General features: G+C 31.2%; 9 protein-coding genes and 1 pseudogene across 18 annotated transcripts in view; 6 read left to right on the top strand and 4 right to left on the bottom strand.

Annotated features, from left to right (window-relative positions):
• The window catches only part of LOC106771045 (mediator of RNA polymerase II transcription subunit 31), a 2775-nt gene extending 1040 nt beyond the window's left edge, over positions 1-1735 (bottom strand). Inside the window, exons 1-4 of the mRNA XM_014656930.2 lie at positions 1526-1735; positions 1168-1265; positions 413-509; positions 75-153 (exon numbers count right to left, since the gene is read on the bottom strand). Of these exons, the coding sequence (XP_014512416.1) occupies positions 75-153; positions 413-509; positions 1168-1265; positions 1526-1575 (324 nt within the window). The 5' untranslated portion in view covers positions 1576-1735. The remainder of the gene's footprint in view (positions 1-74; positions 154-412; positions 510-1167; positions 1266-1525) is intronic.
• Positions 1736-3351: 1616 nt separating this feature from the next.
• On the top strand, positions 3352-4496 carry LOC106771711. The gene is made up of 2 exons (XM_014657716.2): positions 3352-4089; positions 4163-4496. Exons 1-2 carry the CDS (start codon positions 3424-3426, stop codon positions 4268-4270), a joined length of 774 nt encoding a protein of 257 aa, XP_014513202.1. The 5' UTR covers positions 3352-3423; the 3' UTR covers positions 4271-4496.
• A 1603-nt stretch (positions 4497-6099) lies between these two features.
• LOC106770949 (LRR receptor-like serine/threonine-protein kinase ERL1) lies at positions 6100-13637 on the bottom strand. Of its 4 annotated transcripts, none has more exons than XM_022785649.1 (27): positions 13165-13635; positions 11667-11805; positions 11477-11548; positions 11302-11373; positions 11118-11189; positions 10964-11035; positions 10713-10784; positions 10538-10609; positions 10361-10432; positions 10201-10269; positions 10018-10089; positions 9814-9885; positions 9671-9742; positions 9526-9597; positions 9375-9446; positions 9194-9277; positions 9044-9115; positions 8889-8960; positions 8730-8801; positions 8560-8631; positions 8395-8466; positions 8244-8315; positions 8095-8168; positions 7877-8008; positions 7464-7802; positions 6926-7293; positions 6100-6711 (listed from the first exon to the last, which is right to left on the bottom strand). In XM_022785649.1, exons 1-27 carry the CDS (start codon positions 13286-13288, stop codon positions 6355-6357), a joined length of 2982 nt encoding a protein of 993 aa, XP_022641370.1. In that variant the 5' UTR covers positions 13289-13635; the 3' UTR covers positions 6100-6354. The 4 variants fall into 4 exon arrangements, with proteins under 4 accessions (XP_022641370.1, XP_014512292.1, XP_022641371.1 ...); XM_014656806.2 differs by having other exon boundaries at positions 9194-9265; positions 13165-13632; XM_022785650.1 differs by lacking the exon at positions 9044-9115 and having other exon boundaries at positions 13165-13637.
• A 10305-nt stretch (positions 13638-23942) lies between these two features.
• On the bottom strand, positions 23943-29603 carry LOC106772275 (cysteine and histidine-rich domain-containing protein RAR1). The gene is made up of 7 exons (XM_014658567.2): positions 29473-29603; positions 29282-29403; positions 26030-26032; positions 25844-25926; positions 24859-25010; positions 24512-24747; positions 23943-24381 (listed from the first exon to the last, which is right to left on the bottom strand). Exons 2-7 carry the CDS (start codon positions 29381-29383, stop codon positions 24286-24288), a joined length of 672 nt encoding a protein of 223 aa, XP_014514053.1. The 5' UTR covers positions 29384-29403; positions 29473-29603; the 3' UTR covers positions 23943-24285.
• A 9279-nt stretch (positions 29604-38882) lies between these two features.
• LOC106771853 (xyloglucan galactosyltransferase XLT2) lies at positions 38883-40850 on the top strand. The gene has a single exon (XM_014657848.2). The coding sequence runs from the start codon at positions 39180-39182 to the stop codon at positions 40638-40640; it is 1461 nt and encodes a 486-aa protein (XP_014513334.1). The 5' UTR covers positions 38883-39179; the 3' UTR covers positions 40641-40850.
• Positions 40851-43224: 2374 nt separating this feature from the next.
• Positions 43225-47288, top strand: LOC106771855 (DNA-directed RNA polymerase I subunit RPA12-like). Of its 6 annotated transcripts, none has more exons than XM_014657853.2 (7): positions 43225-43596; positions 44643-44707; positions 45231-45428; positions 45531-45571; positions 46464-46515; positions 46622-46678; positions 46770-46797. In XM_014657853.2, exons 1-6 carry the CDS (start codon positions 43472-43474, stop codon positions 46636-46638), a joined length of 498 nt encoding a protein of 165 aa, XP_014513339.2. In that variant the 5' UTR covers positions 43225-43471; the 3' UTR covers positions 46639-46678; positions 46770-46797. The 6 variants fall into 6 exon arrangements, with proteins under 6 accessions (XP_014513339.2, XP_022641367.1, XP_014513336.2 ...); XM_022785646.1 differs by having other exon boundaries at positions 43426-43596; positions 45252-45428; positions 46456-46515; positions 46770-47288; XM_014657850.2 differs by having other exon boundaries at positions 43426-43596; positions 46456-46515; positions 46770-47288.
• Positions 47289-50425: 3137 nt separating this feature from the next.
• Positions 50426-52510, top strand: LOC106771854 (embryo-specific protein ATS3B). The gene is made up of 3 exons (XM_014657849.2): positions 50426-50679; positions 50796-50909; positions 51820-52510. Exons 1-3 carry the CDS (start codon positions 50554-50556, stop codon positions 52141-52143), a joined length of 564 nt encoding a protein of 187 aa, XP_014513335.1. The 5' UTR covers positions 50426-50553; the 3' UTR covers positions 52144-52510.
• Positions 52511-56815: 4305 nt separating this feature from the next.
• LOC106771852 (DEAD-box ATP-dependent RNA helicase 7) lies at positions 56816-61407 on the top strand. Its single transcript, NM_001317297.1, is given in 14 exon segments — positions 56816-57346; positions 57794-57928; positions 58014-58154; positions 58304-58415; positions 58963-59033; positions 59122-59276; positions 59368-59479; positions 59614-59715; positions 59803-59863; positions 59953-60121; positions 60197-60293; positions 60408-60502; positions 60694-60827; positions 60984-61407. Coding segments are annotated over 14 exon segments (2142 nt in total). The 3' UTR covers positions 61211-61407.
• Positions 61408-62426: 1019 nt separating this feature from the next.
• Positions 62427-65346, top strand: LOC106770663 (annotated as a pseudogene).
• On the bottom strand, positions 65157-67664 carry LOC106771409 (alpha-ketoglutarate-dependent dioxygenase AlkB). 2 transcript variants are annotated; one of them, XM_022785645.1, is made up of 4 exons: positions 67110-67664; positions 66487-66831; positions 65851-66127; positions 65157-65259 (listed from the first exon to the last, which is right to left on the bottom strand). In XM_022785645.1, exons 1-3 carry the CDS (start codon positions 67608-67610, stop codon positions 65852-65854), a joined length of 1122 nt encoding a protein of 373 aa, XP_022641366.1. In that variant the 5' UTR covers positions 67611-67664; the 3' UTR covers positions 65157-65259; position 65851. The 2 variants fall into 2 exon arrangements, with proteins under 2 accessions (XP_022641366.1, XP_014512867.1); XM_014657381.2 differs by lacking the exon at positions 65157-65259 and having other exon boundaries at positions 65753-66127; positions 67110-67663.
• Between the last annotated feature and the right edge of the window lie 2645 nt (positions 67665-70309).

Below are 70309 nucleotides of genomic sequence, written 5' to 3'. Positions count from 1 at the left end.
AAATTGTGTTCTACAAAAAAAAGAGAACGGCGTAACTTCATTTTATACGAGGGCAAACAGATACTGCCATGTACCTTATTGATAGGATGTGCCATTGCATTGCGAAAGTTTGCATTCTGAAGCAGCTCAAGAAAATAAAGACAATGAGGATACCTAGCATTCATAGAACATGACTAAATCAGGATAGGAATCCAGCGAAGTCCAGAACAACATCCCTGAAAGTAAGGATGGACACAAAATAGTAAAAGGTGCCAGAACCAATTTATTCTCGTAGTTACATGACTTACATTAACTGTTGATTTCGATATATTCCTCCTAGACTAAACCTTTTAACCCTTTTACCCTAATTGAAACAACTGAATGCCTTAAGTAGATTTCATTACATAATCCCTTATTTGAAGATAATTCTTACATGATAAATTTAATATATTCAGGGCGCTGCCAATATTGAAGATACTTTAAGTATCCAATGAATGCTTCATCCTCAAAATAACGATTCTGAGCCAAATCTGTTTAAAAGGAAACAGATATAAGAATAAGGTAAAATAAAAACTACAAAAGTAAATCACACATTCAAAAGACCAAGCATGCCACTTTTTAAAAATGTGAAAAAGAAATTTGATAAAAACAGTAGAAATTGCAAGGTTAGGAGAATGAGGAATCCTCCTCAGATAAAGGCAAAACACAAATCAACAAAGATAAAAGAAGAGATCAATAGAAAGCTCTCAAGTCCTCAAACATATTTCTGTGAGATTTTAAAAAGGAATGGCGACAACAATTGTGAGAACAACATAAAGGATTTTAGGTACCACAATTCTGGCTCCATCTGCATCTGTATGCAAGTTTCCGCAATATCAAGAATCACAATGAAATCCAACCATGACAAAAATTTAAAATCTTATCCCCCAAAAATTTTACGCAGAATAGAAGCCAAATTGCCTAATCTTGTCCAAAATAAGCTGTGTTGTATCCAAGAATCCCAATTACTTGCAAAACCCATTTTTCACTACTTATTCTAGCTTTCCAACTACACAATTTTTTCATCCGTAGAAATTAAACACGTGTTTGGATTTACACTACTCACTAACTAAGCTAGACCCCTTGAACTATTGCTCAATGAAGTCCATACTATCAAAGCATACAAATGAAGTGAAGTGAAAATCATACAGTGGATATAGGTAGGATTGGCAAGGCACTGAACAAACTCCAATTCAAGCAAAAACCGTTGCCGCCCATCATCTGGATCTTTGTATGTGTTCTTCGGCCTGAATTAAACACAACGACCAATAGCCATAATTAGCTGACCACAAGCCACTGAACCCAAAATCACACCTTTTTCCACAAAAGAAGAAATTCACCAATACCCAAAAAAAAAAACGAATTTGGAGAATAAGTAAAGCCCTCAAAATAGGGTACACTTCAAATAAACCAGAGGACAACAGCCTTTTGAATATCATCAACTCAAACATGTTAGGCTATGATAATGTGGTATAAAGCAAGCAAATAGACGGATAATTTAGCTTACGATGATGGAGAAGTATGGGTTGAATTGTCGCTTTCGTTTTTACTGGCCATGGAATCGGTACTCCCTTAGCTGCAAGAACAACTGAGTTAGGACAGCTAGACGACCTTGCTCTCGCCTTTGAATCAGAAACAGACCCAAATCTATGAATTCGATGTACCAAAGTTGGTGAATTAGAACCACCCTCCAATCTAAGTGTTCGTTTTTTGGGCACCTCTTTTTTTATTTTGAAATACCTTCCTTCCCCGAATATATTTATGGGGGTGCTGAAAGAAGAAACCCTTCATTTTTTATAATGGGCTTCACAGCGACCCAATTTTAGAGCAAAACAACTGTCTCGTAACATTATGCTCAGGTGCAGCAAGAAATACTGCTCAGCAGGGAGCAATGCCCTTAAAAACTCCGTGACATTGGATCCTTAACATATTATGGGCCTCCACTAGCAACCCAGTGTCATCTATTAATTAGGTGTTGTTCCCTACACCTCCCCAAGTGGGACCTGTACCTCCCCACTATTTTAATTTATTTCAAAAATATTTTACACCTCCTCATATTTTCTTTTATTCCAAAAATACCCTACACCTTCCCATTATCCTTAACCATCTTTCTCTTTCTCTCTTTACATTAATGGAGCATTTACATGGCTCATTAATGGAGCATTTACATGACTCAAATTTCAACTTCTGATATATTTTCTTAAATAAGTTTGATTCAATCTTATTTTTACTGTTCAATATATTTTTTTCTTTTCAAATTACTTAATAAATGGTAAAATTTTGTTCTAAATTTCTAGAAAAATATTTATATATATGTGTGTTTTTTTTACATATAATATATATAATTTTTAACATTATATTATGTTTTAACTCACNGACATGTTTGACTCAAATAACATGAATAAAATATTTAATTTATTACATAAATAATATAAAAATATTATTATATACTTAAAATATAAAAAAAAAGTTATTTCTTAAAGATTTAGAATTTATTCAGTTCTTTCGTCATTATAAAGTTAGTATATAATAATATATCATTATTTACTATTAATATTATTATGTTTATTATTTTGTATTTGCATCTAACTTTTAATTTTATAAAATAGAAATGGTGGAAGTACTAATATTGAAGTTTCCTTTGAATTTTATGTTAAAAATTATAGATATTATATATAAAAAAAACACACATATATATATAAACATTTTTCTAGAAATTTAGAACAAAATTTTACCATTTATTAATTAATTTGAAAAGAAAAAATATATCAAGCAACAAAAATAAGATTCAATCAAACTTATTTAAGAAAATATATATCACAAGTTCAAATTTGAGTCATCTAAATGCTCCATTAATGAGCCATGTAAATGCTCCATTAATGTAGAGAGAGAAAGAGAAAGATTGGTAAAGATAGTATAAGTGTAAGATATTTTTGGAATAAAAAAAATAGTGGAGATGTGTAAAATATTTTTGAAATAAATTAAAATAAGGTGGAGGGAGTAACACCCCTATTAATTTAGTTGAAAATGAAATAATTGAAAATGAAATAACAGCTAAGTACATAGGAACGTCGAAATAAATAAAATCAATTGAATTTGTTAACCCATTTAAAAATGGACTAGATTGAACCCGGTTTAATGTTGTACTGAACTACTTGACTCCGTGGATAGGATACCTGCTAAAATTTTAAAATAATAAAAATAAACAACTTTTAAAAAATGGATAATTCATTAGTTAGTGAGAAGGTTTTTGAATAGAGGGTAAGTATGCCTAATCTATTAAGAAAATAAAATGGTACAGTTAAGAAAAGTTGGTAGTGAACCACTCCTATGTATTATTCAGAGAGAAAAGAAGCAGTATAAAATGGAGTTGACTGCAAATACAGCAAACGAAAGCACTGAAAAATGAATGAAAGAGCAAAGAAAAAGCATGTGAGGGAAGTACCTTCAGTTCCTTTCATATGGGAAGTAAAGCCAGGCATTCCTAAGAAATATTGGAAGCCAGAGACAGAGGTCTCTTCCGTTGCCTCTGTTCCATTTCTTTGGGAAGAAAAACCAGGAAAACCCTTTCCTAATTTCTCAGATTTATCAGTTAATCCCGAGAAAATACTCATTCATGTAGCATCATCTTCTGGTTTTTCTATCGCATGCAACTTTGGCCACGATGGCAAAGACAAAGAAACCTGCAATTATGACAGTGAAAGCATAACTTGTTTAGACCTTGAAGCTTTTACATTTGATGCAAACTGTGTTGCGCCATCAGAAAAAGCTTCTACTTCCTCTCCAGCCTCCTCAGAGACAGATAGTAGCATAAGCAGTTATGCAACTGGCAGGTCAAGCCCAATTGGTGCTACTTTCCTTGAGACCCTTTTTCCTCTGTATGCAAGGGATCAGAACCTGGAAAAACAAACTTCTACTACACAAGAACTAGAACCCAAAGATTTCTATGATGAAGATATTGTCAGTGACATTTTAAGGAGGCCACCAACACTCGGAGAGCTAATTATGATGAGCCGGAGAAGAAGCTGCAGAAGAAAAACCGTTCAAATGAATAAATGGGATCCCCCAAAGGTAATCATTTAATCACAAATTTCCCTTTCAAATCACGATGAATTGTCACATGCATGGTTATGATTTTGTGCAGAAAATCCCAAGACAACAAATTTTTGGATGTTTCCCGTTTGTAACTAATAGCAAAATGATCGAGGGGCTTCTGAAGAAAAAGTACTTCCCCAGACTTAAACTGATATAGACAGAATCAATTATGGAGAAGGAAATAAATATCAAGAAGAGAAGTACCAAAAGACTGCTCCAGAACAAAATGCCCATCTGCCAATTGATTTTGAATCAGACTCTTTTCATTTCCTATGCCTATTCTCTTGCAATTTGTGGGTTTTATTTAGTTTTGCACTCTAATATATCCTCACTGCTCTCTCCAAAAGATAGTCAATGTGTACGTTCTTCATCGAACAACTTACTTTTTGTGTGATAATCTCTCCAAATTAAGGTTTATTTTTAAAAACAACACATGTGTTCTAATAAAGGTAGTAAAAGAAACAGCACAAGTTAGAGATATGAAGTTCTAATTTCAATCAGAAAACGATATAAAGACACTTGAAGAATTGTATGTAGAGTGTATCTCATGAGTTTGAAAATGGCTCCAATAACAACATTTACATGAAAATAACTAAGTTTCAAAAGCAAAGTCTACTGTTTCAACAATTCTTTTGGTACTATTCAATAAAAACTAAAGAAATACTGTAGAAAAATGACGAGGGTACACTTTAATTTTTTTTATGGGTGTCAGAGGTAGACAAAAGAGATAGAATTATTTTTCTTAAAAATTAAGTGTAGAATATTGATGTAATGAAATAAAAAGTAAAACCACTTTACTCATATTTCCAAATAAATTTGTTTAACATTCTTTCTGTCTGATCATTTAGATATATATATTTCAAACACTAATTCCACTTGATTTTAGTATATTCCTTTTAATCTATCATATTTTATCCCCGTCTTTAAATTAGAATCAAATTTTGAAATGTTTAGCATAAATCTGAAATATCACTTACATATTTAAAAATGTATATTCATTATATATTTCATAATAATATATAATTTGTTTCAAAAATATTTATTTAGTATAAATTATATGACAAAGAATATGTTTATCCTATACGACACGCATATGCAAATACTTCAAAGTAAAAGTATTGCGAAACAACATGCATACTACATGTGTTGCACGTAGCAGACTCTGTCCATGAAAATTAAGTGACGAAAAGAAGGTGCAGTTTTCTAACGGAGACGTTAGCTGTAAACAGTAAAATGTCTCATTCTTCTTCAGGCATTAATTGTATGCATGCGCAGTGAATTTATGGAAGACATTGGTGCGCGTAACTATTCATTGCTCATCACAAATTTATGATCAGCTATGACACCCAGATATGAAAAAAAATTGAATGATACATATTAATTTCAAACTATAACCTATATATATATAGAAACTTATATTATAAATATTTGAAAGAATTATTGGATTTGTGGTTATTAAAACCATGCCAAAATCATGTAAAAAAATGTCTTTCAAATAAAATAATTTACCTATGTATGACATACAAATATACTATGTGTGTCCCGAAATACGTCATTTATGAGGCGTGTCCAATATTCATAGATGATCAGTAATAATTTTGCTGTCTTAAAAGCCCTGTGCCTCGCAGGGGACAAGAGTGCTCTTTAAGGCTGTAACATCAAATACAGGCTCTTCTACCTCTAATTTTTCTTACTAAAAGTACAAAACTATAATTGTTTGATTTAAAATTACAGAACTTGAAACTACTAAATTCACCATTCAATTCAGAAGAATCATGTCGAAGACAATCTGTCAAACAAATTAACCGTATAAGTTGCATACTTCAAGGAAGAAGCCAAGTTTACCGGTACCCGTAATTTTGTTGTCTTAAATGACAAAAAAGCACAAAACTCGTTCTTTTCTTCAGTTAAAGGATTATTTCGTGGTCAGATATAGCCATAACTTATTTGCGAAGTCAAAGTAAAAGCATAATAAATAGAAGCAGCAGAATAATTTGCTATTCAATTGACAGATAGTAATATGCGAAAACAAAGTACTTGTATACAGTAGAAGAAACTTGCATATGCTCTATAATATAAAGTGTTTAATCCCCTATCGATATGCTCCATCATCTATTTGTTAAATGTTGTAAACGATTATATCTAATCACAAAAAGAAACTAGTTTCATGCAGTGTGAATGTCATGGACATGGAGACATGAATCCTTCAGCAGGTACGTATGTAGAAACTAGGAATCGCGATCAAGTGCTCTTGGATATAACATCCCCAAAGCGAACGAACCATTGAGCATTGGTTGAGTTGTTATCTTCTTGGTGAGGTTGTCCTTCCACTTTTCGAGGTTGTCCCTTCTCGATCACAAAATGGGCATAGTCAAATTTCTTTGCAGGTGGAGCAAGGATCTTACTTGGAGGTGAAGGAAGCAGTGATACCAGAACCCTGGCTACTTCATGCATGGTAGGCCTATCAGAAGGGTTCTTTTTCGTGCAAAGAAGAGCAAGCTGAAAGGTCTTCTTAACATGAGCTAGATCAATGCAGGTTATAGACACCTCTGCATCAACAGCCTCCATTACAGTGTTGTTATCTGTCTTGGCCAATATCTGAATTCATGCAAAAATCAGTCCCCAAATCGAGTTAAATGGAGCTAATAATTTAAATATACATGCATTGCTCTGTAAATGGCCCTCCCCAAATGAAAAAACTGCTGATTGCGAACACCACATTATCCACTACACAAATGGTTTGCATATATAACAAGAACAATGACTATGAACCAAAAATAGATTAAGAGCGTGCAAATAATAATACACGTACCAATTGATGCAAATTAGACTCATTGTCCACTGCCTTCTTTCCAGTCAGTAGTTCCAAAAGAACTATGCCAAAGCTATACACATCTGATTTTTCATTCAGCCTAGATGTCCGGGCATACTCAGGGTCAATATAGCCAATAGTTCCAAGGACATAGGTCGATGCATGAGTTCTCGAGGTCGAGATGCATTTTGCAGTACCGAAATCAGAGAGATGAGCCTCAAAGTTCTCATCCAGCAAAATATTCGAAGATTTAATGTCCCTGTGAACTATTCGCGGGTTACAATCATGATGGAGATAAGCCAGTCCTTCGGCTGCTCCAACAGCAATCCTCAGGCGTGTTTCCCAGTCAAGTTTTACCTTCGAGGGACCTGCATCAGGTGAAACATCTAAGGTACCAAAGCCAAAACTAGCAACAAGCAATTTGACAACATAGAGAATTTAAAAACCGAAAACAATTAAGAGAACACTTGTAACGAATAATTTCAAAATCTTCCACCAAATTCAGTTAAGACATTTCTACACAGTTAAGTAACATTACCGTGTAGAAGATCCCACAATGACCCATTCGCCATATAGTCATAGAAAAGAAGATTTCCATCGGGAGTGAGTGCATATCCATGCAAGGTGACAAGGTTTCTATGTCTGATGCTACCAACTGTCTCAAGTTCGGTCTCAAACTCCCTTAAATTGTGTGGGTGTTGGTTATACAGTCGCTTAATTGCAATTGGTCGGGAATTCTTCAAAACACATTTGTATACAGTACTAGAGGCACCATAACCTATGATATATTTCTCATTGAGATTCTCAGTGCTTCTCATAATATCATCCAAGGTGTGGATAGCCATATCCATGTGCAGAATAACTAGTCTTGGAGGACCTGAAATGAGGCCAGCTCAATACAACAAAGGCAGCATTAAACTGATACCACTAGTAAATGTAATTTCAACGTACCTTGCCCAGTTCTGCTAGATCCCTTCATCAATTGTTTAGATTGGCTGGATCTATAGAAGGCTACAATGACCATGGCTAACAATATCATAATTCCAAGCGTGAGACATACTACAGCAACTCTGGAGAAAATCACTGAAAAAAAATGTACAAAATTGACCTCAATATATTAAAATAAGTCACTTATAAAAAGGAATTTTAATATGGAATTGGCATTACACCTCTTGATTTTGGAATGTAAGGACGACATATTGATCCCACCCAATCTCCACATAATAATGAATTTCCGAAGAAGCTGGCAAAGGTTACATTATGTCAGTAATACATAAAATATAAGAAGCAATTGAAACTAAAGGCCTCTCTACAATACCTGTCAGCTGAAAACCTTGAAAAGTTCTTCATTGAAGGAATTACTCCGGAAAGGTTGTTATAGGACAAATTTCTGAAAAAAAAAATTATAAGAACAGAAAACGGTCCATAGATAGCTAAAATGGGACAAAGTGGCTGTCGGGGATACTCACAATAGTGTAAGACTAAAACAATTAGTCATCTGATCAGGAATCTTCCCTCGCAGATCATTGTTGTTCATAATCCTACAATATCGTTTAAGTAAAAATAAGTTGAAGCTATTACCCACTGATGGATCAACACTACATAAATATAAAATAGTACAAAGTTATGCATACAAAGACATCAGGTTCTGCAGCTGTCCAATTTCCGGAGGAATGCTACCAGAGAGATTGTTGAATGACATATCACTAGAAGCAGAATAAATTACATGTTAATACATTAACTAATGTAAAAATCTTAACAAGACGTTGAAGTTTATACTTCCACAGAAGTATATAAAACTCACAGAATTTGAATGCTTCTGAGATTCCCAAATTCAGCAGGCAAGGAACCTCCAAGGTGGTTGTGACTTAAGTTGCTGCATTTGTAACGTGAAAACTTATTCAGGAAAGCAATAATACAAAATTAGAAAAATTATCAATGTTCATTACAATTTCTTTCTTACAGGGTCAAGAGATGTTCCAGATAACCAACAGATGCGGGAACAAGTCCTGAAAAATTATTGCAAGATAGATCCCTGAAACAAGGTATAAAATAAATAAAGGTCATCTTCCCCATTGACAGTCATCAGGTTATATATGTTTTTCTGAGGAAACATACAATGTATCTAGATTAATAATATGCCCCAACTCAACAGGTATGGTCCCCTTGAAGTTGTTCGCAGAGAGGTTTCTGGACGTGAAACGGTTAAATTAGTAAAAATAAAGATATCTGGTAGGAATATAATGAAACAAGATTTAGATAACGTACAAGTATGTCAAACTACCAAGGTTGCGGAAGCTCAATGGAATGGAACCACTCAACTGATTACCATGCACATTACTGAAAGTAAAACTAAACAAATCATTGAAAAGTCGTGCTACGGTATTGAAAAGAACATGATATTCTAACTAGGTCGACAGAACTTGCACGTAGCAACGGGAAATCTTACAACTGATTTAAGGCTGTGCAGGAGCTTATGTTACGTGGAATAGTTCCATCAAAATGATTATTGGCAAGATTCCTGAGAATAGTAAATGAAGCTACTTTACACAAGACACAGAAACAGGTTTTGATAGTGTAACCGATTGACTATAACTTACAATTCAAAAAGATGTTCTAGCTTCCCAAACTCATTTGGAATTTTTCCAATTAGGTGGTTGTCATTCAATTGCCTGGAGAGAAGATAATCCGTAAGTGCATTCACAAAAACATAGACTTCTGATACAAATATATAGGTTAACTCACAAGTAGCTCAGTTTGGACATATTGCCTAGTTCAGGAGGTATCGGGCCAGTAAGCATGTTTCCATGAAGGTACCTGACCAATTAAATTTCTCAGACGAAAACCAGAATAGCTAAAAGTTTAAGTCAATGTATAGTTACACTCACAGCTTTCCGGTGAAGGTCAGATTCCCAAGTATTGGGGGAATTGATCCCACTAACTCATTCTCACTCAAATCCCTACAACAATGTCACGTTAAGATACAAAAGACATGTTTAGAAATTACAAATGTTGAAGTAATTGCCTTACTCAGAGCGCCAAATTATTAATATAATCTTCAAATTAGAATAATGATAAAGAAGCATACTTACAATATTGCAAGGGCTTGCATCAAACCAATCACTTCTGGAATTGTCCCAGTTAATCTATTCCCTTGAAGTGACCTGGGCAGAAATCACAGTAATACTCGATTACATACATATTCTTTAAATGTGTCTCGTCAATTCACAGCACCGCTAACAATAAAACAATAATCTCACAGTGAAAATACTCACAAAGTAGCAACTTGCAGAAATCCAATATTATATGGAATCTCTCCAGTAATCTGATTATATGATATGTCTCTGAAATTCAATGAAATAATAGGGTGGCAACGATGAGACAATTATCGAAAATCAAATATAGAACATACCAAACACCAGTTACTTGGCTTACAAGATTTCAAAACTTGTACAGTTCCCTATGCTGTCAGGTATAGTACCAGTCAAATTGTTGCCTCTCACATCACTTAGAAATCATGGAAAAAAACAGAAGAAAAAAGTTAAAAACAGATGTAAGGTTACAAGAGAGATCCAATGCGAAGCTTCATCATGCTTGGGTTGGATTACTCACAAATACCACAATCCAGTTAATTGACATATATCAGGAGACAGAGTACCACTCAACATGTTTCCTCGTAACCCACTGCATCGATGAACAATCCCAAATAAAAGCTCTCGAAGTTAAAGATCTACTAAGATACAGCCAGACGTAAAAGAAAAATACAAAAAGAAAAGATAAAACCCACAGGTACTGCAAGACTTCATTCCAATAGAGTAATCTGGGGATCTCTCCAGTGAGCCTATTTCGAGCAAGATCACTGTAAACATAACAGAACAGTAATTGCACTTTTTTAGAGGCAGCCAAAGCAACAGATCGTTAAAACACTAAAGTAACAGAAACTTCTGTCATTTACTCTTTTCATTAGAATGGATAAATGTCATTTAAAAAAATAGCAACAAAATAAAATTTAGTATTGAGAAGAGAAGCCGAACTTACAGAGTCTTGAGATTTGGAATTTGGGTTAGAGTTGAAGGGATAGGGCCAGTTAACTGATTATTCTTTAAATTCCTGTATCCACCAATTCAACTTATGCGTCATTCAATTAAAGCCGAACAACATAATAAAGCGTCACTTCTGCATTCAAACTTACAAAAACTCAAGTTGCTTTAGCTTTGACAGGGAGAAAGGTATATCACCATAAAGGTGATTATCAGACAAATCCCTACAATTGAAAGAGAAAAAAATGTAATAAGCAATTATAAAAAGAAATATTTCCCAGTAAAACAAGATCAACATGGAAGTAGGTAATATGAGAAGCAAGAGTAGAGTCCTACAAAAGAAAAAGTGCTGCACAGTTTCCAATTTCATCTGGGATTTGCCCCGTTAATTTATTCCCTTGCAAGTCTCTGGTCGAAAAACATGCAGACATCCCAGAAACAAATCAAAGGTCGAGCTTAAACACACATGCATTTCAGATGACAACGATAAATCATTTATGCGTAAACATACATGGACTGCAAGTTTCTCAAGTCACCAATGGCTGGGGATATCTCCCCGCCGAGGTTCAAGCTGGACAAGTTCCTAGAAGAAAATAGCAAAAACTTTAAATCAACACAAACAGTTAATTAATATGAATGGTTGTTAATTAGAAAGATTAATACAAACGAAGCAAATAATAACAAAAGGATAATAAGCTCACAGAGAAATCACAGTAAGGCTGCCATTATCGCAGAAAACTCCACGCCAAGAGCAAAAGTCGTCATTGTGGACGTCATCCCAGTCAAGAAGCACGTCTGCCATATTGCTGAAAGTGGCCTTCATCGCCATTAATGCTTGTCCTGCACATTTTCAAGGCCGTTCAACACTCAAGCATCTCCAGAGCTCAGTACCGTACAAATCTATCAATTATCAATTCCATAGTAGTACACAGTGTTCCATCGTCTACGATTAGCAATTATAGGGACAGATTATGCAACAAAAAACATTGGAAAACAAACTACAAAATCGCATACAAAATACTTCCAAAATAAAAACAATTACATGAGCAATGGGGAAAACGTAGTTCAGAAAATAACAAAACATTGCATGAGCAACTGGAAGCAAGGGTCAAATAAGGAGATTGAGATATACCATTTTCCAATTCAAAAAAATTATTTAAGGATGAACACGAGTAAGAGTGTGGCAGTGAAAGAACTCAATTTATCCATGTGGTCTAGTTTACTTAAATTTCAATATTATAATGTCAAAGTTGTAATTGTAATGAATAAAAAATCTAAAAAGGCACCCAAATGCAGAAAGGCGTCCAAATAAAAAAGTAGAACCGGAATACCCTGAAACAGTAGAATAAAAGGTCCAAGTGCCAAACCCAAAGTAAACAAATTTCCATACAGATTAAAATATTGCCAAAAGTGTTCCTCACTAAACAATCCATCAGTAATGCATTTACCCAAAAATTAAAACGATTAGAAAATAAGATTTCCTTAATCTGCATCATTACTCTTACATAAATCACATTGAAGTAATAATGTCCGCAAAACAGGTCAACAAAGAAATCAACATCTCATTACAGTTTCGAATCTATTCAAAAAGTTTCTTCCTTTGGCCCGGTATGGCTTGAAACATCCACCGGAAAAGAGAGCAAAAAGGTATAAAAGGTATTGCCACCTCAATTATGAAGGAAAATCTCAACACGTGAACTCTTTCTTGGAACGGAAAAGGCACTTAACTCCAGGACCCCCACCCCCCTCTCCCCACAACTAAAATAAAACACACCCAGGGTTGTTTCACTAAATTCAGCATCGTAAACATCTAAAACCCCGACAAAAACACCGTAGAGTCGAATGTCTACAGAGAACGACGCGAACGTAATAAAGAGAAGCTAAAACTGCATTCGACGTGCGGCAACAAACAAAAAACAACATTCCTCTGGAATGCTCTTGAAGTATATACGAAGCAACGCAAACGAAAATAATATTAATAATAATAATAATAATAATAACACTGTTTGAGGAGAGCCACCACAAAAGGGGTGGAAAAGATACGAGGAAATGGAATCACCACAACCGCAACAACTACCCATAGGAACAACAGACAAAAAAAAAGACATGCACAAAGATTTGACGGGAGAAGCAAACGAATAAAGCAAAAAAGACCCAAAGGGGTGAGTCAAAATGGCAATGCACCCACAAAACACAAACCTTCTTCGCTGAGGGGCAAAGCAAATGGAAAGAGAAGGAAGAGCATGAGCAGAAGAGGAGACATGAGAAGCTTCAACTTGTGGTGGCCAACATAAAACAACGGCGCCAGGCCATTATCTTCCATGGTCGCCAACCACAGCACGTAGCGGAAAGACCAAGTATGAGGGGAATGCAGTTAATATTATTACAACGACAATGGTTGTTTGGTAGAAAGAGAAAGAGGGATTGCAGGTTTAAGGCGTGAACCGTAAAATACAGTGTTATGATGAAAGAGAATGGGAAACGGCGGTGAAGCGACGTTAGCATAGGAGACTGTCACTGTATATAAGGGTGGTAGCCGCCGTCATTCGTACTCGCCGTTTCCCAGCGTATTTGACAGCTATCGCTTTTTTCTCAACTTACGCGCCTCTCTTGGCGTGAGCCTTAATTTCCTTTTGTTTTCTCACCAACGAATCTGAACAATGGCTATATAAGCATATAAGACAGTATACCTACGCGCTCTACGAGCCACGGACAGCGTCGTTCGAACGCATTTGGATTATGGAGCGCGTGTCGATGGAGCGTGCGTTCCAGGGAGGCACTGATAATAGAAACTAAGAATACTGTCTTTTTTTTTAAGATAAAAGTAAGAATATTTAATCCTACTTTCAGTTCTTACAGTTTTTTCCTAGATTATGATAATGTGTGTTTTGATATTTGTTTATACTACACACACTTAAACACTAGTAGAAAAACACATGTTTCAAACTACTTACCATATCTGTATTTCACGTTGCTCTAATAAATGTATATTCTTTATAATTTCATTTAACATACAAATAAATAATGTTTAGTGAATAACGAATAACGCAGTCTTTGTTATGGGCTATTATGTATGTAATTGGAGCTCCAAAGAATTAATATATAATTAGAGAGTAAAGCGTGATTGGTGAATTAAATTAAACATAGGCTTAATTTATTTGTCTGGACTCTAAAATTAGATTTATTAAGAGATAGGAAAAGTTTGGGTGTTGACATTATTTGAGGGAAATGGAAAATAAGAAAAATAGAAGGAAGGGGTTTGTCGTTATGCCAGAAAGGAATGCACATGCATTGGTTATGTGATGAAAGAGTGAGTATCTCTAGAAAAGAAAATAGGAAAATTTTACGAAATGAATGATGATAATTACTATTTGCATGTGAAAGGAATCAGAAGAGAGCATGAAAATTAAAAAATAAAACACACAAAACAATGAGAATTGTTTTGGTGGCGAATGGTAAAGAAAGAAGACTGAACTGTGTCTGAAAGTGTTTGGAGTGATGAGCAATAAAAGAGATTTGCATATAGCAATGTATAAAGCTGACTTCGCTGAGTCCTTTTCCTCTTAAATTATAACTGTCTTCCCTTCATTTGGTAATTATCTCTTTGCTTTCATTTCTTTTTCTTCTTTTTAATGCTCTCTGCAAAAGCTTTTGCCTTTTTCTTTTCTTCCATCTAATGTAAGTAATTACAACACTACTTTTATTTAATTGCTACCTTTCTTTTCTCTCCATTACAAACATAAAAATAATATATTGTTTTTATCAAATATCTGAGGATAAAATTATCCACTAATTATATCATAATATATTGATTCTATTAAACAATTTAACATAGATGGAGTCACAAGGTATTGAAATTGGAACAGAAGGGAAAAAAGAACAATAAAGTTCTGAAGTAATGTTTCATAAAAGGGGTCCAAAACTAATTCCTGTTTCATGATCCGTCACCAAACACTTTCCGTTTTCCCAAATCTTGCAGCAAATTATTAGGGTGTACTTTTTTAAGTTAACAAAGTTATGAGAAATTTAAAATCAACACTAATGATTGGTGAGCGATATGAGTTCTCAACTATCAGAATAAAAAAAAAATTATAAATGATCAATTAATTTATTCATTGAAAAATCATAATAATTGAGTAATAAATTGAATAATATGAGGAGGAGAAGAGGAAGAAGAGCAGAGCAGGAGAGTCAGTGGAGACAGTGCTTCAGAAAGAGATTCTGGCGGCACCATATCCGCCGGTATTCCGCCGTCAGAAGGGTACGGTTGGCCGGCGTGACACCATGATGTGGGTCCCACAGACAGTGAAGACAAAGTTAGATGTATTTGTTCTGGGGACACAGGAGCAACAAATTACTTGAAAATGATGATAGATGGTTACTTATCGTATTTCCTCCCTCTGACACTACCAACATACCATTATTTCTTTATGCATGCATTTAGCAAAAATATTCAAAAACCCATCTCTCAACATTGTAGTTAATTATGCTTAAGCCCTTTACTTTTCCCATCATGTTGCTGCCACATGCTTTAATTACGGTTCAAGTTCCTAGGCAACTTCCTTCATCTTCAATACATAATTACTTTAATAAATCTTATTTCTTACTTAAACTAATTAAGCCCGGAATATATACAAAAATTTAAACTAATATTTATTATTTTAAAGTTTCTTTCACTGCTAAATGATGACTTCTGATGCAATAAATACATTCATCCCCCAAACTGAAGTGACTAAAATATCTGTTTTCAATAGAATAAAAAAATCAATAAGACCTATGATTACCTTGGTTAAACGAACATTTAAAACCAATGTCAAAAATGACGCATAAGACTGTTAGTGCAGTCACAATGATTACACCAAACTGTAATTTTCAACCCCAAGTCTTTTAGTGTAATTAGTTAGGGTGTGTTTATTTGGGATAATTGGAGGAGAGTAATTAGGGGAGATTTGAGAAAATTTGAGAGTGATTTTTTTTGTGTTTATTTGAGTGAATTTGAAGGTAATTGAGAATGGATTTGAGGGTGAAATTTGTGAGAATTAGTGTAGGATTTGATTGATGTGATATTTTTAAAAAATTTGTTTAATTGGTATAAATTAAAGATTACCAAAATATCCCTAGGTATTAAAGTGATATAAAATAATATTTGTTAATGTTATATTTAATTGTAAAAATATTTATTAAAATTCAAAAATTAAAAATAATTATTAAAAAAAATTAAAAAGTAATTAAATTATAATTTAGTAAAATAATTTATTTTAAAATGTAATATTTTTTTTTAATATAATTTAGTTCCAAGTTGAATGAATTTATCATTGTGTACTTGAAAAGTTTTTCATTTTAGATCTCTCCTTGCAAATTTTTAATATATTAATTACTTATTGTATATTCTATTTTTAATGTATCTCTACTAAATAAATTTATAGTATTAAAAATAAATAAAAGAAATGGAACTTTAGCTTACAATTAAAAGTATAATTTTAATATAAATTCCGCTTATAAATTTTATAAATTTAAAGTGATTTTGCTTATAAATTGAAAAAAAAAAAGTATTTCATCAAAGCAGTGCGTTTGCTTTTTCCAAAATGGTTAGAATCGATTCATGTTGTAATATAATCGAATATATTAAACTACCAACATTTAAGAGTATAAATGGTATGATTGGGATAAAACATGAATTTGAAATTATGTACCAGATATCTCACTTCTAATAATAATACGTAAAGAAAAATATTAAATATTGAAAGTTAAAGAAAATTACTGCATTATTTGTATCGCCATGGACATGTATTATGATGGTGTTAAAATAATTTTAAGAAAGAATTCTTTATCATGATATTCATTAACATATGATATGTCAGTAAAAAATTATGGTAAACTTTAATAATTATTCACATTCAAATGTAGTATAATTAGTTTTGTACTAAAAGTGAGAGGAATTTTTAATCATTAGACTATTTAAATAATCGAGTTTGATGTGAATTGTTTGTGTTAATATATTATAATTTAATGTATTTCATGTCTTCTTGGTTTATAACTGATATAATTTAAATAATTATTTGATTGATAAATGGTTTGTATATTTATTATTATAATTATTACTTTATATAACTATATTAATATATATATATATATATATATATATGTGTGTGTGTGTGTGTGTAATTATCTTTTTTATTTATTAATTTTATATTATTAAATTAGATGTTACAATATTATTTGGAAAATATTAAATTAGAAAAATATAAAAATTTAAATGTTTATATAATTTTATTTTGTCGTTATATAAGTATAAAATAATTTCTCATAAAGATAATTTTGTTGTAAGAAAATGTTTATTTATCTTATATAGGTTATTAGTAACTAATTTACATATGTAATTTAACTTTATATATTTAAATTGTTTTATACAACAAGGCCATAGTTATTTTTGTGGGTAAACTTGATAATGAATCCATCCATCTGGTTTAGGTATTTGGTATCAGATTTAGGTATTATTTAAGGAAAATCATTTTTCTTAGATTAAATGGACGGAGATGGAACGGTAACGGCTATTTCACATAATTAATATGACCACCTCACTCTCACACATAATTAGATTAAATAATTTTCTTAGAAAAGGTAAACATATTAAGTATTACTAATTAAAACAGTGATAAACAAGAAACATAAAGCATATAGTGGAGATTTGAATAAAAATGGAAACATTGAATAGTCAATAAATAATTATTAAAGCGTGCATTTATTATTATGGGCAAATAAATGTTTAGTTCATTTTTATGAAGCGGAAAAAGCATGCATTTATAGGTAATAATAAAAATAATAATAATTTTAGAGGGAGTAGCCCAATAACTAGTTAAATAGGGCTTTCAAAAAGTTAGAGGGAATTAAAGAAGCAGTTTGAATTGTAGATTTTGAATTGCAGACATGAATTCCGAAAATGAGTGGTTTTAACAGATTATTTATTTCCTTTTGTTGGTTTAATTTTAGTTTATAATAAAAAATGGACAAAAATGTTGTTGAGATATAAAGAAGAGATTCATAAATTACTGTACCCATCATATGACCCGTGAAGCCCATGCCAATCCCAATGCAACTCACTATTCTTATATTATTATTATTATTATTATTATTATTATTATTATTATTATTATTATTATTTTTATTATTATATTTATTAGCCAATGACAATTTATTTTCAATTCAACATTCAACTAATCAAGTGATAACTATTTTTAAAGGTAATATAATCGCTAAAAAAGGTTATATCTGCTTGAAATTTTTAGTAAATGTCGAAATATCATAATCTGCAGGCAAAACAAATTCATTACTGTAATAGTACGTCTATATTTTTTATTACGTTATTTTATTTTAATAAAATAAAATTTAGTATTTATGTTAATTTTAATTTCACCTATTAATAAAAAATATGTATTACTGTTTTCTGTATTTAATACTTTTAATTAAATTTGAAATGAAAACCATACTAAGAAACCAACATAAATTACATGGATTGGTAAAAGGTACAGTGATGTATGTATCTATTTTTTAATAAATTAATAGTTTTTGTACTTTTTTTATTTCATACATAATAACCATTAAAGTGTGGGTGTGGGTATACATGTGCATTTGTACGTGTGTTTACGTGTGTATTCGTATATGTATGTCTATGTTTATATATGTTAATATTAGAATTTATCTTATAACTCTTGTAATAAAATATAGCAATTCAATATCTCAAAGATATTAGTTTGAATTTTCATTTTTATATATAGTGTCTAATTTTTTGATATTTACTTGAAAGAGATCAAGTAATATTTTTGTAGTTCTAAACCATTTTTTTATATTTTGTAAATGGTTAATTAACATTTTTAGGCATGAGTTAATCATTCGTGGTAGTGAAATTATTTGGGAAGGAAGATTTTTAGTCACCTCTTGGAGGTGTCGTTCTTTTACTAATTTTTAAAAATCTTCCATGTTTTTTTATAGAATTTAAATTAAATTTATAATTTATCATGCATTGAAATTATTTACTTAAAATTAAATCTAACAAAACATCTTTAAGGATATAAAAAAAGATAGTAAAGAAATATGTGTAGTTTTTAAAAGACGATGTTTGATTATTTCATTAAAATGTTAAATTATAAATCATTTTTCAATTATGGAGTTTCATTTTATAAAAACACTTAATTCAAAAAAAAAAATTATTTTCCTTATTTTTATGTTTCTAACTCAACTGCTTATCATTTTGACAATCAAGATTCGCTACTGGAGTCTTTATAGAGGACTTTTTATGTTTGTTAGATTTTTATTCCATTTTTAGAGTCCTTTTAACATTTTGAGATATATTTAAATGTGATACCATGCATGTGTCTTAAATATGCTAAAAGTGAATTTTGGTTGAATTTCGATCTAGTGATATATGCTTAGTTTCTTTTATCTTATCTTTGTTTAGGTGGTTAAAGTATCATGTGTGACTTAGAGTTTTAGAAACGTTTATAGATGATAGGGATTTTCTATCAGAAGCAAGGTAAACTAGTTTTAAATTTATTTCTCACTAATGATTTATAAATTGTAAAATTTCTAATATGAATGATGATGAATTTTTGGATGAACCTATTTTAGAGTGGTACATGTTTGAAGTATTGGTTAAATTGATGCCTAGGTTGTGAATTTGAATTTAAATGCACTCAGGATGGTTGTGAGTTGGTTGAGTAACTTGATTGAACTATCTAAGGTTGTTTGAATAGTAACGTTGTGCATGTTTCATTTGAAATTGATTGAAAACTTAGATAAGTTAGGCAAGATTACTCTGTTAGCATAACTAAGCTGCATAACTATATAAAATGTTGAGTGAAAGATTAGCTCGTTGAGCAAAAATGAATAATTTGCAGGTCAGAGAGATAAAACTTTTGGATCCATTAGATGAATAACATTTTGCCATGTGAGCTTATTAAAAGAAGTCTCAATGGGTATACTCACCAAACAAGTCAAACTATTGTTGATATAGTCTTAGAATGTTAAAAACTTAAAAGGAATGCGTGTGCTTGCCTTATTAAAGAAGAGAATCTTGTTGGAGGATTTTTTAAGGATCCCAATACTTTCTCCCTCAACGAGCTTGTATGTCGTTGAACAATATTTTTTAGCAAAGTCAAAGAGTATTAGAGCAGTCTTATCATTCGACAAGTATTGTGTTCCTTGGGAGAGTCTCCTTACAATAGACACCCGTTTAGTGACACGATATTTCGTTGAGCAAGATCTAAATTGATGCAATGAGTCCATGTCAGGTATAATTTGTTATGATTTATGTGAATTAAAAAATGGAATGAGGAAACAATGATTCCTAGGGTGAGAATACTACCATACTTTTGTCATGTGTAATGTATTCACAATATGGACTAAAATGAAATCATTTTGATTTTACTGATAATTGTATTCGTATATATAAAAATAACTAGTCGGAGAGTTAACAAATATTTGTATATAAATTGAGTTAATAAAAGTCAATCTCGTGAGATATAAAATTTACTATATCATAGTCTATATGGATTAAGAAGAGGTCCAAACATGTTTATAATTAATTACTTAGAAGTGGAAATCAATGAAAAAGGAAAAATGCATGGTTTTAGAATGTTAGTTAATACATGTATCATCTACAAATTGTATTTATGATTTTTAGTTTATAAATAAACTAATGAGAATCTTTATGTTTGAAAGGAGATTATATGTTTTCTAAAAACTATGTAATTATTCTTTGAATTATTAGTATATCTTTTTCTTATTTAAAATTTGTTTTAACTTAACTCTAACTTTTTCTGTAGTGTTATTGTCTACTACTATCGGTAATTATAAACATTAATAATAGAAAATTGTGACCTTTTATAAATAATTACTTTTAGTAGATAAATATTGTAATAAATGAGACATTGATATAATAAAAAAAATACCGTGATCGAATAAAGTCGCAATAAAATATATTTTAAAATTGTCCAAAATAAAAGTTATTGTTATTAATTGAAAATTTGTGTCTAAATTGATTTTATAAAATTAATTTATACAGTGAAATTGATAGTGATCTAAACTAATATGGTTAAAATAAATTCTTTAATATAATATAAATAAAGAAATTTATATCTTACTAAATCTCATAAACTGTATTGTAAGATATGATTTGTATATATGACATGTATAATATATTTTGATAAAGAATGATATACTACTAAAAAATAAAGAGTAAAAGAATGATTTTGAGAATATTCTGTTGTTTACTCTAAATTTAAAGAATGACAAGTAAGATAAATATAAACATGATTTAACACATTCTTTTAAACATCATTTATAGCTATAACACGAAAGATGGAAATAAGTTGTTTTAAAGCTGGCATGGTTTGAGTCTATCTAGATATTTAATACAATGAAAAAGTTTGATTTGCTTAGCTTGTAATGCAGTCTATTTTTTAGGTTTGATTCTTCTCTTTTTCAAAATCCAGAGTGATTTGAAAGGCTATTTAAGAGGCTATTTATAATATTTATATAAACGAGCTAATCTACCAAACTTTAAAAAGCTTTTTAAAAGACTCAAAAATAGACCCTCTTTTTTGACTAAATACTGTTTTTCTGAATCTTGACTCAATCTGTTAGTAAATGGTCTTAGTTTGACCTAATATTATGTATATACCATGTCATAGGTTTTCATTACCACTCTCAAATATCTGTTTCTTTTCCTAACACATATAATACACGTTTTCTTCGATATTATGTTAAAATAAACGCAGCAAATTGTCGAAGGTGTATAAATAATAATAGTAATAACATACAATTTTCTTACTTTTTATAAATGTATATCTCACCAATTCCTTTTTATAAATACATGATTTGGGTTTTTTTTCTTTTTAATTTTGCTTTATTTTTCCATAACTCCTATTTAAATTAAAATGTAAGACAATTTCATCAAAGACAATAATTGTTTATATATATATATTATATTCTGAAAAACGAATCTTGCATATATCAAAAAACTCACTTTTTAAAATTTAAATTGTTATTTAGATAGCTTTAATACAAATATCTTGAAGTCTGAATCATTATTTATGCAAATATCACATCGACCAGACATTTCTTTTCAAATAGGTTTAATGTTTTAATATGATTTTATTTTTGTACAAAATCTCAAATAAATTTCTTTTTTTTTTTTTAGTTTCAATTGAGTTAAATAGGACATTTTCGTCAAATTGAAATGATGTTGTAGGATATGTTGACCATGTAGATTTTATTATGTGGCATTGAAAATGTAACTGAATTGTATTTTTTTAATTTTTAAATTAAAAAATGAAATATACAAAATATACTTCATTTTTTAATTCAATAATTAAAAAAATACAATTTAGTCACATTTTCAATGTCACGTAATAAAAAACTACACCGTCAACATATTCTTCTTAACAACATCATCTCAATTTGACGGAAGACCCTATTTAATTCAATTTTAAGAAAATAAAAACTTAATTGAGACACCAAAAAAAAAATCTATTTAAAATTCTGGACGAAAATAAAGACCTATGAAGACGTTAAACTTTTCAAAAATGAGTATGAAAACAAATGTCACGTGTACCATATCTCTAATAAACTTTGAACCTACATCGCATTAAACTTTCGTATGTTTTTTACACCAAGTTAACCCTACTTGTTGCTTGAATAAAAAATTGAAGCAGCACGGAAAAAGTATACAATGTCAATTTTATTTTATACAATTGAAAATTGATTATATAACTTTATATAAATTAGTTAGACTGCTTTAATATTTCTATTATTAGAACAAATATACAAAATTATTTAGATTCATAAAAATGAGTTTCTTTTTCATTATTATTATTTTTATTTCTATATCCTCAAAAAATCATAAAATATTTTTGTAACACTTTTCTCCATAAATTTTATATGATTAAACTCATAACATAAGATGTCATGTAAATTTAATAAATAAAAAAGCAATTAAACTGCTTTTCCAAAATATAGCCCCAGGTATTACTAAATTTGCAACATTCCTCTATGCTAACAAGATCATGGACCGAAGAAAAAATGTTTTTAAGTGTCAAAATTTTGTTGATATTAACATGAAAGGCGAAATAATTAATATTTCAAGGTGAAATGACAAATAACTTTATTTTATAATAAAGAGAAACATGACTTAATATTTTATTTGAGCTTATACTTTTGATCCTACAAAAATATTTTAGTTATATGCCAAAATACTTGGTCTCTTTAAAATGATTTAATTTTAGGTTTGATCCTTATAATTTATTTAGTCGTAATCTCTGCAAAAGTCTAAAGTAGTTATTTTTTCATTATTAAAATTTATTTTAAAAGTGGACGAATAACTTCATATCAAGAACCCATATTTTTTTCCCAGTAAACACAAGTGTTACATTGCTATTAGGAAAATAATATCAAATAATAGGAAATTTCCATTTTTAAAAGCACTAAAATCAAAATTTACTAATTTAAGGATTACCAGAAAATATATTTAAGTGGTCTCTTTATTAATACTCTTATGTTTTGTTCATAGATTTGAGAAAGAATAATGAAAAAAATTTGATGATAATTTTTTTTATTATTTATTTAAATAGATTTAGAAGGAGTGAATTTGAAAATAATTTTTTTTAATCTGTCATATAAATAAAATCCTACATTAATTCTCACAAATTTTACTTCCATATCTATTCTCACCTTCAAATCCTCTCAATCACTCTTCCCAAATCCACTCCAGTGAACAAAGACTTAATGAATATAACCATTCGTACAAACCATTTCAGTAACACAACACATCATATAGTTTTGTCTCCTTAACTAATTTTAATATATTAACATTTATCTTCTCATTGTTTTAAAAAAATTATTTCATGAATAAATGTGATCGCTAAGTAACAATGACATCACCAAGATAGCCCAATGCTGTGTTTTAAGCCGAAAAGCATATATTTTAGCTCTGAATAAAACAAAGCCATTTTGAATGGAACCATAGTTTAACATCTTTCAAGATTATCCAAGTCCAACACAGTCCAACAAACGCAAATTACGACATTCGAAGAACTAAGGAAAACAGATTCACACAGTATACTAACACAATAACCATCCAGATGGATTGACTAAGAAAATTGTCAATAAAGGTTGGCCAATTGAAAGGAGGCGATGTATGCAAAAAGAGTAGACACTAATATTTAATCAATGACACCAAAATATCAATCAACAATACCTTTTCCATCTCAATGAAAGTGTCAGCTACTGTAAGAAAAAAAAAAGGTTCTTCGGTGTCTTCCGTGATCAGGATTCTGGATCCGCACTATGCCATCCCTTTGTGCATGGAGGAATGTTCATAAACTCATCAAATTCTTTTACATGAATATCACAGCACTTCCACTACAAAAAAGAGTGACAAAGGATAAATAAATACAGTTCTCAGAGAACATGTCTCAGCTACAGTACATGCATTGATTTAGAAAGAAATGAGATCAAACTAAGAACATTCAGTGGAATACTCAATACTGACCCCTCTCATCCGGTCATGAAAAACAGCAGGGCCGGGATGGTAGCTGCAAGCAGTGTCATGATTATCCTTTTCCTTGAAAGTTTGACCGCATCCTTTATTTTTGCATGTTTGGGGCTCATTTATATCGACTATCTTCTTAGGTTTCGGAGCCTGAACATTTGAATTGTTAACAGCAGAGGCATCTCCAACAAGATTTGGGGACTTGTCTACAATGCTAACTGGTTTGCTTTGAGAACCTAATGAAGAAAGAGGGATGGGAGAAAGAAAATTAGCTTTGAAAGCATGACATGGGGGATTAGTAAATGAAAGGACTTGAGACAGTGCCATGAGCAGAAGCATGTGAATACCATGTTCTGAGCAAAAGAAACCCTGCCTACATCTAGAACAAGAGTCCTTTGATGAAGCATTGGTTGAAGAAACAACAGTTGGAGAGGGCGTGGTGTTCTTCTTCACTGGAGCAATTACTTGCTTAACTGCTGTATGTTTTCCAGTCTTACATCTTGATCACAGAGAGAAACTTTGATCAATATATGCAGCCAACATTACAAGAAATTGTAAAGTAACGGACAAAACCGACTTAATTTTTTATACTACGAGAATATTGTCGCAAGTAAAAGTACAGTACGCTGTTTCATTGCTAGCACATTTCAGCTAATGAACCATGTTTTCCAAACTCAACATACATATGATCATTACATTTTGTAAGATCTAATACTATAAAGAATCCCAGAGATCAAATTAGACACAAATAAAATCATCTGCAGGAGATAATGAAAATGTCTCCAGGAGCAGCAAATATTTTCCATTGAATATGTTTTATAAGAAAGTTTATACAAGAATAATTGCTAGGTGGAATCCACTTCTAATTTCCATTTCATTAATGTCAAATTTAGAAACCATATTTACTCAGTAAGCATTTTCTTCCACCAAAAGCAACTTCGAAGCACAAATTGGCAATGAAGAGCGGACTCATACCAGTGTAAAAAAAAGTTTGGAGATTCTAAATACAGATCATTGCACATTGAAACAGGAGTAACGTGATGTTACTTCCCCATATATGAAGATGAAATCAACCCATGCGGAGCTGATAAATGAAATTTAGAGGAAAACATCCATAATCAACATAGCATATTTTGACAATACTTTGACAATACTTCTCTACGATTCTTTTCCTTTCTCTATAACAGAAAGTCATCTCTACGACCTATTAGTAGATTCTACCCGAAAAAGGTTGAACTCTTTCAAATTGACCAGTTGACCACAGACCAAACTTCATATTCTAAAACAGGAAACTACAGAAAAGGGAAAAAAAATTGAATAATGATCTCTCACCCCGGAATTTCCAAAAACAAGCTAAAATCATGACTTCTTTTCTTGCAACAACTCCATTCTTTTGTTCCATCATGAAATATAGGCTGGAAAATAAAAGACAAATGTAATCAGTTACAATAAACTGATAACTAATCATAATAAAAAGAATACATTGTGAAGAAATAGATTTATAGACATTGGACTTACCCCCTGAACAATGGAAGAAGCCCCGGCAGCATTGAATCCAAATCCCAAACATGCCAGATGGAAAGTGAATCAGTAAGATCTCAAACAGATGCCGTATCATAAATCAACAAAATGATATAACGGAGGGATATAAAATTGCACTAAAGTTCACAATCACGAGTATGCATTAATGATGGCATTAGCTAAAATGAAATTACTAAAGCCCATGAAACAACACAAACAAAAATTTAAGCCAAAAAGGTTCTTATAGGAACTGAACAGTATGGAAGAAAATACTAATTTTAGTAACTTTAAATATAGAGTGCTACCGCTACTACCATGCCACTATTGAGATTGCTACAAACTATATTAGATAAAAGAAAATGGAAAACACACCGCATAAAGAGAAGGATAATGCTTCTTACTGTTGAGCACTACTTAGGGAATTAAAAGGAGAAAGTTCTATTAGAAATTATATGCAGGCACATTAAAAGAACAGAGGGAAGCGCATATCTACAAATCCTAATAAAAACAAAGTAACTTTTTTCTTTTAATTCCTTAACCAAAGCCCTAAGAGCTCTGGGTAACATGTCAAAAGAAAAATAGAATAAACTATATCATTAAGAAGAAAAAAAAAAAGTAGAATCAAATCATAAAAGATTGGCTATTATCTCACATCTAAAAAATTCATAACTGTGGTGTTCTCCCCTAAAGCTTTATTGTGAATTCCCTTTCTAAAATCTAGAAATTATACGTGAGCATATGTACACTTTCATTTGAGTTGAATGAAAAGCATTATAATTTGAAACATTCATTTCCAACTGGATGCATAAAGGGTTGAAAGGCAACGAAATTTATTATTGTCATTATGATGGTGGATGCATAAATGGTTGAAAAACATTATATTTTGAAACATTAATTTCCAAGTGGATGCATGAAGGATTGAAAAGCAAAGAAATTGGTTATTGTCATTAGGATGGTGGTTAAGTTGACAATCTCACAAGTAAGATCATATAGTTTTACCATTTTTCCATGCCTCAGCAATCCCAATCACATTTGTACTCATTTTACTGTGATCAGTAGGACTCAAATGCATTCTTCCTGTACGATTGTGGGATTGATGATTTATCTGATCCTACTCAGACTCGTTTCTTTTGAAAACCCCCCAAACAAATTTTACCAATTTTTGGTTGACTCGTTATATTAAAGCCCCAAACACTTTACCTTTGGCACTCATTTTTTTCTGCTCCTCTGATTAAACATAAAAGTTCCAAATCCCTAGTAGGTTCTTTTTCTTGAGTTCAGCACTCTACACTCAACTGCACCTCAGCATGGTCTTCTTCTGCTTCTGCATTCAACATTTTGTTGGTTTTCGTGCTTGTTTGCCTTTTGGTGTGGTTACTGCACTGTTTAGGACCCCGGGTTCAAGTTTCTGATTACTGCTAGTTCCACTCCCCTAATCTGCTATTCATAATGTTTTTAATTGGAAAAGAAACTAGGAACTGCTAGGGAGGATAATGAGGGGGGGAAGGGGAACAGTACAGAATTGGCGTGACTTGTAAGTTTGTAGCTGTTAGTAATTTAAAGTGATTTTGCTCATTTGTTACTTTTAATGCATCCATGCGTCTTCAAATATAGTTGTATTTTAGGCCTCCACATTACAATTACATGACTCACTTGTGTTCAAACTAGAGAACACACTCATTGGGGAGTCCAAAAGCCATGTGGGAACTCAAAAAACAACAAGTTCTACACAGTCTGACCTGGCGTGACCTAAATGGATAACACAATTTAACATGTGTTTTAACGGTTCTATAATGGTTCCTGCCTTTTCTCGAGGACTGGCATACATAATGTAATACTTCACACGCGAGGAGGTGATTAATGTAACCTTAGTCATGTGTGTGAAGATCTGATGCAGCTATATTCTATGATACTGTTAGGTACAAATTGATGAAGTATCCAGACCTATGAAGCATGAAGGATGAAGAAAGAGTACTTTTATGTACTTTCATGATGACAATAATTTATAATTTTTTATTTTGACCGTGTCTAAGAAATGTGATTTTAATTTGAATCTGTACATTTGTAATTATATATTTATTATGTTTTATGAATTTGTATACATTTTTAAATATGCACTTGTCACTTATTGTATCCATTTATTCTTATAATAAGCATATTACCATATTGGCTTGGCGTTGATCTGATATCTTATCCATGCATCATAGGTGGGAAGAATCAAGAATCTTTCTGTAGTAGGCCTAAGGGCTTGAGGCCCGTAGGTATTAAGACGGGGATGTGAGAGTGAGCTGGTTAGAGTGATCAGTCTATGGAGGTCAACTGGTCAACAAGTTGCATCAACATTTGTCGGACACTAGGCTCGGCGGAAGCTATATAGCCAATCCAGCAATGCATGGGCTGATTCTCAGCTGCATGGTCCAACTTGTTTCCCCGACCTTGTTAATCCTTGGAAAGATCTCAATTATGACTACCTTACTCATTAAGTTAACCTAAACCACTCCTAACTTTCAGATATGCAAAAGCAATCAGTTCTAACATTGTTTTAGTATCATACGGTTCCTTGGACAAAGTGCTAAAGTTCTACCATAGATGTGCCACTCAAGCTGAACTGAACCAATACACTACATAGAATAGCTTCCACAAAATGAAATTAACTTTTCTGATATGAGTAAACAACTTCGAAAAGAAAAGTGAAAATGAAATATCTCAAGTTCTCAACTCTTAACAGTTAAAGAGAAAATCAAACGAGTAAAGATAGTAAGCAATTCACAGTTTATTGCACTCCCGCCCGTGCATGTAATATCAGGAGTTACCATCTGTAGGTAATATCACGAGTTAATTTCCTCATCCATGATGCAGATTTCTTACTATTTGCTCTAACGCGATATTTCACGCAGCTAAGTCCCACAAGAAAAGGCACAAGCTTAAAGAAACCAAGATCTTTAATACACTGTAATGGAGAATTACAAAAGAGAAGGCGGAAGAACAGGGTTGAATGCAAACCAATTTGCAGAGACATCAACTAATTATAGAATAATTGTGTGAAGGCTTAGGAAATTAAATCAAGTGCCGTTGAAACAAGAGCATAAGTTAGGGCTAGGCATTAGGTGAAAAATTAAAGATGGGGAGTTACAGAACAGAATTATCAGAAGTGAAAGGGAAAAGTGCATGTCGGTTGTGATAAAGGTGGAAACTTGGACATGAGGGTTATGCGAGAGAGCCAGAGAGAGAGAGAAAGAGAAAGAGTACCGAATCATGGTATCGACAGGAACCGTCGGGATTGTCATCCTCGGAGAAGGTGGCGTCGCACCCAATCCTCTGGCATCGAACTTTAAGTGTTGTCTTCTCCATTCTGAAAGGAGGCACAACCCCTGTGGTTTTGTGATAACACAATCACAATCAGCTTTCGGGCGCGAGAGAAGAACACAAGAGGACTTTACCTTGTGAGAACTCAAACGGGTTGGGCTTTGACGCTGTTTCAATGCTTGAAAATTGAAAGACTAAAGGGAAAAAGAAAATATAAATAAATATATAAGGAACTGATTCCCCTCAGTTTTCACTCAACTTCCTGCAGGTTCCAGATTTTGAGTTATGTTAGCTTAGCTAGCTAAGATACCTGTAATTCAAGGTGAATTTCAATGTTAAATTTGAAATCAAATAAAGTTAGGGAACATTCTCACCATTTTCTCTACCAATCTCGTGTAAGTTGTTTGAAATTACTGAAATGGGTAAAATTTAAAAAATAAATAAATAAATCATGTTTTAAAAGAATACTTCATTAAATTAAAATACTATTTATAAACATGATTTTAATTTTAAATTTTGCATAAAGTAAAATAAAAGTAAATTATTTTAATATATTCAAATATTCAAATACATATGTTTATAATAACATTACTTATCTATTTTATAATCTTTTAAATTTTACCCATTTAGATAATTTAAAATATATACCTCCTATTCATATTATTGAATAACACTTCCTTCAAATATATCTCCTATTCATATTATTGAACCAAGAGATATAAAATTATTTTCCTTTTCTAACAGCTTAGTTAACTCTGTAAAAAAAGTTTATGTGAAACACTTGAAAAAATAAAATATCTACATAACTCAAATTATAAACTGTTAAGGACAAAAATCTATTTAAGATATAAGGAAATTTTTTAGATAAAGTATTTCTTTGATATATTTTTTTTTTGTAAAAGATATAAGAACCATTTTTTACAAAATGTCAACATCTAAAAGTAGCATTTTTTTCAAAGACTAAAACAAAATAAAAAATACATTACTTTTAGGAACCTTAAACAGATTTAAACCTTTAAACTATAATACTTTGTGACAAACCATATGACAACAAATTTCACACTGAAGAAAAAAATATTCAAGAAATTTAGCGTACTTCTTTTCTCTGTGTTTTAGACTATAGGATATCCATGGTCTAATCTACCATGTCAAACAAATAAAGTATTGTTATAAGGATGAACAATAACAATATTAGTTTGAGAATGAAAAGAGTGTTCTAATTAAGAAAAAACATATATTTGAAAAAACCTTTAAGGAAGATTTGATTTGTGTCCTTTTTCTTAACACAACAAACATTAACATGAAATTCAATGTAAGAATTATTAATTTTGAAAATTTTTGAAACACTTTCAAAATAATTTTTGAAAAATTATTTTGAAAATATTTGATTTGAGAGGAGGAAGATAGGCTTATAATTTTTATGAGAATAAACGATTACATAGAAGCTAGGATAAAAAAACATGATTTTAAAATTTATAATATAAATTATAAGAATCGAATAAATTTAACTAAGAGTAAAATTAGCTAAAATCATATTTACTTAATTATTTTATTGTTTAAGTTTGGATTTTATAATATAAAAAGTAATTATTTAATTTATATTTTATAAAAAATATTATATTTTTAAAACAACTATCTATATTTTTCTAAGTTTGTCGTTTAACATTTCTGAAGATAGAAATATACTATAGTGAAACTAGTAAAACTAGAAGATATACATATTCAATCATAATATTATTGAGAAATATCTTTGTCCTTTTTATCTTGGATTATTTGTGCTAGTTTATCTTTAGAGTAGTTCACTTTGCATCTTCACAAATTTACTTACATCTTTAAATTTGCTAGACTAATATCCTTCTGACTGTAAACCTGCACAGAAACACAAATAATAAAAAGAATTTTTGACTGTTTTTAGCAGACAAACCCTACACTCTCGAAACTCATACTTTCTCGCCCCCAAAACTCAATTTTCGTCAATTCCTTCAACTCCATCTCTCATACTTTGTGTCTCCATCACTGTACTTTTATCAACATTCAATTTTGTGGGGATAAGTTAATAAAAATAAAAAAATTAAAAGAATAAAAAGATAATAATTAATGGTGAATAAAAAGATAAAATAAATTTTCTAAAAAAAATATCAATAGAAAATATTTTTGAAATATTTTGATTTCTAAATAAAGGAATGATTAATATAGTAATAATTTGAATTAATATTATACTAATAATTATAAGCAATAATTAAAAATAATATGCTGATATTATACTATAATTTGTTGCATAGTTTCTTTTTAAAAAGAGAAAAAATATGATTTTAAAAATAGATAAAGTTTCTGACAATAATTATAATTAATGTCTAGAATATTATTTAATTTGTTTATGTGTGAAATATTATTTAATTTGTCTTTCTTGCAACCAAAACTATTTTTAAGTCTCTTAGAAAATGGGAATACACTTGGAATTGGAATATGTTAAAAGATATTGTTAAGTCTATTAAAAAAAAGTAACAGATGCAAAAAATACTAATTTAAGTTTGTTAAAAAAGTAACAGATGTAAAATTATTAATTTAAGTCTGTTAGAAAAGTAACAGATGTAAAAATATGACTTTTATTTACAAAACTGTCACCGCACATTTTTTAAGTCTGTTTTTTTTTTCTAAACAGATTTAAATTCACAAACTTAATAAGTCTATTTTGCACTAGTGAATATTATAATATTTGTATATAAATACACACTCTGTCGATCATAGCAAACGGGAAGGGAGAAAAAAATAGAGAATATAGAGGAAAATAATTGTTCCCACAAGAGAAACTCTGTCAACTACAACCACTAAAGAATAACTACAAGAGTAGCAAAAGCTGAAAAGGTACGTGACTTCTACATCCTTCTTTTTTTCTTTTTATTATACTTGGAAATTTTTTTATAAAAGTATTATTTTTTACTACACAACATTATTTAAAAAATCATAAAAAGAATGTATTCTTTCGTTTATTTTTATACTGGTTATATCTCTCGCATCTCGTAATATTTATTTTTTAATCTCATCTCTTTCGCACCTTTCTGCATTAAGGTTGGTCATTTCTTTTTTGTGTGTGATTTCATTGTTCTTTTCCATTATTAATGCATATATATATATATATATATATATATGTTTGGATTGAATCTTAATGCATGAACATATGGATTGAATCTTAATGCATAGATATATGGATTAGATGTAAAAGTTGTATAATTAAATATAAATAAGGATGAATTTTTGGAATGATTACTGTAAAAGGAGGCTTAAAGGCCTTACCGAAGAGTGGTTAAGGCCTCGGCATGCCACGTTTCGAATTGCTTTTCAAAATACATGAATGCTTATTTAGGTTTTTCTTGATTTTTAGTCAATATGGTGCTACAAAATGAAATTATTTATATATACATTATTTTTATTCAGTAAAGAGATTATTTTATTTTTTTTGTTTGTTTTTTTACTCTTTCTTTCATTTTTTTTCATTCAGAAACAAAGAAGATGAATGATGTAGACAAAGAAGTTATTGACATGCATGTGCTTCAGAGCTTTGTGTATTTTTGGGAAGGAAAATACGAGTGCCTATTTTATGATACTCTTGCCAAACCGTTCGGATGACTATCACTTATAGTAAATTCTTGAGTCATGGTCTCATTCTTTGCCAAACCATCCTATCAACCATTTGACATTCTTCTGTTATTCAGTCTTACCTTTGATATGACCGTCCGACCACTTACTTGAATTCTTGATACTCAGTTTCCTATTTCGATTAAACCGTTCGGTCACTATTCTTTATAATTCAGTCTTGGATAATTGGTACTTTTCTCAATACCCTAACAGAAACATTGATTGAATTTGGCTAAGTAAGGGAATTCCACTGGAGGAATGTCTCATGAATTGGTGATGATTGGTAAAGTATGAACGTGGGAATGTCCCATCCGGCCTTTAGACTAGTTTATTTTATTTTCTTTTAGTTAACTAGCCGTCCGGTTCTCCTTTTGTAAAACTGTTCGGTTTATTTTGTAAATATTGCATTTAATCTAACTGTTGTACAATTTAAATTTTTAAATGATATTTTCCTATCTCTTTCACCTCTAAGCTTATTTTTCACTGTTCTCACTTATTATTCATGTTAACTCCGAGCAATAAAGTGTAACTTATGTTATATATTTACTGGGATGTTACAAAATAAACCTAGAATATATTCACATATAAATGTTTTGGAACTTAAAGAAGATTAAAAAAATCTCCGTTAATTAAATTCATTAGTGAGGTTATATTAAGTCGGATAAATAATCTCTCGTGAGTACTTTTTTTTAGTGCTTGCACCATATTGACCAACTAATTTTGAGCTTGTAATAATACTGGTTATCTAGTGTTTACAGTCTAAATTATAATAAAAATAATTTTAATTTTTTTTATTGTAATTGATCAAGATGCAAAAAATATACCAATTAATATTTGACCTGTTGTAGTGTTCACTAAATTGTGAGGTTCACTGAAATGTTATAAGAATTCAAGTCAACTTTGTGATTGAGTTAAACATTGAAACAAATATAGATTTTATTGATTTGGAACGTAATTTTATTGATTTTGTATAATTAATTTATGATTCAAATATGGAAAATTAACTTTTTATTATTTTAATTATTATGATGTATTAATGTAAAGATAACATTAGATAGATGAAAAAAAATGTTATTTATTGAATTTATTATATTTTTTTATTAAAATAAGGAATTTGTTTTGTTTTTTACATAATTGAATGTATATCTTTTGTAAATATTTCAAGCCTTTAACTTGTATGCTTAATTATTTTGATCAGTCTTTATTTAATTCATCTTAATCATGTTTTAATTACCATATTAAGTAGTCTTTTCGTATGTTAAATCTACCTAGTGAGTATATAAGATTGTGTCGCCACAATGCATCAACTGGCGTGTAATCGGCTATACTGTAGTGTTTCGTGAGATAGACCTTAAGATTTTAAGACGTCTAGACAAATGCATGCTGATATGTTTTTGGATATATATGACACATTTCAAATGATAAGTGACTATAAATTATCCTTAGTTTTGAGTATTTGAGGATAATATTAAAAATAAAAGGAGAGGATTTAAATATAGTTTTTAGTGCTAAATACGTTGTATATTATGCTAACTAAATTATTTGATCTTAATGAAAACCAAGAAAAACAGCTGCTTCCATCTCATATAAGGGTTTTGCCTGTGGAAAAGTCGTAAGAAAATGAAGGGATCTAATCCATAATTTCCAAGAATAAACCCAATGGTGTGCTACCTTGCTTTCAAACTTCAAAAGCTCTTTCGCTCATTATTGAAAGCAAACAAAAAAGCGCGTTTTGACAGCTCAAGTATAATTAGCCATTTGCTTAGACCCGTAACCTACCGATATCTACCAAAACCTTGAACTTGGATTTCGAATTTTCACATATAAACTTTTAAAGAAAAAACCATGTTTTGGAATACCGCTGGCTTCGATTTTCGTCAATTCTCTGTGATGGAAAAAAAGTTATATTTCTTTCTTGGAAAAAGTTTCTTTAACAATTCTTTCTTTGATAACTTTTTAACAATGTATACGTGACAGTTTGTGATTGGTCCGTTTCAAATATTTTTTTAAAATAAATTCAAACAGACCAATAAAATAGTGACACATGTTCTGTTATAAAAAAGTTATTAAAAAAGAGTTATTAAAATATTATTGTCCTTCTTGTTTAGCTTCCGAAAACACATACTCTTTCTGTAGCAATAAATGATAAATTAAGGTTTACAAATAACCTTATAACTGATGGGAAAATGATATTTTAACATTATTTTGACACTGCACACGTGTCAAAATGTGATTGGACGATTTCAAATTAAAAAAGTTGAAACAGAGATATGTTTGAAAGAAAAAAACCAAAGTTTGTTTTTTTAATTTGAAATCGTCCAACCACATTTTGACACATATACAGTATCAAAATGATGTCATAAAATGGTGTTAAAATTTTATTTTCCTAACTGATGTAAGAGCTTGTTGGTGTAGGCAGCACATGAATGAACCACGTTGTCCTCTTCCCAGTGGGACGCAAGGTTCGGTGCCTGTGTCACCGCTGAATCTGTCAATACATATGTATTATCCAGAAGGTGTCGTTCTACAATTGGACACTCTGGTGGATGGTCCATTTATAATGGCTCAGAGAGACACTTGACGCAAACTACCAAAAAAAAAGTCACTTCACTGCTACTACGAGAGAAGAATCTCTTCATGCAATCTAATATTCTACTGTTTGCCGCCTCTCTTTTCTTTAATTATTGCGCTTTGTCCGCTTTCATCAAAAACATCATCACGTGTAAACTACGTTTTCTTTCCCATACTAACCCTACAATACACTTTAACACTTCCTTAACATCTTCCACTCCTATTTCCTATATTTATACGTTTAATAATTAAATAGATTTATCTAAAGAAATTCAATTATTTTTCTACATTAAAGACTGAAAAAAATATATGAAACAATACCATATGCATTGTTTACACTCAAATCTAATATTGTTACTAAGATTAAATACAAAAAATATAAAACCAATTATGTACCTAAATATATTTGATAAATCATGTACAACATGCTGCCATAAAAAAATAGATAAAACATAAAAAAGTTAGGAATATAATTATCTGACTAACTAAGCAATGAATGAGAAAAAAATAAAAAAAACAAATGGATTTATTATTTATTTATTAGTTCTTTCCATCATTCATCCCGCATCAATACCTTTCTCTTCTTCGTGGCCAATGGCGTGAACTCCTTAGCAATGGATGAAACAAATTATCTATGTCTTATTTTAAAATATATATAAATTAAAATATGAAACAAATTAAACCTCCGTGTCAGTTACAATTAATTTGAACAGTTGACCTTTATATATAATTTTAATCTTTTTTTCTACTGTAAAACTATGTGAAAAATTAAATTCATTTTTTGTTTCTAGCTTCCTTTTTGCAGATCTTAGAAGACTTTAAGGATATGTTTATTCTACTACAATCATACAACAAGAAGATTAATTAAGAGAGAATAAATAATGTAAAGGTGGGAGAAGGATACATGAACAAAGATTAAGAAAACAAACTAAACCAAGTGGAAGAAAATAGAAAGATGTACGAGTTAATTCAACTCACATAAAAGCATTTAAGAATAAAAAAGTGAATTATTTTTTAGTTAATCAAATTTTAATATGAAAGATATAACACAAAAAAAATGGTTTATAAAATTTAATATTTTAATTTATTAAATATAAAAGATATTTCTCCCAATCTATGTAACAAAATAGCTTTATGTTGAAAAAAAAATACAATTGTTAAATTATTGTAAACTGACAGAATGTAACTTTGGTACATCTAACTCTAAAACCATCTTTGTGTGTGAAAAAAATAAAAATAAAAAAACAGCAAAAATTCAAAAAGTGACAAAACGTAATACTCATGATTGGAAACCTGTCCTCTGTTAAAAAGTCAAGAGAAAACAACTTCAAAATTAAAGGTTTTTACAAGTATAAACGAGTCTTTGTCTTCTCTTTTTGACAGCTTTCTACATATCTGTTTGGCATAATAACTATTCAATTAGAGAGGAAAAAATTAATTAATAAATTTAAATACAACGTTTAAACGCAAAATTATTATTTAAATTTATTTATATGAAGTTAAAAATTTAAGTGAAAAAACTATTTGATTAAATTTAATATATTTGTTACTGGAAAAATAGTTTTAAATAAATGAAACGCAAAACGTTGATTACTTTCAAAATAGCATTTGACTAAGTTTATAAGAATAACTCAACACCATGATTTAGTCAAAAAGAGATTTCAACAACACCAAATACCATTTCTAATACAGCACCAATAAAATGATTAAATAATAAAACAATTCCATTTAGAAATAAGAACAACGGTGTAAAGGTTTGAATTTAATTTAGTTTTACTTCAACCCAGAAAAGAGCTATACATTTTTAATATTTTTGTATGAATGTAATGATTAAAAAAAACGATTTTATATTTTGGGTTTAAAAAGATTTGTAAATTATTAAATAATAAAGTTTTAAAGAATTTTATACACCCACAAGAGTTTAAAAGATTCTATCTATTTAAAACTATTATTAACACACTTATAAAAACTGAATTGTATTTTATTTGAAATCATAAACAACCGGTCAAATTAATTATGACTTGTAAAACTAGGAAAAATAGTGGAAATATTCAATGTATTGGCTAAAATACACATGTATTATTCTGTTGTATTTTTTCTTATTAAGTTTTGCAATTGCTGATTGATTTTATATTTCATGGTTGAAATTTGATGTCTTTCATTTTATTTGCTTTCATAAACTACATTTTTTTAGTATATGTTGTGACTTAATATATTTTTAAATTAAGTTTTAATTTTATAAATGTAAGTATAGTATTTTAATTTTATAAATTTATTTTTTAATAGAATCGCTTCTCGTATTATAATAGTACATATTTAATAGTTAAAATGATGATATTTTATTGAAATTTATTTAATTCGGGTTGAAACTTTAAACTCGTGTTTTCTTCGGTTCAGATCATTAAAAAGAAATATTTTAAAAACCTGATAAGATAAATAATAGCATCACTAAAAGCCAAGTGTGGAAAAAAAAATTCTTTCCAATGGAGAAATCATATTCAATATAATAATAATAATAATAATAATAATTGACACAAAATTCATTAAACTTTTTATAAATAAAACAATCCCATGAACTAAGATATGCTTTTTAATGTAAGATAATTCATTAAAAGTTTACCAATAAAATAACTACTAAAATGCATATAATTAATTTAAATGGGATAGTTTGTTTTAGTATTTTGGCATCTCAATTTAATACCACCAAATTTTATTTTAGTATAAAATAATTCCTTAAATTTTTTATTAAATATCATAGGATTTTTTGGAATGTTTAAACATTTGATTGAATACGACGTTATTTATTTATAAGAAAAGATTTGTTAAAATATTTTGAAATGAGATGAATATATTCCTTAAATAAAATGAATATTATTATTTTATTTCATATTGATATAATAACTTTAAAATAACGAGTGATGTAAAATAAATTAAAGTATGATTAATCTTCACTAGATTTCACATGTTTGTTTTATTAAAGTGAAATTAAATTTAAAGTTTGTTTTATAAATTTTAATATTTTAAATTTAATTTTTAATAAATTATTTTGATTTTTTATATATTTAAATTTATTTTTTTTATATTTCTAATAAAATTTTAATCATAGAATTTTTGTATTAATTGAATGACTATGATTAATAACGATATTTATTATCAAAACAATAAAAAGTTAGATCACTTTTTTAAACCCATAAAAAGAAGCAAACAGGCGATATATCTAAATAAAATGCAACGATATGATCCCGTAAATGGAATAATAAAACAGTAAGAACTCCATCAAAGATATAAAAATGGAACTTAAAGTAATTTAACGAGGCACAAAATCCTATCGGAGAAATTACAGAGAAAATAGAAGAAGCAATAACTATGGCAACAAAAAAGAGGCACGTGTTACTTTTTCCGTGAAAACCCTGTCGGTTGCTCCTTGAAGACTGTAATCCAAGGGACACGTGTCACTCCACAAATAAACCCATTCCCATCCTTACATACCTTCATCATCATCATCACCATCATAATAGAACCAAGCCTTTAAACCCGACCACACTTTCCACCCTCACACTCCTCCACGCAACCCCACTTTTCCGGTCTACTTTCGCCGGAATTCCCGTTTTCCACTCTTCTCTCACTTTATCTCATGCTTCCCAAATCAATTCACCCCTCACTGGAACCTCAAACCAAAACACTTCATAACAAAGCCACTCTCACTCCTTCCATCACCTCCCTCCTCAAACCGCTTTCCTCACCCCAAATCCCTCGTTCATGGATATTCCTCACCGTCCTCTTCGTCCAGATCCTCCTCCTCTGCAACCTCCGCATGTTTTCCTCCTCAATCCCCTCTCCTCTCCCCGCCCCCATCGTCCATCACTCTTCCCAAGCCCCAGACCAATGCGGCTCCGGCAAGGTCTTCGTCTACGACCTCCCCCAAACCTTCAACTACGAAATCCTCCAGAATTGCGACAACCTCAACCCCTGGGGCTCCCGCTGCAACTCCCTCTCTAACAACGGATTCGGCCAGAACGCCGCCGCGCTGGCCGGAATCGTTCCTGAGGATCTCCTCCCGGCGTGGCACTGGACCGACCAGTTCGTCACTGAAGTCATCTTCCACAACCGATTATTGAATCACAGGTGCAGGGTTAAGGAGCCGGAATCCGCTACGGCATTCTACATACCGTTCTACGCTGGACTCGCGGTTGGGAAGTACCTGTGGCTCAACTCAACAGCTGACGAACGCGATCGCCACTGCGACATGATGCTGCGCTGGGTTACGGACCAACCATATTTTAAAAGATCAAACGGTTGGGATCATTTTATTACCATGGGACGCATCACATGGGATTTTCGCCGCTCTAAGGAACGCGATTGGGGTTCCAGCTGCATCTACAAGCCTGGGATAAGAAACGTCACGCGCCTTCTCATAGAGCGTAATCCTTGGGACTATTTCGACGTAGGTGTTCCCTATCCCACCGGATTCCATCCGCGCTCTAAATCCGACGTCACGCGCTGGCAGAACTTCGTCCACGAGCGCCAACGTAATGCGCTCTTCTGCTTCGCCGGCGCCCCTCGACGCGCGTTCCGCCAAGACTTCCGCGGGATTTTGCTGAGCCAATGCCGCGACGCGGGCGAGTCGTGCCGCACCGTGAACTGCACTGGGACGCGGTGCTCCAACGGCACGTCGGCGATTCTCGAAACGTTTCTGGACTCTGATTTTTGCTTACAGCCGAGAGGGGACAGCTTCACACGCAGGTCCATTTTCGATTGCATGGTGGCCGGTTCGATTCCGGTTTTCTTCTGGCGGCGAAGCGCGTACCTGCAGTACGAGTTGTTCTTGCCGGTCGAACCGGGAAGTTACTCAGTTTACATAGATCGGAACGCAGTTAAGAATGGAACCGTAACCGTGAAAAACGTGCTGGAGAAGTTCAGCAGGGAGAAAGTGCGGCAAATGAGGGAGAAAGTGATTGAGTACATTCCGAGGTTGATTTACGCTAACACGAAAGATGGGTTAGACGATATGAAGGATGCGTTCGATGTTGCCATCGAAGGTGTGCTGAAAAGGTTCAAGGAACAGGAACAACCGAAGTTTCATAAGTGGAAATAACGGCGAAAACAATACTTCCTTTCTTAGATTTAGAAAAACTATATATAAATAAATAAAAAATGCTGTATGTTTGATTCAGGGGAATTCGTTAGATTAGAGTTATATTTTTTTTTTATAGAGTCACAATGCGATGTACTATATTGATATTGCTTTACTCGATGGATTATGTATTTATACGATGGAAATATAAATTACATCTAGAGTTTTGAAGTGATGGTTGCTGCGCTGCTTGTTACTGATTCAGGATTGGTGATCCTGCTGATTAATATCCTCTGACCTGGGCCTGCAGCTCCAGGTTTTCTTCTGTTTTTCTTGAGCAATCATGAGGTGGAGGAAACTGACACGATATTACACAAAAATGCATTATTAAAACAACTTCTTGGTCTCCTTGGATGTATTATTATTGACATCCCTGTGATTTTTGTGAGCAAAGAAACATACATGTGCTCGACAATAATAGTAAACCACCGACTCGTAAACTTCTGTCTGCTGCGTGTTTTCTGTAAATCATTTACTATCATCGATTGCAATGATTTTTGTGAGCAAAGAACAGTGGATGTGTACTATTCTGATTCAAGAACAAGTTTTCTTTGCTTGCGCAGTTGCATCAATTTCACCATGTACAAATGAGAAAATCGAATAAAGAGATCCAAGGGAAAGGTGTGTGGATTGAGAGAAAACCATTCATGTTCCCCATTTTTTAACCATGTTACTGTTATAGTTTGCTTTGATTGTGTAGAATGAATGCATACAGCAAAAAATGAACCCCAAAACGTTGAATTTATACTCACTTCCAATGCAAAAGTGATTACAAAATTGGGGACTCTATTTAATTTTTGCAATGACCCTGTGGGCCTTTGAAGGGTTAACTGAGCATAAAGATCGGTGGACTTGGAATACTGCTAATTAAGGTGTATGAATAAAGCATTTTAAATTTTGAAAAAGAATAAAGCATATTTGCGGGATTAATTTGTCGAAGACCTTTGGGATTTCTAAAGTTCCTTGAAAAAAATCAATCAAAAGAAATTTTCATAATTTATTTTTCTATTATTTCCATTTTACTCAATGACGTCGTTACAGTGACAAAAAACATGAAGCAATCGCGCCGTTGAAAGTGACCTACTGTTTCACTATTTTCCTCTAAGCAGACACTGTTAATACTATCATGATTTCACTTTACTGAGGATTAATAGAAGATTAAGGTTAATATGAGATTAGTCTTTTCTAATGTCATAAAGGTTTAATTTTCGTAAGACGTGTTTATGTTTAGTGACAAACTGGGCAAGCTTCTCTATGCACCTCCAAGATCATAATTTTGTTCTTCACTAAATATATATATATAAAATATAATAAATTAGATAAATTGTAATTACCTTTTACCCATTCATATTTATTGTACTCTATATTTATTGTCATGCATCCAAGTCTTCACACTTTTTACTTTTTCTCTCATGTGTCTTCTTGTAATTATGGTTTTGTACATTGATCAGTAATTTTTAACCGCTTTGCTTCATTCAACTTCATTTCATCTTGTTCATGTTCTTAGTATAAGATTCTTTTTAGTTAAGTTATGTTTTAAATTTTATATTTGTTTTGTTTGAAACTTATATTTATTTTTATTATATTTTGAATATACTCAATTTTAAATTTCAGTTTAGAAAATTCATCTTATTTTAAATTTAGTTTAAGAGACTCATAAAATTTTGAAATTCAATTTAAAAAATTCAGTAGATGAAATTCAATTTAGAAATTTAATTTTCAAAATTCGATTTAGAAACACAACATGAAACTCATCAAATTTTAAAATCTAGCTGAGAAATTCACTGAATTTCAAAATTTGTTAAAGTCCTTTATTAAATTTCAAAATTCGATATCCTTAATTAAATTTCAAAATTCAAAGAAGTCTTTAACCAAATTTCGAAATTTGGTGAAGCCAACTTGATAAAGTTCAAGTACAGCTAAACCAAGATCTAAAACATCTCGACGAATGTCTAATACAATTTGGCCAAGGTCAGTTACTACGTCTAAAACAATTTGGCCAAGGTCAAACACAGCTCGGTCAAGGTTTGAAACAATTCTATCAAGGTCTCATATAACTCAAGATATTAAAATACTCGACGAAGGTATGAAACATCTCAAAATTAAGTGAAACTCGTAATCGAATTTTGAAATTGGTTGAACTTCTTAAACAGGTTTTGAAATTCAGTGAATCTCTTAAATTGAATTTCAAAATTTAGTGTATTCCTTAACCAAATTTTGAAATACAGGAAACCTTTAACCAGATTACGAATTTAGTGAACCCCTTAACGAGATTGTAAAATATGATAAATCCCTTAACCAAATTTCAATATCTAGAGGATCCCTTAAATTAAAATTCAGTCAAATTTTTAACTAGATTTCTAAATCCAATAAACTTTTTAATCAAATATTGATACCTAGTAAACCCATCAATCGGATTTCTATATGCAATTAATCCCTTAATAACAACATGGTGCAGGGTGGAGAGCAAAGGAAAGTAAAGTTCGGATGTAAGCGCTAGGTTAGAAGTAACAGGTGTGATAGTAAAAGTGAGTGGATGAGGTAATTATAGGAAACAAAACATACCTTTGTTAGAAAAGGGTAATTTAGGCATTAAAAAATTTGAATGTAAAGACAAAAAACTTGGAGGTGCAAGGAGAAATCCCTCAACTCATAAAAACCTAGGCCCAGCCTAATGCAAAAACACGAGCCCAATCCACAAACAGCTTGCCACGCGTCACGGTCTCTAATACACACTCAGTCAGTTTCTTTTCCCTAAGCCCGTTTTATTTGGTTACTTCATCATATTCTCTATGCACGCAAGGACATCACGAACCACGACACCAGACGAGCATCTTCTTCTTCGCCACCACTACGCACACGACTGTGACGGTTATCTCCCCAGACGCATTTATAGTCTACTTTTCGTAAACCCTAGGTGCGCCGGGGACTATCTTTAACATTTGCCCTTATCTTTCTTTTGAAATTCCAATGATTATTTCGATTATATCAATTTCCTTATTCCGTAGAACGAATTACATTTTTTTTTTTTAAATTGAACGTACCCTGGTTTCCCTCATTATCTGCACTGTTGATTTGTTATTGAATAATTGTTACAGTTGCAATGCTGATGATTATTATTAGAATTGGAATTTATGCATTCTTATGAATGTTTTATCAATGATGTTGGTTTCCTTCGTGTACACTTTGAAAAAAAAGAGTTAAAGTGCATGGATTTCCCGTTCGATGTGTAGTGGTTATTGGAAGTCCATTAAAAATATATAAAGATGGAAACTCATTATATGTAAAGGTGAAAATTTTATAAGATGACACTGAAACCATCGCTTTTATAGAGTAAGGGATGCAGTGAAAGAGAGAGAGAGTTGCAGTGGTGGCAGTGTGATAGAGAAAGAGAGATTGCGTTATAGTTTTTATAGTGTTGTGGTTTTGTTGTCCCTCCATTCCAAGCATTCTTTGCTTAAAGAGAGTTTAGTCCAGGGAATAAAGCCAAGAACCGAAAACAGTAGAATGGGTTAAAGTTAAAGCACATCATCACTTGTTTCTTCACAATGACAAGGCACCAAATTCTGACAACCGACCATATATATATACATCTTATTTTCTGCTGATTATTTCTAAACAGTGCAGCCACTTTTGCCACTCCTCATTATAAGATGCTTTCTTTTATGGCTAATTCATTCATTCATTTCATCTTCATTGTTGTATGGAGTTTGGATTTTATGAATGAAGTGACATCTATCTAAGTGAAAAAAACAAGCTTGAATTATTCATCTAAAATATGAAATCAATTTTCGTTTTAATTCTTATAAAGCTAAGAACATGACAAGGAACTAAAATCATGTTATAATAATCTTCAGTTTTGTCAATGAATATATTACTGGAAATGTCTAAGAGCGGAATTCTACTTCTACTCTAAAGATTTTGCTTCTTCACCCAACTACCCTGTTACCATCTTAATTGCAGAGCAACCATTTTATCTGTCTTTGCTTTGTTTACAGGGAGAGAAACTTGCCCTGTTGTTTCTGAAGGTTAGTATATTCTCTTCATTCTCACCATTTTAATTTTGATTAATTTGGGTTGTATGACACAATTGTCTATTTTTCATCAAATTTGTACTGTTGTTGTTTCTTCTATGTATAATTGTTTTATCCAATGTGGCTTTAGTAATACCTCATTGTTTATTTTTCATCAAATTTGTACTGTTGGTGTTTCTTCTATGTATGATTGTTTTATCCAATGTGGCTTTATTAATACTCCATATCATATTATTTAAACATGCTTAATATCTTATATTTAGAGTTCATATTTACTATATTTAGAGAAAAGATTACTAATATCTCTATCTATATACTTAATGACTTTATTTTCTTAATAGTATTTTTAAGAGTTTATACTAATATACTAATATTTATAAACTCTGAATTTGTTTTCAGACCCTATATCATCATCATCATTTAGATAAATTTGTCTTTTGTTTGATTGAACTCTTAATTAATGTAGTGACGTGAATGTTAGAAATTGTAAAAAAGTGTTTCATCCTCGTTTCGTCAGTATACGTTAGGGTTTTTGCAGCTTCGTCCTCTGCATTCTCTGCGCTACACACAAAACTGTGCATTTCACCTCCAAAATCGATGGCGTATTATTACTCTAGACTCGATTTCTTTTGCCATTTGTGTGGGACAACGCTAATTGTTCCTTCCAGTGAGTACGCCCAATGTTCTTTGTGCAAAACTCTCCAAGACATACAAGGTTAAGCCCTATTTTTACTGTGGTAACGTGTTCTCGAATTTTCTTAGTTGTATATTATGTATAACTCTCTCCAATTGACTAACGGACTATGGTTGTGTTCAGATATTCGTGACAAGGAAATAAGTTACACAATTACTGCTGAGGTATGTTTTATTTCTGTTATCTCCCATGACTGTGAATTATTATTATTATAGTTTACATGCCAGTGTTCATGGACTTACTTATGGTGCTTCATGCACTTCTTTTAAAAGAAAAATGAACATGTCTTCTTCCTCCGTGACTTCACACATGACTCACGAATTCATGACAGACTTTCTGTACCTTTTTTTTTTTTTGTGGTATGTGTAATTAAATAACCGTCTTATTGTGTGTTTGCATGGGCTCATTGTGAAGAAATAATAATCTGTTTTTGCGAACTTTCTAAGAGAGTGTTTGGAAAATAAGTGATTATATCCTTAGAAGCAGTTGTTTTTGTGTACCCTCTTAGGCCTACCTTGATTTTCTCTGTCCTGGTGGGAATTGGTGAAAAGACCATGATGGTATTGGAGTTTCTTTTTTTTTTCTTTTTTTCTTTTGTCTAAAACTAATGTTAGACATCACTATACCTTTTGATATCTCAGCTATGTTGTTGTAATGCCAATAATTTAACAGATCAATTGGTAGTATTGCATTAAAGTAACAGAAGAACATTCAAGTTTATGCATACACGATTAGTTCTCATGTTACTGGAATTTGATTAGTGTAGCCATAGTGAAATTGGACCTGAGTTTAGATTTTTAAGATCAATGCAGCAATGATAGAAAGTTGAGGTGAAATGATATTGTGAAAATTCTGGCACAGTTAGTCAGGATTGCTAACTTTTTAGGTTCTAAATTTCCTACCAAGAATTGTAGCAGCTTAGCTGAAGCTTGAGTCTCATATAACTCAAATAAGCCAAATTTGTGATTTATCATGACCATGGACATATTCACTTTATGTACACTATTGGCAATTCTTCTTTAAATAAAAGTAACATTGTGTTTTGGAGGAGATCAGAAGAGAGCTTGGAATGGAAATAATCGAGGAACAGAAGGTGCAATTGTCGAAGGTAATGGCATCATTCAATATTAAATATAGCTTGGTTTTTAAGAAGATATTTGAATGTTTCAAATGTTATTGTTTCTTCTCTAAAAAAACGTATTATTTCTTGACAGGTCAACAAGAAATGTGAAAAATGTGACCATGATGAAGCTAACTTTTATACCAGACAGGTATCGTTAGACTTTATAATGTACATTTGGCAATTTGATCTTAATCTTATTTAAAGTCCATAATTATTTATTTCAATCATTCTTTTTTCAGATGAGATTAGCAGATGAAGGGCAAACTACTTTCTATACATGTACCCGTTGTGGTCATCAATCTCAGGAGAATTAGTGGTTTACTTTAAGGCTATCTTTGGAAGGAATGTACCAGGAAAAATATAGAATGATCTTTAAGGTTATTTTGTTCTGATAATATGCCGCACCTGACCCCACTAAGATTGTTATCTGGTCTTAGGAAAATTACAGGAAAATCCATGGATACAATTACAGGAATCAAATTCTCCTGTAATAGCATTTGATTCCTGTGGTGAACTCATATATATGGTCTTAGGAAAATCCATGGAAGAAGTGTTATGCATTTATTACACTATTGAAATTTTATACATGGCTGAAACTTTGCATGGTGTTGGCTTGATCCATGGTGATTTCAAGGACAGGTTGTTTAATGTACATGAGAGAAAATAAAATGAGATTGATGCGATTTTTCTATATTTAGGATGAGATCTTGAGTTTGTAAAGAAGTGATGTTATTCAGCGTGTTAGATTTGTTTTATCACTTCTGTTATGATTTTAATTATTGTGTCTTTCATTTGTTTTGTTAATGTTCTTTCTGAAGAAATTGATTTTTTGATTTTGGAAGTTTGGTGACTTTTTTTTTCCTGTTCTGGAGTGTGATTGCTGGATTTTTATTAGTGAAATTCATTTAAGATGAATGGGATGTCAACAAATGGGCATTGGGAAGAGATATTTAAAGTCACTGGTAGATGAGAAGAATTGATATGATATTGTGTTAGAGTTTTTAGTGCAGTTCAGTTAGTTTGAACTAAAAAATAGTTTAGTACAATTACTACGAACTACTTTTTAATGCAGTACAGTTTTTTTTTGAAGTAATTTATGGTTAACTATAAACTTTTATAGTGCAATACACTATAGTAGGGCAATATGTCCATCCCTAGTTAAAGTGCATGGATTTCCCGTTGGATGTGTAGTGGTGATTGGAAGTCCATTAAAAATATATAAAGATGGAAACTCATTATATNTAAAGGTGAAAATTTTATAAGATGACACTGAAACCATCGCTTTTATAGAGTAAGGGATGCAGTGATTACCTACAAGAAATATCTCATTGTTGAATTCATGATTCATGTTTTCCAGATGCTGGTTGTTTCTTCTAATGTATTTAGATTTCTCATGGAAAGGAAAGTCATCTAAATTTGTCAATTTCATATAAATTATACTGTTTAAAGAAGCGTAATAAGTGATTTAACCCGTGTGATTTGAAAGAAATTGTTTAATTTTGAACTTATCTCGGTTTACAAAGTTAACCAAATGCTACGTGTTTATTTCCATTTTTTGAGTTGAATTTGCTAAAACGACCTTGTTATTCTTTCATTTTTTAAAACTGATGTGGCAGGACTATAAGCTATTATGAAGCATTGGTCAAGCATCGCAACCTGTGCAGATTACAGGTAGACACATTCTCATTTCTACTACTAATACTATCTAACCAGCAAGGAAAATTGTCTTGCAAATTTGAAATGATAATATCATGCTTCTATGGAAATTGATTAGTTGATTCATGATACACGTTTCAATCGAGGAGATATTATCTAGAATCTGATAAAAAAATGATGATAGATTTCTGCAGCAATCCCAATAAGAAAAAGTGAACTATGAATTTGAAACTTATTTTTCGTTGATGACCAAGATGAATAAATTAGAAAAACAATTTTTTTAATCGGTTCGTTGCCGTAAATTAGAAACAGATCACTTAATCATAGTGTTCCTGATGCAAAACCATCTTCTTGATGACAGGTTACCAAGAACATGTACAGTTGCGCTTCTATCAATTTAATTATATTATATTATTTTTTAAAATGTGACTAAATTTAAACCTTTAAAAATAGTTAAATGAAGTTGAAAAAAACTCAAATATTATGGAACAAACTAAAATATTTGGCTTGATGTAATCCAAAAAAGTAAACGAATATACATAAATGTAAAAATAAAGTTATCCGTCTTAAGAAAGGAACACTCGAGCAAAGTTCTAAATTAAGTTTCATTAATTAAAGATTGAATAGTTTTTCACTATGTAATTAAAAGGATTTCTTTTTTATCCCAATGCAGAATTTTCTTAACTCGCTAAATCATCTGGTGCGGGATTTTATAGAGGTCAATCTATTGAGTTTAATATTTTAGTAAAACATTAAAAATAATTATTAATTTATGTTATTAAAAATTGTATCAAAATAAACTCTTTTTTTTTAATTACTCAAGTAAACTCATCTATATTTTAACTTTTAAATTAGATTGTTTATTCCAACACGCAGAGCTTCTCGTCCATAATATGCTTTCCAATTCTTTACGAAAATAATTATTAATGTTTTTAGTTAGATCCTTCTATCAATTGTCTTTACGAAAAAATTAGTTGTCTGGGGTCGCAAGTTTATTAGAAGTGAAAGGTAAAGAACCGTAAAGAGTTGTGAAAAATATTTGGATCAGGATAACCTTTGAATATGGAAATAAACTAGCTCAATAATCCCATTTTAAAAATATTTGGTTCAAAGTATGTCCGAGCAAAAATATGAAGCTGAAGATGTGAAAATACTTAATGCATACTTACATAAGTCAAAATACTGCATTCATTGCGGAGATAGCTATTTAAGATTAATTTTTAATAAAATTATTCTCATAAAAAATAAGAATTTAGATTTATAGTATAAAAATAAAAATGAGAAGAAAAAGGCTAAAATTAGTTGACAAAATAAAGAATATAAGATTTATGGAAATCAATCCTCGGAAGTTTCTCCATATCCGTAGATATCATAATCCACGAAATTAGAGGTACTGGCAGTACGTGTTGATAACCCAACAATTTATTTCCATGTGACTATTAAATGAAAAAAAAAAAATGAAAGGAAGAGTAGGATACATTATTATTTAATTTGGCTCTCAAATTTTCTAAAAAAATATTATTTACTGCAACTCGTGGACATTTAACGTGAGCTGATGTATACCTCGAGATTTACGTCAAGCCCCTCCGCAGGAGAAAATCGCAAATTCTGAATATTGGTAAATATTATTACTGAAATTATTTATTTAATTTTATTAGAATACAATTAATGCATTATTTTAATTTATTAGCATATTAGATGATTCAACTATAAAAACCGTAGGTTTTATAAGTCTTTTATTTCAACTTGAAAAAAAGTCATAAAACCTAAAATATATTTCCCAAAGCTCAATTTCTTGAATTTTTAAAAAATAACCTAAACGTAAGAAGAGCATATTTTCCCGACCTTATATTTGTAGGAAGTTGAAGGACTGGAAATTTTTGTCATGTGAATCATAAAGGTAAGAATTTAATTTTACTCTAAGGGAACAGTATTTATATAATAAAAATTTACCTTAAGTATGGGCATAAATTGTAAGTTGAGATACTAATTTCTTTATAAAACTGCAACAGACACGTTTATCTTATTATCCAAGAACCATAAATCATATCCTTACAGTTTTATATAATCTATACATATTGTATACTTTTTTATCACATTATATAATTTATAATCTGATCATTTTTACTCTTTTTCTCTTTTAAATGTATATTAAATATTGAAATATTGATACAATTTTTTTCATTTATGATTTTTCATTATTCTATTACCCTCGAGGAGTTTTTCCTTTTGTCTTCAGCATTCTACGCTAAAAGGTTGAATTTTTGGCAGAGGCAACAAAGACCCGTTTCAGTTCGCATCGGCTCTCATTTTTCCATTTCTTTGTATTGTTCCTTTTGCTAAACTTTCAGCTTTCAGAGCAAAAACATGTTAAAACAGGTTCGTCTTCTTCTTCTCTTCTTGGCCTCTGGATTGACCCTCTCCGTTTCAGAGTCCCAATCTGTTTCTCTTCTGCCTCATGCTGCTGACTCCTTCAATGTCAGCTATATCCAGGTACTTCTAACTATCGCCTCTCGCGAACCCTCTTGCAACCTCTCTCTTTCTCTTTTTTCAAAATTTTCTACTGCTATTTTAATAAGTTGAAGACTTAGTAATATTTTCTGAAACAGCTGAAGAACGCGGCGACTTGTTCTTACTTGGTGGTTATATCTACTAGTTGTTCGTCTCCTAGGTATACGAGAGATCAGATCAGTATCGCTTTTGGGGATGCTTATGGAAATCAGGTTTTGCTTTCTCTTTCTCGCCAGTTTCTTCGTTTATATAATTTGAGTGAAATGTCCTAATTCGTTTTCATGTGTCTGTTTACGTAGAATTGTTAATAAACCAATTGAAATTAAACTCAGACATGTTTGGTTGCTTCATCTTTCCTTTACTTTTAATTTTTTTAGTTGGTGAAATTTATGTTCTTAGCCACCTTGGTTTACGATGAATCTTGAGTTTCGTTTCTTGATATTTTATAAAGTTCTTCTTGGATTAATTTTGCATGTCTCTTGTTGATTTTAAGGTGTAGGAATTGCTTATACATTTGTGTGTAGAAATTCTAACTGTGGAACACAACATATACACAATTCTTCTTCTTGGCAAGCTATTTAATTAAGTTTGAGTCTCTAACTGTCAAAGTTTGTACACTCTAAGTATAGCTTTCTTTTGCTATCAGCAAATCTATCGATCGGTATTACTTTTAGTCAGACGTGTCCTGAGTTTATCAGCAAAGTACAAGTTGACTTGGCTGAATGATAGCTTTCTATTGCGGTATGTGTATGACCAAACCACCATAAACATATCAATGACTTCTGAATATATGTTTGTAAATTGCACATAACTCATTCAAATTGGAATTACAAAAAGGCAAGTGCTTCAATATGCCTATACATGTAGTTAACAAAGAAGTTTAATTTCAGTAAGCAGTTACTGGAAATGCATTGAAAGTGTTGAAGTTTTTTTATTGCCATCTTATTGTTATATCTGGTATAAAATTGTTGGTTTTTGTAATGACTGTTTTGAAAGTAATATCTAAAATAATTTCTAATTAATTAATAGTGTAAAAAATGTTATGGTTGTAGTATATTAAAATTAAACTCTTTGATTTGAGTAACTGGAAATTTATATTTTATTTATTTCACATATTACCAGATATATATACCAAGACTGGATGATCCAACTTCTGGTACATTCGAGAGTTGTAGTTCAGATACATTTCAAATAAGTGGTCCGTGTGCATATCAGATATGTTATGTATACCTATATAGACACGGATCAGATGGTTGGAGGCCTGAAAGTGTGAAAATCAATAGTTATAATGGCAGGGCTGTTACTTTCTATTACAACACATATATCCCCGGTGATACTTGGTATGGATTTGATTTGTGCAGCGGTGCTTCTTCTTCGAACCAGGTATCCAAGCAGAAATGGATTATATTTATGGTTCTAGGATTTGTTCTAAGTTTTTGGTCGTAAGTTTGTGTATTTTTCATCTTATAATATTTGCTGCACCTTTGTACCCCATGAGACTTAGCACCATATGTTGAAGTATAAACACTAGATGCTTAAAACCTGTGTCTAAAACAGTTTATCACTTTGCTTTCTTTTTAATTTTTTATACTCCCGAGTATGATGTGCTTAATGTTAGCAGAAGTGGTTGGAGGGTGGTGCTGTAAATTGATACCCTCATCATTCTATAACCTTAAACTTGAACATATGATGTGTTTCGGGTCATTCTTCTTGGTTTCATTTCGACCAACAATGGTCAAATCTTTCATCATTTCGGTTTTCTTTGTAATTGTTCATGACTTAGAGCATCAAACGAGATAATCCAATTCACTAATTTTCCTTATTTACTTTACTCTTCATATGAAGCTCCTTGTACACTCTTCTACTTAATCACTGGTCGAAGCTAATTTCTGATCAATAGAACATGGGTACGCGTTTCAGTTTCCTTCAGTGCCAACCAATTTTATGAAAAGGGCTTAATTGTGTTTTTATGAATCAAATTTGAGGAAATCTGACTTGTACTTTCAATTTTATTTTTTTCTAGAAAAATATGATTTCTTAAATTTGAACAATATGGTTTTAGTCTTTTAAACTTAGTACTCAGAATCTAAAGTGCTTTTTTTTTTTCAAGTTTAGGTTTAATTAGGATACTAAAACTAGATTTATCTCATCTAAAAATTTAAAAGCATAATTAAACCTAAATGGAAGGCGTAAGTGGATTGCATTGCAAGGCAAATTCAATTACACGGAAGATGGATATATCTCTCGCTGGAGTATTTACCAAAAAAGATAAATTTGGCTATAGTTGCAATTGCAATGTCATGATTTCATGTTAGAAGAAGCATTACAAATAGAGTTATCAACTCTAGTGAAGGATACAGCCTGCTGTTCGGTTAAAATGATGGTTTGGTGACTAGAGCTGTCAAATAATATCATCAGTAGCAGTTCTCTAAGGGTGTGTCTGTATAGAAAAATTATATTATTCCACTTTTCTTTAGGACTAACAATCGTGTGGAACACAACTCATTTAAAAATTTGTCAAATGTTTACTATTTGTAACTTAATCCATTCAATCCAAACTAAGGTTTGAGATGTGTCAAGTATAATCTGAACATACTCTCTTGAGCATTTGTCAGTAGGTCTGATTATCTTTTTGCTTCTTTTTCTGCTCTACTGACTGTGACTCTGAAAGGGGTGTATGAGGATGCAGACACCTTGTGATAGAGTTGTGGTCTGATATGAGGTTTGTTGTTGGGATGAGGAACAGTGTGTTGGGAACATGAAAGTACTGGTATATTAAGAGGAAATGATGGTGGTAAAGTATTATCATGATATGAACTGTACTCCTTGTGAAGAAGCAATGGAAGCAGAACCCTAAATCCCCTTCAAATAATAACAACAAAGTTGCATTTTTTTTTTAATTAACTTAAGACCTTAAACATTTTAAATAAAGCCTCAAATGAGCACGTGTCTTGCTCATGAGCATCATATCATTATATAAATACAATATTTTTTCATTAAATATTGTTGAAATATTTAAATGGAGTCTAAATTTTGAGAAAACTGAAAATTATATAAAAATGAATATCTATTAAATTATTATTTTAAAATTTTGAATTAAAAGTGACATTAATATTTTATGTGTAGTTGGACTTATGTTTCATTTATGTTGTATATAAAATTGATCAAATACTTACATGGAGTTTTAATTTTGGAAAATTTAACTCATTTAAACTTAGCATGTATACACTTCCAAAATCTACTATTTAAGTTTACACTAATTGAAAGTTTCAGTTTATTTACCTATTGATTGTCTTTCTATCATATTTGTATTTACATTTTATTTTTAAAATACATGTTTATTTCGCTTTAAATATTCAAATTTGGAATGTAGATGATTTAAATTGATTTATGCAATTAAAAAGTATACATCCAAACAAATCTTACTATGCTGAAAAAAAAATCAGTTGAAAGTTGATAAATTAAAAGTTATGGAATAATAGTTTATCTATGAAGCTAAACAAGCTCGAACATTTGATCATAGAGTTAGGCTAAATGGTCCAGGATCTCCAGCAAATTTACCAATATCCTCCTCTATATCACGAATATTTGTATGCTCCTCTTTTTCAACATTGTTGTTAAGGGTTTCAAATGTCTTATCCTGAACATGAGTTTCATAGGTTTCATATGCCTACTCCTTAAAGGCTCGTTCTTCAGTAATAGGGTCATCCTCAATAGGAGTTACACAACTTTTCTAAGTCGAAATGATAAGTCTTCTCCTAACTTCGTCTTAAACAAAACTCTCTCCTTGAGAACTAGACGATGCACGTCGTGTTCTTGCTATTTTTGATATAAAAAAAATAAATACAATTATTTTGATTTAAATACATTACATTTTTTAAGTTAATTAAATTGTTTCGTCTTAATTAAGTTTCAAATAGTATAAAAAAAATTAAAAAACATCTTGAAATCGTATCAACACAATTAAAAGACAACTATCATATTAATACTATTTTTCAAGGCAACTTCAGTATTGTCAAGTAGTCTTCAAGAGAGTAGATAAAGTTAAAGTAACCTGAGTCGTCTCCCAATAAAAACGAAATTACTTTTTAATAATAAAAATGAGAAATTGTACTAATGAAGTTAATATTTGAAGAACAAATAAGAAAATTAGAAACAATTATAATGAAATAGGCTAATTTTACTGCTTTTCCAAAATAGGAAGTTTCATTATCGGTTATCAACGTATCATTGTTTAATTTATTATTGTTCGAGTTTCAAAATAATTAAAGTACATTCTCAATTACTTTAAAGGCGATCTCATACTCAATGAAAGTAGATTCTCAATCAAATTCAATTATTCACAATGAATTCAATCAAAGTATATTATCAATAAAATATAAAATCTTATTGTGTTTGATAATATATTTTCTAGATTCAATATCTAACAGGTTTAAACTTGTCCAAAATTATATTTCAATCATTTTTATTTTATTCAAAATTGTACATAAGTCTAAAATTTTCCTTTAATGTCACTCTAGCCATCTCATTCGTTTAAAAATTACATAAAAGCCATGAGTTGACCATATTGGATCAATTTTGACCATTCAATTTCATGTTTTAAGTTCAGTTGTATAAATAAACATTAACATTAGAACATCCAAAATAATTTATGCAATTTAAAATCACATTTTAAGTATCTTTAATTCTCAACCTAATAAATTCAATAGTCACAAATTTATCATAGATCAATCATTTAAATATAAGAATCTCATAAAAAGTTAAATTTTGAAACATAGATATATACTGCTTATAAGAAAGAAAAAAAGAGATAAATTATCGTATACAGACCATATACATTTCACAAAATTTGTTATATTTTCTTTAATGATATATATAACAAATTTACACTGAGTATTGTGGGAATCTATCATGACTTTGTTACTACAAAAATAAATTTATATTAACTTATTTTTACTATTGAATAAGTAGATTTGTCATATTTATATAATTTTGATTGAAAAGATCTTTCCAAAATATATTCATATGACATGCAAATAACTTCTAAATAAGAAGCATATGTTGAAAAATGAATTTATAATTTATTTACACACATACAAAACTATAATATTTTTTTTTTTCTAGAAATCTGTTTACATTAATCAATATTTTCAAAAAACTAAAACTTTACTTGAATGAAAGGTGTATTTGTTTTATATATAATTTTATAATAAACTTTCATATATACATTTTTCTTAAAGTAAAAAGAAAAGAAAAAATAAAAAAAAAATTACTTTATCAAATACAAGGACTTCTTTATCAAATTTTGTAATACAGTTCAATTTTTGTTAGAGTGTTTAAAATGTTTTATACCAAAAAATATGTTATTGGGTAAGAGATTTGGAAGGAGATTAATTATTTTAATTAAATTATTATTATTTATTAAACATTTAAATATTCATATTCTTTTAATTAAGTTTTTACTTTTTAAAATGAATTATAAATCTTATATTTCTTAATATATCACCTAACTAATAAAATATTAATCTAAAATAAGTATAACATTTTAATATTTTGAATGAAAAAGAATTACTAAAAACTCAATTAAATTTGTGAAAAATATTAAAATTTAATTAAAGCATAAGTAAAACATTATTTTATTATATAATTTATAATAACATTACTTTTAAAAATAAAAAAAATATTTTTTTATGTATCCCAATTTTTTCAATTAAAAACTAACTACGCATTCAACATGAAATTATTGCATTTATATTTATACATTTGTTATAATTTGGATTACTATTCATGAATTTATTTATTTTTGATTTAATACATTTAGTAGAAAGAAAATAAAAAAAAAAAACTAGGTTTTGATGTTTGAGGTTACCGCATGGTGGTGAAACAAAAAAAAAAAAAGAAAATAAAGAAAAAAGAAAAGAAAATAGAATTAGGTTTTGAGGTTGGGAAGTGTATAAGAATGTTTCCATCCCTAAAACCATAAACCCGAAAACCTCGTTCGCCGCTTACTCCTCTTTCTTCTCCTGCTTACGCACCTCATAGCCACAACCCCATTCAAGCAGGAGAAAATCTCTCTCTTTCTCTCTCTCCTTCTCTTTGTCCTTACGCCGCCATCACCATGCCTTCAGTCTCTCTCTCTGCCACTGACACCACCCTCCAAGAAACCAAGAAGCAAAGCGCCAAGAAAGCCAAGAACCAATCCCCAACCATTGCAGAGAAGAAGAGTGCCTCCAAACTCCTTTCTGATCCCAACACCCCCGATCCCGACCAAGATGGGGTTTCGGGGAAGCTCCAGAAGAAGGCGAAGAAGCGTAAGGCTTCAGACATAGAGGCTATGGCGGCGACCAACGATGCCGACGAAGACACTAGTTCCGAGCTGGTGGAGCCCGAATCTTCTAGAGAAGACGACCACAAGAAGAAGAAAAAGAAGAAAAAGGCCAAGTCCGAGGAACAACCTTTGGTGATGGAAGCAGAGGAAAAAGAAGAGAAGAAGGAGGATCCTAATGCGGTCTCCAAATTCAGGATATCTGAACCGTTGAGGCTAAAATTGAAGGAGAAGGGGATCGAATCCTTGTTTCCTATTCAGGCCATGACTTTCGATTTAGTTCTCGACGGTTCTGATTTGGTTGGTCGGGCTCGCACTGGTCAGGTCTCTATCTACTCTTATCACAAACCCTTGTTATCGTCTTTTAAATTCTTTCATTATCGTTGTCAAGAAAGATATGGAGTTGTATTTGAAAGTTCTTGATCATATTATCGTTGTTTGGGTTGAAGGGGTTTGGGTCCATTTGATAATACACATACCATATTTAGAAGAGAATATTTAGATATTCTTTGATCCTGTATCTCTATACTTAAAATTATCCCATTTTAGTTCTTAGTCTCCATGGAAAGAACTAAAGAATTAAAAATGGTATTTGTTGGGGTTAGGAAAATTATTTTTTATTGTAACGAGTTTAAGGGAACTTTTTTTCCGTTAACAGGATCATATGATTAATTGAAACATTCTTTATTCAGTTGTATTTGAAAGTGCATGCTTTTGAATGGTGTAAAGGGTTTTATTTGACCTCATTTGCTTCGTTTGGGGAAACTGTAGGGTAAAACTCTGGCATTTGTGCTACCCATATTGGAGTCTTTAATAAATGGTCCGACTAAATCTTCTAGAAAGACAGGCTACGGGAGAACTCCAAGTGTTCTTGTGCTTCTACCAACTAGGGAATTGGCTTGTCAGGTATAATTATGTGTGCATGAGTTTTGGTATTTTTGATTGTATGGTGAATTTATTATCCTTCTTAATAAGGAGTGTTGTGCTTTAGGTGCATGCTGATTTTGAAGTTTATGGTGGAGCGATGGGATTGAGTTCATGTTGTTTGTATGGTGGAGCTCCATATAACACTCAAGAAATCAAGCTTAGGAGAGGTGTTGATATTGTAATTGGCACACCAGGTCGTGTTAAGGTAATTGCAGTATTACTAGTTGATATATGTTGCTACTAAGTTATTTCCTTAATATATGTAAATATTTTAAGTACCCTGAAAGTTTTACTTTGTGTTGAAGTCGAGTATTAACAATGTTTTTGATTTTCATCTGGCATGTATTGGTGCAGGATCATATCGAGAGGGGAAATATAGACCTGAGCCAACTAAAATTCCGTGTCCTTGATGAAGCAGATGAAATGCTGAGGATGGGTTTTGTTGAAGATGTTGAGTTGATTCTAGGTATCTCTTTTTCCCCGATGAATGGACCACCAGTGTTGCTAAGTGTCAATTATTGTGTCAAATATGTTAAGATTGTGTTTGTGAGATTAATACTATTTACACGTCCTATAAATTATTGATGTTGATTGGTTACTTCAAGTTAGTTATATAGTTTTTGCAAGAATGATTTGGAATCTTGTCATCTTTTTGTGATAATAAATCTAGTTAGTTAAATAGTTCTTCATGCTCAACACATCCCAATCGGTCATGGTTTTGTTGCTTAATTTATTTTCTTTTTCCCTATAGCCTTGACTATGCTTTATTGGTGGCAGGACGACTTTTTTTCTCCAAGCCTCTTTGATTCTGATAAATTGAACTATTTTTCAATTCAACCATTCTTCTTACCTCCAACCCGTATAACTTCTGAAAATGTCATTTTAACATCTAGTACAGAATGCTTTGTACTTGGGATTACCTTAGTTTTGATGCTTATCCTACATGTTGGATGATAGGATTTTTCTGTATCACATTTGTCTATTATTGATATTTGAAATTGATACTTTTGCAGGTAAGGTTGAAAATGTTAATAAAGTTCAGACTCTTCTTTTCAGCGCTACTTTACCAGACTGGGTTAAACATGTATGCTTCTATGTGATGATTTCTTCTTTTTGCTTTTGGGATGTTATGATTAGTGTTTTTAATGTTATCTGATGTATGTTCATGCCAGATTGCTGCACAATTTCTGAAGCCAGATAAGAAAACTGCTGACCTTGTTGGAAATACAAAAATGAAGGCTAGTACCAATGTGAGACATATTGTTCTCCCTTGTTCTGCTCCTGCCAGGTCCCAACTTATCCCGGACATTATTCGCTGTTATAGCAGGTGAATTTTATTTCCAAATTTTTAACTTAGGATGTCTTTTAGAGTTATACTGAATTTTAATGTTTATTGTTGACTAATGATTCTGGTTCAGTGGAGGCCGGACAATTATATTTACCGAGACAAAGGAGTCTGCTTCTCAGCTTGCAGGGTTGTTACCTGGAGCTAGAGCTCTCCATGGTGACATACAACAAGCACAACGTGAGGTGAGCTATTACCTGAATTGTGGTTTTGTTATAGTCTTTTCGTAGGTTACTTAGAACATTTATTTTTTTCATATCGTGTTCTTATATCACTTGTTTTTTATATTCTCTATTAAATAGTGTCCTGTCCCCTGCAGGTTACTCTGTCTGGCTTCAGGTCTGGGAAATTCATGACATTAGTTGCTACAAATGTGGCAGCTCGAGGTCTTGATATAAATGATGTTCAGTTAATTATCCAGGTACTTTTGATGGACTAACGTGCAATGTATCAGATCATTATTATTTCTGTTACAACCTAGTATGTTGATATTTGTATTTTGGTTTAGTGTGAGTTCCCACGGGAGGTAGAGTCCTATATCCATCGTTCTGGACGAACAGGAAGAGCAGGTATATCTGCATGATTTTTCTTTTTGATGTGTACTATCAGAATGTTATATTCAATTTTAAGGTTATATGGTGGTTTGTTTTTTCTATAGGTAATACTGGGGTTGCTGTTACCCTTTATGATCCAAAAAGATCTAATATATCTAAAATAGAAAGAGAGTCCGGTGTAAAATTTGAGCACATATCTGCCCCACGGCCTGATGATATTGCTAAAGCTGTTGGTGGGGAAGCTGCTGAAATGATTACCCAAGTTTCCGATAGGTATGCTTGTTATTTGCAAACTTTGTTAATGTGTTCAGTGCTGTTTTTTGCTGTTAACATATATAATAAATGCAGTGTGATTCCTGCGTTCAAAGAAACCGCAGAAGAGCTTTTGAAGAGTTCTGGTTTAACAGTTGTTGAATTGCTTGCAAAGGCTCTTGCAAAGGCTGTTGTGAGTCAATATTCTTTTATACTTTCTCCGTTTATTTTTCTTGTTGATTATATGAACCCTTGATCATTCATTAGTTCTCTGACTGGAAGTTTTTTCTCATCATATAATATGCAGGGCTATACCGAAATAAAGCAAAGATCACTTCTCACTTCCATGGAGAACTATGTTACTTTGCTTCTTGAGATTGGGAAACCAATCTTCACTCCTTCGTGAGAACCTTACTATAATCCCTGATTTACGTATATGGTGTTTACGTGTTGCTTTAAATAACTGTCTAGAATCTTAAGAAATCAACCATTGTAATTGATATTAATTTTCACCTTATAATTTGTGTTTTGATTATGGACTTGTGTGAACATTTTCAACTTGTTTGACTTTCTATTTCGTTGGATGATATCAGTTTTGCCTATGGAATCCTGAGGAGATTTTTGCCTGAAGAGAAGGTGGAGGCTGTGAAAGGTCTTTCCCTCACTGCCGATGGAAATGGTGCTGTTTTTGATGTACCAGCTGAAGATTTAAATACATATCTTAGTGGTAAAGTTTTGCGTAACTGTTGACCTGGAATTTTGAACAGATTTGAATTTCCACATAACTGTTGACTTTGGGATTTGAGTATGGGATTCATTTTTGCATATAGCTTTTTGTCTTCGTCTTGGTTATGTTTTTCATTGAAACACATCTGTCCTTCAGGTCAGGAAAATGCTGCTAATGTAAGTTTAGAGGTATTGAAAGCTTTGCCACGTTTGCAACAGAGAGATCAATCAAGAGGTGGCAGATTTGGTGACGGTGGTGGTCGAGGTGGTGGGAACAGGTTTGGAAGAGGCGGGGGAGGCAGAAACGGTAGATTTTCAAATGATAGGTTTTCCAATGGTGGTGGAAGAGGTGGTCGTGGAAACTGGGGTGGAAAAAGATGGTGAGTTTTCTCACTCTGCACTGTCTGGTAGCATTACTGCATAGCTGCTTCGTGGAAAAAAAATAGTTGATGCTGGCTAGGCTATGGAGGATTCAAATTAAGATGGATTCAAATTAACATAATCTATGGTTTACTGTTTTGTTATTGATTCCTCTTTTTGTATTTTTTATTCTTTTTGATGGGGGAAGCTTAAGTTTAGGTTTTTAATGTTCTTTGATTAACAGGAGAAAGTTGTGTTAGTATATTTATATATGCTATATTTTTGACAATATGAACCAGAAGACTATTAGTTTGGTTGGCTAAATATATGAAAACTGTTCTACCGAATCTGCACAATGCATTCCTTATACATTCTATTCCTTGGAAAATACGGGTTGATTAAATGCCTGAACAAGTCAACAATGTTTTTTTCTCCATCTGACTTTCATTTTTCCTTTAGTTTATACTTTTGTGTGGAAGAGGAAAAAATGATATTGGAAAGTCTGAAAATAGAGACTTTATTGTGTGCCGACAGCACTGATTAAGGTAAAAAATAAAATAAAAAAAGTTAGGTTCCACATACCGTACTTTATTTTTCTGTTGAAAGTATTGATGAATTTTTTAATCGAAATTCACAGCAGCTAATTTTTATTTGTCTCGCATGAACAAAATAAAATATTTAATTTAATATTGGAATCGTGGATTTGTTTTTATTAAATACGAAAATATAGTTCATTGGAAAGTCATTCTTTTGTTCGAGTTAAATGTGAGTTTAAGTACGTTTAAATTCTTCATTTAATAAAAGCGAAAAAAGAAACATAAATTGAAAAGATATCTAAACTTATCTTAAATTACTTATTGTCAATAACACATTGGTATTAAAAAAATGATAGAAATAGAAATATGATCAATAATGTAATAGAAAAGGATAAAAGTAAATAACAAATATTAAATATTTATAAAAAAAAATATAATGCATAGCAATGCCAATATATTATTGTTCTAATTTATTTATGATTGAGTAAATTTTAATTTTGCTTTCTTTAATTCTTGAGAGGTATTTTTTCCCTATTTTTATGTAATCTTATTTTCATATTTTGATGAATATCAAATTTACTGTAATTCTTTATTTTACATTTATTTATTTATCTCTAATGAATTAAATTTTAATAATATCCTAAATAAAGATGTTGATCCAAGATTCAATTAGACTTTAATAAAAAAATAAAGACGAACAAAATAAAAGATTAAGCATTTCTTAAAATAAAAAGTCTAAATCACATAAAAGTTATCAAGAAAAAAAAATTATGCTTAGTCTTTTATACTTCCAATCAATTTTGTAATTATGAACTTTGGAACAATGAAAATGAACGATTTGGCAGAAACCCTGCTAGTCAAACTTCAGTATATCATGGAAATTTGCTTGCATCCACTCTACTTATTTTTCCCCAGCTTGGATTGAAGTTCCTTCACACGTTTTCATAAAGAGAAAGAGAGGGAGATGAAGCTCAGGGATTTTCTCTTTGCACTGAAACCACTCTTTGCAACAGTAGTATGTGTTATCTCAGTTGCTATTATTGCCAAAATCCTTAGTATTAGATTTTTCGACAAGAAAAGCAAATACCATCCGGTTGCTGGCACAGTCATACACCAACTTTTCAACTTTACCAGACTCCTGGATTACATGATCGACCGTACAAACCACAGGAAAACTTACAGGTTGCTTAGCTTCAAACTGAAGTGAGGTCTACACTGCAAACCCTGCTAATATTGAGTATTTCCTTGCCACAAATTTCTCAAACTACGGCAAGGTAACTATCATTCATGCATATTTCTTCAATTTGGTATCTCATTAAGCGCAAATTCTGTGATGGCTTGGATGCAAAAATGTCTAAAGATTCATCATATTTGTTTAATCCAATAGTTTTTACTTTGTGCTGGCAGAGTTCTAACTTCACCAACCTAATTAATGCCCAAATTCTACACCTTACACAGGGAAAAGGGTATAAATTTGAGAGAAATAAACGTCTTTTATGTTAACCATACAGTAGAAATTCGTGGAATCTACTTGCATTGAATTATAAAGCTGCAGCGGTATATACACACGCTCATACATTTACATATACATATATACAAACAAAAATGAGTTGTTTTTTCATATTTTGGACTGATGCTGCCAACTGTGAGATTCAAATACAAATTCGAATAGCTGTTTGGACTGATAATGCAAGCTTTATGATTCAAATATAAACTTGAATTTTATTTTCTGTTTTGGACTGATAAAACCAACACTTTTTACCTGGAAGTTTTCAAATTGAACTTGACATGAAACTAGAGTTTGCAGGACTAAATTATTAGGAGTTTGATTCTTATTGCTCTTAGACTATCATTCTTATCATTAAATATTACATTTCGGTTGAAGATAAAATGTACGAACTGTAGGTAAATATCATTATCGACACAGGGCAGGATAAAATCCTTATTATGATCAAGAACTGTAGGTAAATGAAAAAGTACGAACTTTTCCATATACCCTTGTGTGTGATTTAGCATCGAAAACGTCTTCATACGTGGCAGGGTTGGTATCACCACAGTGTCTTGTCAGATTTTCTTGGAGATAGTATATTCACGGTGGATGGGGGAGCAATGGAGACATCATAGAAAGACAGCAAGCTATCAATTCTCAACGAAAATGTTGAGAGACTACAGCAATTGGCCGTTCGAATCTAATGCACTAAAGCTCGCAGAGATAGTGTCTGAAGCAGCAATCTCAGATAATATTATTGACATGCAGGTAAGATGTTATTTAATGCAACTGCAGTACACAAATGAAAAATACAAAACCTTTCTGTTACTTCACAATCACAAATCTCGGTCTCATCCACTTCTTGCTTATTGGCAGGAATTGTTCATGGAAGCTACTCTAGATTCTGTATGCAAGGTTATCTTGGGTGTTGATCTGGACACCATGCGTGGAACCTATAAAGAAGGCACGGAGTTTTCCAATGCGTTTGATGAAACAAGTGCTGCTGTCATGTTCCGGTATTTTAACTTTCTCTGGAGAATTATGCGGTTCTTTAACATTGGATCAGAAGCAGTTCTCAGGAAAAGTTTAAGTGTGATGGATGAATTCGTTCATGAACTAATCAGAAACAAGATAGAGCAAGTCCAAAAGGATTATGGATTACTAACTATTCTTAGTTGTGTGTAGGATTAGTACTGATTTGTTGACAACCTGAATATTTAACAGGGGACGAAAGGAGACATGTTGTCAAGGTTTATAGAATTGAAAGAAACTGATCCAAAATACCTTTGAGACATTTCCTTGAGCTTTATCCTTGCAGGGAAAGATACAACAGCAATTATTCCTTCCTGGTTTTTTTTATGAGATTTGCAAGAACTCTGACGTGCAGGAGAAGATTGAACAAGAAATTAGAGAGACAACAAATGTAGCAGCTGGATCAACCATTGATGAACTTGCAGCTAGAGTAACTGAAGAGAACCTGGAAAAGATGCAGTACCTACATGCCTCATTGAACGAAATACTTAGGCTCCATCCAGCAGTTCCAGTGGTACTAAAGCTACAGTACATCGCTAACTTGAATATAAGAATCATTGTGAGTGATGAGTTAGCTAACCAATTTTATGATGCATTTGTAGCAAGGTAAGTTTTGTTTCTCAGATGACACGTGGCCAGATGGATTTAGCGTGAGGAAAGGTGATCTCGTGTCATTCCAACCGTATGTTATGGGAAGGATGACGTTCTTGTGGGGCGAAGATGCCGACAAATTCAGGCCAGAGAGATGGCTCGATGAGAATGGAATTTTGAAGAAAGAAAGCCGTTTAAGTTCACAGCCTTTCACGTAGGAGATTAAACCTTTTACTTATGCAATAAAACAAAATAACCACAAATTTTTTCATTACATAAGATTTGTCCTCTAGAACTCTACAGAACTTGACACTTACTGTGATACCGTGACACAGGCGGGTCCAAGAATTTGCCTGGGGAAGGAGTTTGCATACAGACAGATGAAAATATACTCTACACTCCTCTTAGGTAGTCACGGCTTCAAACTGGCAGACCAAAACAAACCAGTGAAATACAGAACCATGCTTACTCGGAGAGAGTAATAAGGGTCTTGCAGGAATTCACCCTTAACAGAGAACAAAGTAAAACAGAACATAAATATAAGCTTATACATGCTTCTCTTTTCCTTTCAAATGTTTAACGTAACATCAACTTATTTTTAAGTTGATAATAACTTATGTATGGTTTTTTGGTGTAGTTTTCACAACAATTTACAAGTGACAAACATCATGCATTTGACAGTGAAAGGTAATAACAGGATAACTACCTTTCAAAATGATACATCCATCAATATTTAACAAGACCACTTAGTATTGCCTCTTTAGATTGGTATGATTGATATAATCCGTTTCCATTCAAATTAAATCATCCATCCTCAATGTGTTTCAACACTCAATTTTGTCGGAGTAACTAAAGTTTGTCTTTTAAAAAAATGATTGAATAAAGGAATATTAATTTGAAAAAAATAAAAAAGTGACATTCATGCTATGCACATGGACAATGATAACTGGTGATTATAAAAAATATGTCTATAACAACATAAATAGCAATTCTTTGAAGTAATTAGATTAGATTACATTAATACTGTCTGAATGTAAGATTGAGTCGACCAGGTGAAAGCCCAGAATCTCTCAGCAATTCCTTTGGAGCTGAATTTGGTAGAACTGATCGCACACCGTGAAAAACACGTCGAGACTCACCACCAAATATTAGCACATCTCCAGATTCTAGTATTACCCCCTCTGCCTTGTGTACATTCCTCTCATCTCCATACAGAAAATCTGCTGAATCACCAATAGAGAAAGACACAACAGGCAACCCTTTTCGAAGACTTTCTCTGCTTTCATCACGATCCTACATCAAGCAGTTTCAAGTTAGATGCTTGAGAGAGTTTGTGCGTATTATAGAATATAAAATAACTATTTTTCTTTTTTGAGATACATTTCACACAAAAAGTTGAGTTTGGTAAATGCAAATCATGAACCACTCGGTAAAGTATGATTCTTTTATACCAAAAGTATAAGATACCACATAATATCATACCAAAAGTATAAGATACCACACAATGCTTTAGTATTTAGAAATCTGAAATAGATCAATAAGAAAATACAGACTAAAACAATTACTATGTTGACTACAATAACTAATAGTAACCATATATTTTCTTGAGTTCTGATAATGAAAATGCAAAGTCTAGGAAGTTAGGAGCTAACTTGATGAAGACCAAGCTTTCCATTTTTTGTATAAAAATTGACAATGCAAATATCAGGAGTCATAGAAGGAAGAACGTCCTCGACTTTAGAAGCTCTATATTCCTTTTTAGTCAGAGACTGAGCTTCTTGGATTGCTCTTCTAACTAGTTTAATGAAGTGATTGGGAATACTAGGTGGGGTGCTGCCATCAAATATTCGTTTATTTCCATATTTATAGGTCCGAGGATTCCAATCGATACCAAGGCACATCATCTTCAATTGAAGTTTCGCTCCATTTGCATATCCTGGTTGATAGAATCCTCCAAGACCAAGACCAAGGTCACGACAAACTTTCACTATGTCCACCTAAAAGCATTAGAAGAAATTTTCAGCTGATGGAAGTAAAGTTATGGCGCAACACTATGGATAAACGAGGCAAACTTGTATGAAGGAAATGCATTATGCCACAACCCAACAATGAAGAGTAGAAAAAATTGGTTACATGCAATGTATCATCATCTTACACACAATAAGCCAATTTCAAAATATGCATCTTCTTGCCCTATTGGTGCTGTCAAGTGAAGCATTTTATATGGAATTACAAAACAGTCTTCTGCAAACTGAAGCAAGTGAAAATGAAGTACCTGTTCATCATGGCTTATAAAATTTTTCAAGAGAACCATCCCAGGTCTCAACAACGACCCTTTTGTCCATTCCTCATGCTTCTCAATTTTACTTTCATTGTTTTCTCCAGGCAAAGTAGCTTCTATTAAAGCACGATTTCTTCTTCCATGAAAGCAAATGTCATATGGTCTGAACACTGGCTTGCTAACTGAAGAATCCAACTTCTGACCACCAACTGCAGCATAGTTTGAATTCCTGTTTCTATTATAAGCACGGTATTCAAAATAGCCATTCAAAGCGCGAGATCGTACGAGTCTACGATCTTCTTCTCCTTCTTCGATCTCGCGTCGCCTTAAAGTTGTGACTTTTCGCGTTTGATCGACGTTCAAAATCGCAACTCGCGTTGGAGAGGCGAGTCTCCCCATACGATCCCTCCTTGCAGAGAGGGAGAAGACATATCTCGCAGCGGCGCTTCTCAACGCGTTGATGTTACTCACGGCGTCACCTCTAGCGGCGGCCATTCCCGCGGGCGGGGCAACTATAAAAAAATCACTACAAAATGTCCCCTATATTCTATTATTATTTTAAAAATATTATATTTTATTATCATTTAAAAAGTTATCGAAGATTTTTGTTGAAAAAAATTAAATATTTTTTATTTTTGATTAATTTTCAAAATTAAAAAAGTATTTATTATTATTTTTCAATAATTTTATAATTAATAATTAAATTATATTTATTTTTTAATTATTTTAGAAATTGATAATATTATCATGTTCGAAAAATGACAGTCTAAATTTATAATATGTCTAACTATTTTAAGATAATGCGACAGTGTATAAATTATTAGTTTAACTTTTTTAACATAAATGATTTAATCAATAATTTTTTTGAGATAATTTAATTTGAAAAGATACTTAGTTAAATATATTTTATAATTATCCTAATTATTAAATATTAATCTATTAATATAATCATAACATAATTAGACTAAATGAGAATAAGCAACAAACAAAATATATAATCATATTATTATGCATTCAAGACATATTAGTATGTTATAAAAATATATTTTTATTATGTATAATAATTATGAGTATAATTTTCATATTTTACTCTTATAATCTCTTTTATAATAGAGTTTTATCATCTCTTACACTATTTTTACTTTTTACTTACGTATATCTCATAACATGTAAACAATTCATCATCAACAAAGCATAAGATAAAGTATATGGATATGCTTATTTTATTTTATAAAATTTTATTATACATTTCAAATCATATAATTCATGTTTATATAAAATAATATTTATAATAAATTTATCATTCAACATATAAAAAAAAAAAAAATCTAACGATACAAAAGTTTGTATTTAATGGACTTGATCACACATACTTGCGTTCAACTTTTCCAATGTTCGAGACTCTTAAAGTTATCTAGTTGATACCTAACACATTAGAACTCTAAACCTTACTAGAATGTAAAATTCTTAATAAAAGCTAATGACATTGCATATAAACCTAATGGTACCCCACAAAAATTCTAAATTTGATATAATGTATGTATAGTTTATTTATTTAGCTTATTAGGTTCATATGATCAATACAATAAATGATATTAACACATTGAAATTACATTTTGACTTTATCAATACAAAGTAAATTATATGCCCACTTGTAATAGTTATAATACACATGTAAGTTCAACTAAACTACAAATTTTATTTAGGTTTAAGTGAGAATCAAATGATGTATTTATATGGCTTCTACAGTGACTTCAGATGTTGAAGATGCTCCTTTAATATATAATACTTAAATTTTAAACTTGTTTGCATCTTATGCAAGTTTGTTCAATTTCTAAGTCAATTTGATAAGATTCTTTTAGGATGGCTCAAGTTAGACACTACGCAGTTTGTCTTAAATTATTCCTCTGTTTTTTATCCAAACAAAATGGCTTCAAGAACCATTAATCAAATTGCTAGAAGATGCTAGAGAATGATAGAGAGTTGATAAAACGAAAAACATCATTATTTGAAGAGTACTAATAAATATCACATTTGAATCAAATATTATCCAAAATTGGTGCGGAGTTTGGACTCACAACCCCATATTTTTCAACACAACTAAACTACAATCCATTTTTAAGAATACTAATAAAATTACATTTGAATCAAATATTATACTAAATTGATGCAAAATTCAAGCTTATAACCTGATGATATACCTTAAAATTGTCAATGAAAATTAAAACAATTTCAAAAAATAATAATAAAACATCAATTAACAACTTTTTTACCTTGTATTTATAGTTACATATATTGCATTGACAAATTTTAACTACTATTTACACAAAATTAAACAAAACACTTCATAGTAAAAAACTCAACTAATCATTTCCAAAAACTTAAAACTAACAAAAGAAAAATCCATTTCAATTTAAACCCTAACTCATTATACCACAAACCAAAAAACACAAACAATTTGACCCTTAAAAAATACAAGACAATCAAAGCAAATTTTGCTCATTCTCTTTTAACTTCAATAAAATTATTCCATAACCATTCAAGTCCGAATTATACTTTTGCATTCATCGTGTTCTTTTATTTTACTCACCTGTCAAGTTGTTGTATTTGAAGTTCTACTTAGTTCTAGAAAAACTTATCCTCTCCCACAAAAAGATAGATTATCTATAGGCTTGGAGTTACAATACTTTATGTAGTTGTGGTGAAGTCTTATTGGTGATGTGTTAACCCAATGAACCTCCTCCCTCTGAAAGGTTCATCAATGGTATGAGAGTCAATGGTTAGCTTTGGTGACGGATTATAACGAGTAGAGTATGATCTTGTATTGAAATTTTTAGGTTTAAACCATTTTTTGGTCTCTAAGTTAAGTTCTGATGTTCTGTTTAGTTTCCGCTTTCAAAAATGTCAACCTTTAGTCCCTATGATATGAAAAATGTATCAAAGCAGTCTTATTCGTTACCAAATCACAAGTTTTTCATTAAGTGATTTGTTGCTCATAACACCTTCCGTTAACAAATCACAAAATATTGGATACCTAGGTATGAAAACTTGTGATTTATTGTTCATTAAGTGTTGTCATGAGGACTGATTCGATACATTTTTCTTATCATAGGGACTAAAGGTTGACATTTTTAAAAGTAAGGACTAAACTGAACATCAGAACTTAACTTAGAGACCAAAAAAGGGTTTAAACC

The sequence above is a fragment of the Vigna radiata genome, chromosome 8 (assembly GCF_000741045.1).
Source record: "Vigna radiata var. radiata cultivar VC1973A chromosome 8, Vradiata_ver6, whole genome shotgun sequence".
NCBI classification, from domain to species: domain Eukaryota; kingdom Viridiplantae; phylum Streptophyta; class Magnoliopsida; order Fabales; family Fabaceae; genus Vigna; species Vigna radiata.
Note: the sequence above shows the minus strand (reverse complement) of the source record. Positions and strands in the feature narration are given on the sequence as shown.

Coding starts and splice junctions, on each gene's coding strand:
- LOC106771855 (XM_014657850.2), top strand. CDS start 43,472: ATGCACGCAAGGACATCACGAACCACGACACCAGACGAGCATCTTCTT. Junction 46,516..46,621: donor AGAAGGTGCAATTGTCGAAG/GTAATGGCATCA, acceptor ATTTCTTGACAG/GTCAACAAGAAATGTGAAAA. Junction 46,679..46,769: donor CTAACTTTTATACCAGACAG/GTATCGTTAGAC, acceptor TTCTTTTTTCAG/ATGAGATTAGCAGATGAAGG.
- LOC106771853 (XM_014657848.2), top strand. CDS start 39,180: ATGCTTCCCAAATCAATTCACCCCTCACTGGAACCTCAAACCAAAACA.
- LOC106771854 (XM_014657849.2), top strand. CDS start 50,554: ATGTTAAAACAGGTTCGTCTTCTTCTTCTCTTCTTGGCCTCTGGATTG. Junction 50,680..50,795: donor TCAATGTCAGCTATATCCAG/GTACTTCTAACT, acceptor TTTCTGAAACAG/CTGAAGAACGCGGCGACTTG. Junction 50,910..51,819: donor GGGATGCTTATGGAAATCAG/GTTTTGCTTTCT, acceptor ACATATTACCAG/ATATATATACCAAGACTGGA.
- LOC106772275 (XM_014658567.2), bottom strand. CDS start 29,383: ATGGAGAAGACAACACTTAAAGTTCGATGCCAGAGGATTGGGTGCGAC. Junction 25,011..25,843: donor TTGTTTTTGGAAATTCCGGG/GTGAGAGATCAT, acceptor TCTGTGATCAAG/ATGTAAGACTGGAAAACATA. Junction 24,382..24,511: donor TTCATGACCGGATGAGAGGG/GTCAGTATTGAG, acceptor TCTTTTTTGTAG/TGGAAGTGCTGTGATATTCA.
- LOC106770949 (XM_022785649.1), bottom strand. CDS start 13,288: ATGGAAGATAATGGCCTGGCGCCGTTGTTTTATGTTGGCCACCACAAG. Junction 9,598..9,670: donor ATGTCCAAACTGAGCTACTT/GTGAGTTAACCT, acceptor TCTTCTCTCCAG/GCAATTGAATGACAACCACC. Junction 8,467..8,559: donor CTGCAGAACCTGATGTCTTT/GTATGCATAACT, acceptor ACGATATTGTAG/GATTATGAACAACAATGATC.
- LOC106771409 (XM_022785645.1), bottom strand. CDS start 67,610: ATGGCCGCCGCTAGAGGTGACGCCGTGAGTAACATCAACGCGTTGAGA. Junction 66,832..67,109: donor TTATAAGCCATGATGAACAG/GTACTTCATTTT, acceptor TAATGCTTTTAG/GTGGACATAGTGAAAGTTTG. Junction 66,128..66,486: donor GAAAGCTTGGTCTTCATCAA/GTTAGCTCCTAA, acceptor TGCTTGATGTAG/GATCGTGATGAAAGCAGAGA.
- LOC106771711 (XM_014657716.2), top strand. CDS start 3,424: ATGAATGAAAGAGCAAAGAAAAAGCATGTGAGGGAAGTACCTTCAGTT. Junction 4,090..4,162: donor ATAAATGGGATCCCCCAAAG/GTAATCATTTAA, acceptor GATTTTGTGCAG/AAAATCCCAAGACAACAAAT.